Source organism: Phragmites australis, chromosome 4, assembly GCF_958298935.1.
Source record: "Phragmites australis chromosome 4, lpPhrAust1.1, whole genome shotgun sequence".
Classification (NCBI taxonomy): Eukaryota; Viridiplantae; Streptophyta; class Magnoliopsida; order Poales; family Poaceae; genus Phragmites; species Phragmites australis.
Genome location: NC_084924.1, coordinates 34677748 through 34748733, shown reverse-complemented (window position 1 = coordinate 34748733; position 70986 = coordinate 34677748). Strand labels below are relative to the sequence as shown.

Below are 70986 nucleotides of genomic sequence, written 5' to 3'. Positions count from 1 at the left end.
GCTAATCCTTCAGCTAATGCTCCATGATGAGCACCAGCATTTAAGCGGGCTCCTTTACCAACATTAGGGAAAGCTAATCGGATGAGCTTTACTCCAAGAATTGCCCCAATCACCTGACAACCACCACATCAAATATTTAACAATCAAACACGCAGATCCATACATCAGTACAGCCATAATGGATCAGCCAAAATGAACAGGAAATTAACATTAAGGTATATCGTGCACAGTGACAAGCATTACGACTAATAGCACCAGCCATGTTGTATGAATGTACATCGGTATATGGTAAAAATAATTGCTCTCGTAAAGTAGTTAAGAGATAACCATGTAGTAACATAACGAGCCATAGTGATTGCTCAGTCTCTGATGAGTTCCATTACCTAGTACCTAGGTACAATCTTGTTCATCACTACCCATTAATTAATGTAATGTAATAAACCAAATTACCAGATAGTGTTGTGAGTTTAAAAAATCCAGCAGATAGGACGATCACATAAGCCGCGGTTTATTGGAACATCACCTGGGAAGGGATTCGCACGAAGGCAGTGAACAGGTAGACGGCGGGTCCGCCGCGGGAGGCGAGGGCAGCGGCCAGGACGGTGAGCGGGTTGTAAGAGGCGCCGCCCGTGGCGGCCTCGAGCCAGGCGAAGATGAACATGTACACGACGGACAGCGCGACCTTGGCGGCCTCGCCCTCGGGCTTCCCGCCGAGGCCGAGCGCGCCGTACACGGCCAGCTTCACCAGCGCGCCCGCGCACACCCACAGCGCCGCCAGCACCAGGTCGCCCACCACCAGCCACGGCCGGTTGCGGCCGCGCGACGGCGACGACGGCGCCGGAGGCATGGGGCGCGGTGTTGGTGGGCGGGGTCGGAGGGGGAACGGCCGGACAGGAGTGCCGTGCGCAGCGGGTGGCGGTTGCCGGTTGGATTCCTCCCGCGAGGAAGGATTCTTCTGCCGGGATTTGGAGGAAGCTTAATGCGTTTTAGCCCTCCGTTGGAAGCGGAACTTTAGGCCAGGATTCCCCATAGACGTAAGTTTTGTATTTTTAAATAATTGAATTAATTAAAAAATAAAAATAATAAACTAGAGTAACGGCAAGGACGTAAGTTCTCGTGCCTTGAGCATAGCAAGTCTTTGAAGATGTTGCTCAGTACTTTCTTCTTTAATTTAGCGGATTTCAGACAACAACGGATTTATGATACCGCTGGTTTTGGAAATAATAACTAATTGTTCTTCAATTAATTGCCTCGATTGCCTCCAACTGCTATAGTGGAAACCATGTTCGTTGACTTTCATGTACGAATAACCCACAAACATAAACAGCTGTACTTCATAATTACTCACAGATACCATATTTCATAATTATTCATAGATATCATATTTTCTATTGGAGGACCCCTATCGTGGCCGCATTTCACGACGTATTCACACGCTTGAATGCAAGCTCGACCCCGAGAGTGAATGCATCGTGGGGCTCGAGTCCACGAGGAGATCAAATGAGGTGAGAGAGTACGAATCCAGCACAACGCCCATCTGCTCTCTCGCGTTGGTTATCGGACTTGCCACCGGCACCACCTATAGCACGTGACACCAAAGTTCAGACATCACGAACACTACAAATGGTAAATCCCAAACATAATCACTGTCATGTTGTGTTTAGTTCTTAATTGATTGAACCAAATCCATGCGCCGAACCTTGTCTGGCTGTTGGAAGGAGTTCTCATCCCGCAGCCTACCAGACGTGAGAACCGTCTTTATGGACCCAAATGTCTGAATCTCAGTTTCCAGCCCAGTTACAGATATATTGAGACTCACAACTTGGTTACCGAAATTGACAACCTGCAAAAGAAAATTTTCTGCCAGGTTATTTTTTCTTATCATTAGCTTAGCTAAATTCCTCAATGAGAGAATAAAAGCACCTTTATTTTCAGGTAAGTGTTTCCATCTTGGGGATTCTTCCAAGTGATAGCAGATGTGACCAATTGATCATAGTTTGACAGTTGAATGGTCGCGGGGTGAAGCGTTGCGCCACTTGAATCCTTGAAGAAGTGTAGCATCCAGTAATTTGGACATCCATAGTGTTGCCATGAGTTAAAGACTATGGCATCTGGATTCCACCTATTAATCCGAAAAAATAATTTTATGGATGATATAACTTAACATGCCATCAACAAGTAGAAACAAAGATATCATGCAGAAGTGTATTTCCTTATCCAGAAAACTTCCTGTTTACAGTTTTTTTTGGGTCACTCATCTTATCATCCAAAATGTAGCTTGTCTTCAGTAGATGAAATGTGGTACAAGAAATTTGTAATTGGTTGCTTAATCCAAAGCGTTGAATCAATTTACCTGCGATCGTTGTCATTTGCAAAGAGTGGGGCACAACTTGCCATCTCAACCACATCACTGCATAGAAACAGTAGGCAAAACAAATAAGTCTGCAACGCAATCTACCATCGCCCGGGAGCAAAACCAGAAAGAGCATTAAAAAACCTGTTTCTTTCTAGTCCAATGAGAAACGCAGCTTCAGCTAAAGCAGCTATGAGCGTTCCTCGGCCAGCATCATTTCCAGTCACAGCATACTCACTAACAATTGCCTACAGAATTACGTACGGCATTAGCAGCCAGTTGGAAGGAGAATTGAGGTAGCAATTGCAAGGCAAGTACCTTGGGTCCACTGCGACCTGCGTTATCAAACATTCTGGACTTGGAAAACATATCACCAGATGAGGCATAGACCTGCCACATAGCAGATGTCAAACTCTAATGAATAAAATATTTTTTCTAAGTCAAGACCGAGCAAAACAGTTATTACATGAACATCATATAGATCAGCTGGGTTGAGTGGTGAAATAGTAGATCTGTCACAGCTAGATATGACTTTGACGTCTGGGTATGATGCTTTTATCGCAGAATAGAACTTCACATAGTTCTCTACAAAATGAGACAAGTAATTGGTTCCTTGGCATATGAATAAAATTACAAAAAAGAAATGTGATGTGCTTTGAAAAAAGAATGCTTCTTATGAAGCCAGACAGGAAGAAAATGGAACTATATGAAAACCTTTATAGTAGTGCCTCGAACATTCTTGATTCCCTATTGAAACATAATAAAGCTGAAAGGGCTCTGGATGTCCCATTGCTGCACGAACTGAACCCCATGTAGTCTGGATGTCTCCCCTGGCAAACTCAATACCATCAACAACATCCTGCAATATGGCAAGCATGAAGAAACTTGAACGACCACAAAGTGTGAATTAAGTAATTAAGGAAATTCAAATCAGATATTTTCTTACAATAGAACGATATACTCTAAGAAACTTCATCGCATATGCATATGTGATATTTTTGCTTAGCATAACTAGGTACTGGCAGAAACCCTAATTAAGAACATTACACGTTATATCCTTCTAAACATTAAAGTCTCATGTCTATGCCGACATTTGACTTTCTATATTCTCATTTCCAGCATGCTCAGGCATCAAGCTCAACTGTTGCCTGAATAGTGTTTCTGTCGTAAGTAAGTACATTACGCTATTCGAAAGTTCTTACAGTAGAAAAAAATAGAAATTAAGTGGGTATAAGTCTAACCACTAATCCAGAAATTGTAGATTAGTAATCTAGAGTCACTTACAATGTTTTTTTATGGGTCACTTACATTCGCATTCTTGCAGTTAGCCCCGTAGGATTTTTATTTCTTTCGTTCTTGTTGCCATTGGTTCTGTCCTGAGATAACCCTTGACAAATAAATTAATGGATGATTATTTTAACATGTTTTTCTGGTTACTGGAGGTTCAATTAGGGAAAAGGAGTAAATAGGTAACCATGATTTTTTTTTCAGCTTAATGCTGAGAAAACTAGAGAAGAGAAGAACTCAATACGGATAAAATGCACTTTGTGAATCGAAGAGTATAAGCATCTTCAGCTCATTCATCAGCTCTTTTCTTTTTGGGGCCTAAGGATCATTTGATACTAAACATTCAAGAACAAACCTTTACGAAAGCGGCTATTGTTGCAGATGGAACTTCTTCATTAAGGCTGGCCCCTGTCACGTTGAAAGGAATTCCATCAGACCTATCAAGGGTCAATTATCTCTCCAAATATGTAGTGGCGTTTTTATGCCTTTTCCTTTCTTGATATAGCAATTACCATCATTGACCACCCAAACTGGGCAAGCACCAAGGTCTTCTGCTAGCTACATTAACGAAACAGCACATCTCAGCTTCAACAGAGTTTATGTCCGCAATTATCTGACAACTTTCAGTTCAAAGATAAGCAGCAGTGTTTTACTCACTTGGAGGAACTCAAAAAATCCAAGTCCATCATCAGTCCAGTAGCCCCAAGCATCATTGAAGTGACCAGGTCTCTCTTCCCATGGTCCAACAGTTTCACTCCAACGGAATGCATTTAATAAATAATTCCCCATCACATAGTTGCCACCTAAGGTAACACATGTACTGTCATGATCTATTTTCTTATTAATTGATTGTTCTGGATTTATCTGATATAATGAAATAACAGACACAAGACTATGTACCAACAGATTTTCGTAAATTTAATATGTAACGAACTAATAATCATGATTGCAGGGCACATCTTTTCAACATGTCTGCATCCAATTCTTGCACATACAGAAATGGATGGAACATGACTGCTAGCCATATAGTCAGCAAGTACTTGCACAATGTTCACAACATCGTGTAACTTTGTGCTCTTGTGGTGAAATAAATCCAGGTTATTCCCTTGCACTTTGGGCAGTGCTGAGGCATAATACCTTTACCTCTATACATGAAGAACCTCCGAAGTAATATAAAATGCGAAGTGACAAACCTGGAAACTTTAGAAATTGAGGCTTCAGATTTGCCAGCATAGAGACAAGATCTTTACGAAAACCATGTCCCTGAGAAGAAAAAAATGATAAAGGTCACAGTTAAATCAAGATATAGAAGCTCCTTGACACATTGGTTGACTACAGACCGGATTAAGTTTACAATGACATATGGATAATTAAGATTTAGCTGGTACTTCAACTGGTAAAAGCATCATCACACTGCAATTTTGATTATGATGGATGCGGTGCGTATTTAGAAACATTGGAATGCAAAATGCTATAACTGCATGGTTGCACCATGGCTATCCATGGACCACAAAGTTAGATCAAGATTAATCAAAGTTCTCTGAACCAAGAAAAAAAATTAGCAAGAGAAATTAAATTTAATGAAAACATGGTTCAGGTTATGACATATTTGGCTATGTGGCAAGATAATCTGCACATAAAATAGTTGGTAATTGCAAAATGTCATAAACTGTGATATTGTGCTTCTTAAATACTCTTTTGGTCGCAAGGGAATTTGTATGGTGGAAATATGCATCCTTATTCCTGTGGCACATCGAAAGGATAAAAGGGAAATTGGAAAGAAAATTACCATGTAAGTATCTGATGGCATAAGTGACACTTGATCAAACCAAATTATGCCACTTTTGCTGGTTGTAAGCTGAAGCCTTGAATTAGTATTTCTTTCATTTGATTGCAAATCGAATTCAACCTTCGTCCACACTGCAAAATCTCCCTTGTCAGCCCTACAAGAAAATTTGCATATGTTGTTATTTCACTGGAAAAGGCACAACGGCAACAAATGCAGTATTCTTGATTAATTGAACCACGAGCTAGTGCTTACATGATGGCATGAGCAGCTAGATTTTGAAGACCATCTGAACTTGTCAAAGAAACTGTCAGATCCACCGAGTCTGATGACATAATGTACATGCTAACTTTATAAACCTTCGCTCTCTCAATGTTCTGCAACAATTGTAGCAAAAGTATTTCTTATTGTTATACTGGAGATAAGTTTATATTATTAATGTATCCAGTCTGAAAAGAAGAAACAATGAACATGTTTTTTTATCTGCATTGATTTATACATCAGTACTGAGTAATAAACACAGAGGATCCTAACTAATCTAACGGACACCTAAGTGGAAAATTAATGTTTCCTAACTAAGATATGCAACAAGAAGATGAAAAAACATAAAAATTCAAATTATCACTTGAGATAGAGAAATTCAACTGTTCATTTATCTTAGATACGCAAAGGCCATACCATGCCCCAGTAACCAGGATTGTAGATTCCAACACCTCCTAATGGGCATGTATTAGTTCCACTAGCTTCACAAAGTACTTCCATTCGAAGTGCAATTGGGTTACCAGGAAAACACGATGACCGATCTGTTGCCACAATAATATTTGATTCATCCCCAATAATCAACCATGGGTCAATGTTTGAAGGAGTATTAGAACCGCCAGCTTCAAAACCTGTAACTTAGATTTTTAGATATTTGCACACACAAAGAAAACGTATAAGCAGACAGAAAAGTGGAAGGCTGAATCTTTAGCCCAAAGCCCATTATCTAATCCTAATCTTTATAACCTCCAAACACACATTCACTACAAATAAGAATAAGCTATAAATGATTGTTAGCTGCCATAATGGACATATTCAGCAGAATGAAATCTGACCAATTAATTGATTAGTAGCTATGCATTTAACTTATTGAGAAACTAAGTGGAGAAGTTGCATTGGTTTATTTGTGTGATGAGTCATTGACAATGCTCAAGTTGAGTTGAACTTAGTTAGCATATGTTTGTTTATGCTTATTCTTGTTTATGACTAACTCGAGTTGGCGGCGAATGGTGTTGGCGAGTTCTTCTCTATCTGTAGGAAATTCCAATAATAGATAAAAAGGGATCATCTGATGAACACTGAATTTCTTCAGATAAGCCAATGTGCCCGTTATATCTCACACACCTCAGACATTGAATTCCATTACCTCTGTTGCTTACAAGTTCTGCCCACAATCCACCAGCTCCGGCATGGTTGATCTCCTACAGGTACAACCAAGAGTTACAGACATTCCTCTACAAGGTTCAGTTACCATGATACGAATTACTGAAAGGAAATGGTGTAATCAAGAAACAGCGTTTATTGACTAGCATCACCACAGATAAGGTTTCCCATGCAATTATAAAATTACAGTTCATAGCAAAAGCAAACGCCACCTGAACTCCTGAATGAAATGGCTTTGTTGCATTCCTACAAGCAATTAATCATGCGTGCAAATTTGATAGCCCTGCTAAGCAAGGATATGTGAGGTGAAGTTGAGTGTATATGGCCAATTAGCACAAATATAGATAGTAAACCATTTTAGACAAGTGCACAGGAGTTGATTGAGTTGGCGTATTAAGTGGTCCAACATTACTCATGTATTGCCCTGTCTGCAAAGGGCGTGGTATTGGTAGGGTAAATGTGCCGACTTACTACAGGTCATTCAAATGACTACTTAAAATCGATGTATGAACAACAATTAAACATTAGGCTCACCTCAAAAAAGATGCCAAACATATTTCCAGGGATCATCTGAGCATTCTGAGGTGAAGCATCCACACTCAATTGAGCAGTTTGAGCTGCCACTGATCCAACAGAGAGTATCAGATACAAGGTGCAAACAAGAACCAGCGCACGGAACAGCCAGCAAACCGAACAGGCCCTTGGAACCCCCATTGCGACCTATCACAGCTGAGACTAAAGCACTAGCTCAATGCAATCTCTCTATGCCCAAATACACATACTGCAAGTCTGAAACACCAGCAACGTTGTAGCAAACTGCAAGGATAGGAAACAGCAATTGGCTCAGAGTAATAGTGTATGAGTAGAAGTAAAGCCAAAAGAAGAGAAGATGAGAAAAGATGATAGCAACATCGGATTTATGTAGTCCTGTCTGTGGATTACTTCTCAAAGTTGCACTCCGTTGCGGGCAAGCAACACAGAACTGTCGTTTTCTCCTTATCCATCCAATCCATGAAACCAACATCACGTTACCTCAGTAACCGCACTATACGCATTTCACTGTAACCGGATTTTAACCAGGATAAGTATTTTGCCTTTCTCAGAAGCGTACCTACCAATGCTAAATCTGCAACAGTAACCCCTTGAACTTCTGAATTCTGAACGACAGCAATCACATACCACACTTGGCAGAATCAAGCTAGTACAGTACCACTGTTATTGTTTGGCCGAACATGGAACGGTAGCAGATCTCCAGGGCATGTCAGAATTCCCAAATTTTGCCAAGAACTGACTTCAGGGATGAACCTAAACGAGGGTCGCGGGGTTTCAATTGAACACCTGAGCCCCCAGCAGTTCTGGGAAATAAACCACCTGCGACGAATACTCCATCAAACAGCAGAGAAATCCCTCAACAAACTGGACAAATTGGATTACCCACCCATCCCAGAAAGGAAGTTTGGGAATTGGGGGCTCACAGCAAAGAAAAAAATCCTGCAGAGCAAAATGTGCGACCCATCTAAGGAAGCATACCAAACGAGAGGTCGCCTGGACGGAGGCACTTTCTGCGGAGAGGGTTCGATGATCGTGCGACACTCTGAGACCAAGGCAGGAGGGCGTCGATTGATCGGTGGCCTCGCGCTCGGCCGGCGACCGCCAGGTGAGTGGGAAGAGAAAGGAAGGGGGGTGATGATTCGTTCGAGCGGGAGCGGCCGACGTGGCAATGATTTGGACGCATGAGCGGTTTTCTGATCCGTGGGGCCGTGGAGTCAAATCCAATAGTCAATGCGGTCGGTTAGGCAACCAACAGTGTACCCTCCTAACTTGGACACGCGACGGCGCTTCTTCCTCGCTGGGTTTTCTACGACGCCGGTGTATAGAGGTGTGGCTGGCTAGAGGGTACTGTGAGCTTCCCTTGATTATTCCTTGGGCTATCAATGATAACCAAACATACTTGTCTAATTGTCAGGTGACGGATTTTGTTTTAAACCATCGCTCAGTTCATGTTCTCTACCATCTAATGCTGCTCTGCTTGTGTGAATGGTGTAGTTGACTAGGTGGATGAATTTGTGATTGGGCCGGTGAGTGAAAGCCTTTTTTTTCATTTCAGTCACCTGACAGGAATTCAGTCCTATAGGCTTTGAATTGACAGGAATTTATCGAGTTGGCCGTACAATAGGAGATCCTTGCCCTTATTGGTACCGCACAGTAGACCTACGCCTTTCTTTATACACCGAGGACGTGGTCGTCTTCATCAATCCGATCTCGAGCGAGATTCAAGCCATTCATCTCATTCTAGACACCTTTAGCCAAGCAAACAGTTTGGTGACGAACCTCCACAAGAGCTCCATCAACCCGATCAGATGTGCAGAGTCCAACCATAACTAAGTATCCCACCTCTTGCCAAGAGTAGTCACATACTTCCTGTGCGGCTATCTTGGCCTCCAATTGCACACTCGTAGGCTCTCTAAAACACATATATACCCCATCGTTGTCAAAGTGGGAACTCAGCTACAAGGGTGGAAAGGACCGCCCATGTCCAAAGTGGAAAGCTTAACACTTATCAATTCAGTGCTCTCCTCCATCCCAATTTACCACCTCACTATCTTCCCCATGGCCAAATGGACTCATAAGAAAATTGATAAGCTTAGAAGAGGGTCATTACTTGGTTAATGGGAAGAGGGTTTCTCATCCTCGGAAGCTTGGCGGTCGGGGAATCCTAGACTTGGAGAAGTTCAGCCGCACCCTACGACTCTGATGGCTTTGCTACGATTAGACTTGTACTTGTAAACCTTGGGTCGGGACGGAGCAACCTTGTGATGACACAAATCGTAGCCTCCTCGACGTCTCCATCACCATCTCCATTGGGGATCACAACAAGGCTAGGTTCTGCACGACAGATGGCTTAATGGGTGGTTCAAAAGCCATTGTCCCCTCGCTATTTGGCCTTGTCAGATGGCGAAACAACTCAGTACATATAGAGCTCTCAAACGGGAGATGGATAAAGGACTCTGAGGCATCGAATTACAACCCCTTCATATATTACTGTGTTTGTTCACTTATGGTCGCAATTGCAGGAAGTTCGCCTGCTCACGGACGTCCTAGACACTATCATCTGGAGATGGACTGCAAATGACAACTACATGGCTAAGTTAGCTTACTTGGCCTAATTTAGGGGCTCCTTTGCACCATTTGACTCGGGGCTCGTATAGAAACCACAAATGAAAAATAAATGCAAATTCTTAACAAAATTCTAATAGTTGGCAATCTCCCCACACGGGCTGGCCGCACCACCCCCAATGCCCTCTTTGCAACAACCATCCTGAGACAACGTTGCATCTTTGCCCAACCTACCCTTTCACCTCCAGCGTGAGATCCCAAGTATTATCCACCTTCCACTTTGACCTCCGATGGGTTACTGCACCTCAAGATCCCCTCAACCTATAGGAATGGTGGCAAAGGACATCAAAGGCGGAGCCTAAAGAAAGACGTCATGATTTAAATGTCTTACTAATTTATATCATGTGAAATATTTGGAAGGAATGTAACTGGCGCATATTCCAACGTTTGGCAAAGCAACCGAATGTAGTGGCTAACATCATTGTCAAAGATGTAAAAGTGAGGCTACATGCCCTCTTTCTAGAGTAGTTGCTAGGGTGTGTTTCTTGCTTTTGGAGGCTGCTTAGGGCTCTCACCTCCCTTTGCGTACTTTGTGTCACTAACCTGCCCGCAGGTCGTGTTGTATAAAAACGTCTTCGATTTATTTCTTAATTGAAACGGCAGAGCTCCTGCCTGATTTCCAAAAAAAAAAATTCCTTGGAACAGAGTTTTAATGTCTTTAGGTGTTGGTTTTCAAACCTGGGGAGTTGAACATCATGAACCTCGCATTGGTGATATGATGTATGATTGCGCACGCTTAACCGAAACAGTACAACATGAATCTTGCATTGCAAACATGCATCAGTATTGACATATCTGCACGCTATGTTGTAAACTTGCAATGCAACCATTGGCCGCTCACTCATCCAGGGACTCATCATCGTCTCCACCATCAACATCCAAGGGCCTGAAAAACTTATCATCCAGCAGGTACGTGCCGACGGAGAGCCGCACGGCCCATACGTCCTTCAGCTTCCGCGCCCTTATCCTGCTTAGCCAACGCATATAGTTCCATGAAACGCCAGTGTGATGACACTGTGCAACATTTACAATGCCTAGTACCTTCCAACGTTGCCGGCCTTGACATGGCCATTGTTGTGTCTGAGCGATGGCACCGACGTGGCGGTCTTTAGCATCGTAGGTGCCTAGAGGATGACGATCAGTGAGCCTACCTTAAGCTTTGATTTTGTGTCGCCTGCTGGTGTGCTGCTGCCATTCGACGCGCACCAAACGGCAACACCACCGGGACACTGGTGGACCGAAGGAGCTGGGACTTGTGACAGCAAGGAGATGTAGGGTGAAGATACCGCAACTGTTGCTACCGCGAGCAATGGTTGTAGCATCCTACCAACTAAAAACGGATGGAGAGGCAAGTGTTCTACTTTATGCAGCTAGTTGCTGCTGCTTTTGTTGTTGCGTTGCTTCTCCTCCTCCATTGTTACTCCATCCTCTTGGTGATTTTGTGGGCGTGGTGATGGATTGAGGGTGCTAATTCATAATTTGGCTTCAACTGGAATATCTTGCACTACTACAGAAATAGTCATCAGTGTCGACTCAAAAATGCCATCAGTGACATTTTTTAACCGGCATTGATTACTCAGCACTAATAATCAGTATCAGTGTCGGTTCCTAATAGAGAACCGACACTAATATTGGCACGATTAGTGCTAGTTCCTAATACTAACCGGTACTGATACATATTACAAGGCCAAAATAGCTCACATTTTAGAAATAAAATTATTCCAGCGTGTATGCATGGAACCAATGCACTTGCTGATTTGCAGGGCACTGATATCATATTACAAAATCGAATGCATCCAACAGATATATCAATATCATCGTCCTAGAGAAATTACGCATCAAAAACACATCTAGCTTTCCGTATTTCACCTCCGGCATTTTGCATAACCCAACATTTGAGCAAATCAGAGACTTTGTACCTCCAAATATGACCCACTAATTCATCAACCAAACACGTTACACACAACAGATCGATGTGTACAAGCCTCATGAATTCTCACTTCACACATCAGGCCACCACAAACTCAGGGTCAAACCACATTACTACCACAATTGAACAAATTCACACCAAAATAGAGTACTAGAGAACCCAAAAATCATCTGCAACAAACTCACCAATCTGTGGATCGGAGAGCACGGTTAGGCAATAGTACTAGAAGAGCCAGACTGTGCAGCAAAATCTTCAGTTTGAAAAATGTGGAAACCAATCTTCGCCGTAAAGGAGCTGATACAAGGGCAATTGGTGACTATGGCAGCTATCAAACGTATAACACACAGGAAAGCACAAAACTTACACATCCAAGTACCCACCTCTTAGACAGCTTGGGAACTATTGGCTCCGTCAGATCCACTTTGGCAGCTTCTTAATGCATACAGGAAAGCAAGATCTAACATTTCCATGGTAGAGATGATCATACGGTGGGGAGCGGAGGGTGAGGAGGCCGCAGGCAGCGCGGGTGACGAACACGTCGAGAGATCTAGAGAGATAAGGCTGAGAGCTCCATCGGTAAGGGGTGAGGAGATAAGGCTGAGAACTCGTACATGGAGTTGTTCGTGAATGCACTTTACCTCTGTAAAATTTTGGGTCCGTCTCAAAAGAGTATCAGTGCTGGTCCTACTAACAAATTGATATTGATAAAAAATGTCAGTGCCGATCCATGTTTATAAACCAGCACTGAAGTATCAGTGCTGATTATTAACTAGAATCGGCACTAATAATGAGTATCAATGCCGGTTTAACCCACCTCAATTATTGATTGAGCTCAGAATGTTACAAATAGACATTGATATTTCATCAGTACCGGTTTATGCCTAACTGGTATTGATAGGGTGGTATGAATTACCTATTCTGTTGTAGTCTTGATGGATGATCGAGTGAGGAGTAATCTCTGGTTTGATTCTGGATTGAGATGTGCTTGTGGAAAGGCCGGGTATTGTGCTTGCGCCTTGTGGTGGCTCGGCAGGGGACAGGAGGATGTGCTTGTGAACGAGTGAGAGGGGAGTGAATGGTTTCTGTGTGACCTGTTGTTCCCTTATCCATTCCTTGTGCTGCCTTATCTACAGCTTGTATAAAACTGACCAACAGAACAGAAGTCTCAAAATAGCAGCACGTCATCTCATCATTTCTCGAATGTTATAAGTTGCATGAGAGCATCTCGCAGTCTCGCTCATAACTTGCACCGCAAAATTCTATATGTGAATGGTCCGTGTGATTTTGCGGAAGTCGTAGATGAAAAGAAATTAAATGGACGTGATCACTATCGCAAAAGAGGATCAAATTAAAAAGGCAGCTTTTGTTCTTTCGGATGAGCATTTTTCCTGCTCTTTTCGACACCAATACAAAGTCTCTGAACCACAAAGCAGATGAATACAAAGACCAAGCCACGCGCCAAGGAAGTGAGTGGAACGCGAATGAAACCTGTAGACATGTTCAAAAGTTTGAGAATTTTTCCCACCCACGAAAACTGTTATCTTGTTGACGTGTCCGTCCATTGTTATGGTAATGGTATGCTGTGCTGCAGAAGCAATTTTCCGTGCGAAGAGAATGTGGCACGCGGGCAGCCAACTAGCAGTTCTAGGTGATGTAGATGTCTAGCAAGGGAAAATCGCTTGCAAAACGGGGTCAAGTACTCAAATTGTTTGGTTTTCGAAATAAGAAGGAATACAAAATATCCAGTTTTCTAGTAAACTATAGTAAAACTAATTTTTTTGCTTGGTGACTATAGTAAACTAGAGGAGGCTAAAATAGGTTGTGTCCTCCTGAAAACCCTGAATAACCCACTTAACCATAACCAATTTGTTGCTGGTGGTGCCATTTCAAACCATGGCCTGAAGACATAAAATCCATACTTTTACACAGGAAGCTCACAATGATCGGAAGCATCTGCAGCTGCAAGTATGCAACTAGTGCAACCGCGAGTCCGAGCAGAAAGAAAGCGCCTGATTAACACCACTCGGGTACATTCCCTACACCACCAGCCACAAGTGTAAATAGGTTCGTACGTAGTAATTTACAGGTCAGGATCTCTGCGAGCAAAGAGAAGAAGAGATCATCAGCTCATGCATGCTGCCTGAACCGCTGTTGCCGATGCGCGCGCGCACATTCGCCTCGAACGGTCGGACAAGCGAACTCGACGTTTTCATTGGCGCATCAGAGTTCAGACCACCTCGTTCTTCCCGTACATGACGTTCCACGAGTCCAGCGTCGGGAAGAGAGGTTGCTCCGCCGCGGAGGGTGTGGGCGTCGTGTACGCTGCAGCGACGTGGGCCGCGGGGTCCGCCGGGGGCAAGGGCTCGACGCTGAAGTGCGGCAGGAGGAGGCCGAGGCCGGCGCCACCGTCCTGTTGCGGCTCGTCCTCCTGGCCGGCGCCGGTGACTTGCTGCACCATGAGGCGGAAGGTGGCGGCGTCGGTGATGATGTACGTGGTGGGCACGCGCTTCGACGGCCGCGGCCGCCGCTTCCCCGCCCGCCGGCCCGCTGGCCCCAGACGGCACAGCTCGGACGCCGACGGCGCTGCGCCCATCGGCGGATGAGTCCCTGCCCCGGCGCCGTGCATCAGCACCGCCGCGGCGCGAGCGCCGAGGTCGGCGGTGGTCACGGACGGCTCGGGGGCATCGGAGAGGGAGAAGTGAAGCGCGCGGACCATGGCCGCATCGGCGAAGGAGCGGGAGAGGAGCGCGGACGGCGGTGCCACGCCCACGCATGAGATGGCGTCCATGGCGTCGTCCAGCGTGCGCGTCAAGCTTCGAGCTCTCACCTTTGCAAGCTGCAAGCGGTGGAGGAGGGCTGGCGACTTTGGGAGTGAGTGAGCGAGCGGCAAGCGGGGTTATAAAAAGAGGTGGCTGGGCTGGGAATCAGCCGAGACGGAGGGCAGCTTGGTGGGGGCGGGCGGGCAGGGGTGAACGCGTGGGTGGATGAACGGATGGGGGTGCGGAGGCGTCGCCCCGTGGGCGGTGTCGCGTCAACAGCGGCCAGCTGCTGGGGCTGGGGACCGGCGATGTGGACTCCGACCAAACTGCTGTCCACTCCCGCCGACCGGCGACCGGGTAGGTACCGTGCGATGTGGACTCGCGATGGCAGGTCTCGTCGCGATGCTGCGTACGCCTTCCTTTCCTCCCTGACTCCTCGTAGCAACTCTCATTCTGCTGCCCGGGGCAATCTGCAAGGCTTTCCCATTCTCTCCCGGAAGAAAATTTTTACTAAAACTCTTGGGTTCTGCCTTTTAATTTCAGACACGAAGACCAACTTTGGCTGTTTTTTTACACGCGAGAGACAATGCGAGTGGACCCTATTTAGTTAGAATTTTGTTATTTTGATACCAACGTCAAGTTAATTTAGCCGTGCCTAGCGCATTGTTCTGACTCTCGTCACAAGAGCCAACGCAAGTGCACGCGAGGATGTAAGTTTTGTATTTTTTTTTCATTGAATCGATCCAAAATTAAAAAATAATTAAAGATTCACTATCATCTAATTAAATTAAAGAAAAATTAATTAAATGCTGATATAGAATTATCTATTGGGTACCAATTGCACCCGTGACGACGAGTTGAAACAAGATCCAGAAGCGATTTCCCTTGTGCGTCCTTTTTGGAAAACTTGCCGTGCATTTCTGCCGCCTTTTTCGAAATGCCCCGGTCGCCTCTGTTTTTATTACAAGTGCGCCTTTTTTAGTCTCAACATCACGTAGCAATAGCACGACTGTTGCCTCACCACGTCCACATGCACATCACACTGAAAATGACAGAAGAACCTTCTGCGGCATCAAGTTAGCTTCAATTTTTTTTTCCCCAAAGTCCCCTTTTTATCAACCCCTTTTTGGTTGTCATGCATCTGATCTCATGTATCCTGGACGAAGTAAAGCATCGCCCACTAGAATTCGCAGTACGTTTTCATTTTCTTCTCTGATGATGCTTGCTGGAATCCCCTGCTTGCTGAAGCTGAAACTCTGAATTAGTGTTCAGCTGCATGCCTGTGTCGTCACTGGTGTGTATCAGTGTGTGAAAATGGTTTACTTCCACAGAGCTGCGGCCTCTGCTAGCTTCTGAAAAACAAAACAGAGCAGAAAGGACATAGCGAGATCGACCCCGAACTGTTTGACAACCAAAACGGGTTTGAGGATTCTGCCATTCTAGACGCTTGTCATCGTTGACCTCTGAGGAGAGGAGCCCAACTGCTCCATGATACTGTATGATAGCGCTCAGGTCCCACTAATTATGCCATACCATACAGTACCGGGACTGTTGCGCCATCCTGCTTCTTGGCTTCTTGTTTCGCTAGGCACGGCGATGGCAGCGATCGGAGTATCGCAACCTGCTACTCCAGCTTAGTCTATTCGTTAACATCCTATCAGCCATCTATTCCGCTTAGATTATTGTAAAGAAGTGATTTGGGTAACCCCTCCAACAAACCTACTGCAGTAATCAAATGGATATAGCACCAGCGTTCACTTAAAAGCTGCAACCTCCATTGACAGAAAAACAAAATCTTCAGGAATCAATCCAAGTAGCGTTTTGCGGGAACCAAGTTAACTCAAGAACGAATCATGAGCTATCCGAAGAGCGAGTGACAAGTGCGAATGCATTTCATCACTAAGTATGTCTTTTACATATTCCCCAAATGAGTCTGGTCTTAAAAAATTACAGGGATGTTCATTGACTCCGTGGTGTACGAACTCGCATCCATTTTAAGAGCAAAAGTTTAGGTCGGCCCTATGCCTACTGTACGTACCATTACTAGAAAAAAACGATCACTGAAACAAGACACACCACACCTGATTTTTAGGTATTTGCACTGTTATTTGCCCATTTTACATGATGTTTAACTACCCTGATGAGGACATCGTGATATCAGTATGTGGTAATCAACCACTGCAGTCGCATTTCTATTTCGCTTGAATTTTCATGCACGTCAAGGCACCACCTCACCTTAGAATATACTCCTCATGTCATACTCCCAGCTTTGACTTGCTGCGTCCACTTGGTCCTTTCTCTTGAATTGTGACTGCGAGCCTCGGACTATTGTAATCCAATGCCCACAAAGGCCACAAACTGACTGTCTCATGGCGCATAAAATATTTGTACGAAGACACCAAACATTATGATGAAAAGGAATGATGATTTAAACAGTCTTCTATGACAATAAGTAAAGGTTAATTTAGATCTGATCATGATATCCCATCGTCTCTTTTGATATTTATTTATGGACTAGCTGATAAGAGTTAGTACTCTAGTAAGAACATCCTACCCTAGGGCCCATGGCTGATGGCACACCTAGCATGAAAGACAGGAAGTCGTTTCAGCCTTCCAGATAGCAACAGCGAACTAAAATTCGCTCAAAGGCAGCGAACTGAAGGGGAGGCACGGGGTAACAGATATTCTCTCTGCTTCTTTTTTTGCGTGATTGTCTCATATTTGAGATTTCTAACCCCTGGCGTTAGGATGGAAGTTTTACTTTTTTGGGTTGATATAAAACCCGCTCTTTTGAAATAAAAATAATATTCAACCTAATTGCTAGTTCATTTTCTTAGCTAGAGTGGATAGTTAGATGCACATTAGATACTTACTTGCATCCTTACCTGACGCTTACTATTTCATGTTTCAATCAATGATCTTCTAAGCTACACTAAACATATTTTAATCTAAGAGCTATATATTTTTTTCCCTTCAGAAACCTTACTTTGTATGCGGCAAAGGACGCAAAGCACCATGGCCCAACTACATTTTGGCGTGTACTAACAAGCGACAGTTAGTTAAACAAGTCTACTTTAGTGGTACATTGTATATTGGCTGCAGGCCTGCAGTCTAGAATAGCTCTAAGATTTACTACTGTTCGTAGGTCAACCAATTAGGCACGCCGTGCCCAATCATGCCCAACCCCTGCGCCCTGTGTCTACTTAAACGTGTGAAGTCTTTAATGTGTATGTGAGTGATTGTGCTGGTAATGATGCCATGTTTAGGTACTCTAAGTCAAACGGAGGTCGTTAACACCACGAAGAAAGAGATCAAAACATTCTAACTTATAAATTACAGGATCCATGGTTGGAATAGTTTTATATTAATTGTGAAAGGATAATATACTTAATTTAAAAATAGGAAACCTCTCGTCTCATTAGCTAGTTTTTGAGTATAGAAAACCCTTTCGATCCTACACAAATACCACCGTTAAAGTATATTAAGTGAATGGTACATTTTTTTTATTAGGTTAGTGTTTTTATACTTAATATGTTAAAGGGATCGATGATGTCATAAGAGTAGGGTAAATTAGGACACTTAGAACTATTTCAGTTTTAAAAACACCATAAGATAACTATATATCAATTTTCTATCTAATTGTACTCTAGATTTATCTACTGTGTCTAATCTACCGATCAAAACGTTTGCAAACTATCTAAAAAGATAAATTGTAAGAATGTAAATGCGAAAACGTAAATAAAGCAGAGAGAGCAAACTCGGCGTAAGGATTTTTTCCTGTGGCAAACTCGGCACCTCTAGTCCACGTTGAAGCTCCATAAAGGATATGCTCCTGGTCGGCAGCCAGTCATAGCTCTTGAGCCACAAAATCACAAAGACAAGACCTCCACCTGATGAGCTACCAAGCCACCAAGGCAATATCTCACCACTAGTATTTCTTCCGGTTACTTGCCACCATGATCACTTTAGAGCTTAAGCTACCAAAGCAAGGGTCTCCGCGTCCCCGCACAATCTCCTTGCCACCGCTTCACACCAAGTTGGATGGTTAACAAGCTTATCAGCGAGTCACCAAGACTCCACGGTTCTGGCATATCACTTGGTAAAAGGTTAGATCACTCCTTGATCCACTCTCTAGGTAGCAATTACCGAGTAACACTCTCTATAGGTCTATAAGCACTAATCACTCGCTAATCTTGTACTTAATTACCTTGGATAATTACATTAAGAATTTTGGTAGCATGGATGTCTTCTCAGGTATACATAAACTTCTCTGGACTCTAGCAGCACGCCCCTTTTCAAATGACTGAGTGAAGGGGTATTTATAGCCTCAAACTCACGCATTAGCCGTTAACCTAACAACTCAGAAAAGTTGTTAACACTGGATGATCCGGTAAGAATAATAGTCTAACACGGGATCATCTGGTTAGTACACTCTCACAAACTAGTTGTTGGAACCCCACTCAAGCTTATGTGAACACCGAACACACTGGTGTATACTTCATCTCCATCACCGAACTGTCAGGTGAGTTATCCTGAGCCATCTGAGCATTTCCTTCTTCTATGTGTAAATTACTCCGATGTATACATCCAATGCACATCACTTCATCACCGGACTATCTGGTGAGTTGACTTCAGCCAACCGAACAAATGCAACCCTCTCTGGAAATAATGCTCCGGTGTGCACAACCTGCATCACTGAACCCTCCGATATGTTGAACTTCGTTCTGCCTCTTTGCACTGTTCATTGTCCAGTGTGTGGAACAACACATTGATCACCAGACCATCTGGTACTTTGATCTTCAACTTCAATGGCTGCAGTCTTCTCTGGATAAAATGCTCTGATATGTACCTTCTCTAAGCATCAGACTTTCTAGTGAGGTCTTCAGGCTTCTCTCCCTTTTGCTAAATATGCTCCGATGAGTTCAACACCCAAAGCACCAGACTATCCGGTGAGGTAAATCCTCTTGTGACTTCTCCAATTCAGTATAACTTTGTCCCGGCTATGGTGGCTTCTTCATGTATTGCATTCAAGAGACCTACTAATCTATATTCTTGACAAACATACTAGTTCTATTAACTATATTATCATTAGTCACCAAAATCATAATTATGACCTAATAGGATCATTTTCGCTACAATCTCCCCCTTTTCATGATTGATGACAACATAACCAAAACAAGTGACAAATAATAAATGATGCCAAATGTAAAAATCAAAAGCGAGCACAAAGTCTTACCATATTGCTTGGATGCATGTTCTTACCACTTAGTCCCCCTTTGTTGTAGCTCTCTTTTTCTCCATTACCACTATTTCCCTTGAATGACCAATACAAGAGCTTCTCTTTTTGTCAATCTAGGCGCCTAGCATATTTTCTTCGCCTCTTTTGTCAACTTCGGCATTCCTAGATGTCTTTGCTTGTTGCTACAATCTCCTCGCATTGTTCATCTTACTTTTATCTTCGTTGGTCATTAAACTTCTCCCCCTTTATAAACAATCTCCTAGAAAGAGCTATAAACACATGTTAAACTCAAGAGAAAAATATTAGACCACATGAGAGAGAGCTTCACAAATAATGATCCAATAAAAGGATACCAATTGTATAGGTATCACTACAAAAGAATGATACCAACTGTAGGCTATGAAAACACATAGATCATAATTTATGAAACTCACACAATATAATCTAAACTCCCTATATATGTGTGCATACCTAAGATGAGAAAAAAAATGTATAACTAGACAATATATCAAGATAGGAAGTTTAAACTATATTATGTATGGAGGTAGCTTAAATAAATAAAAGATTTGACAATGATACTAATTGAAGTATTTAAACATTATATACCTCCGGGGAGATGTTGATTGCTCCATGAGACTACAAGAGATACAACTTGAAATACAAGTTAGTCTCAAAATTATAACATATAGGATATACTCTCCCTAAATGTGTGCATACAAGTGTTGAATACTTGTGAGATATTATATGCACTTGTTATTAATAACAATGGGGATTTATCCTATAGATTGGGTCATAGCATATGAAAGATACCAATTGTAAAAACTAGTACCATGTAAAATATCTAAAACTAATAAACCATGTAGGTTGCTTATGGGTTAGAGATAAACACAAGCAACCTATCATATGAAAACATACACTAGGTATTGCAATAAATTGAAATAAGCATATGCAATTCTAGACAAGAAAAATGAGCTAGATGCAAAACAAAAACGCATGAACATAAGTCTAGCTATCATTTACCTCTTTTTTACCTTTGGATGGTGATTTGGGTACGTGATGATCATAATCTTCATCAATGCGCCCATCTTCTATACTTGGCTTCTTTGCTTTAATCTTCACTTTATTTTGTGAGCCAAGTCTCCAAATCCCTCCCGATTCGGATTTCAAGTCTTCTTTGGAACCAAATCGATTGGGGTCCCTTCATATTAGTGATGACTTTCTTTGACACCCAAATGGGTTGGTTCCACCTCCAATCCTTTCTCCCAACCATGTGTGCAACCACCTTGCTATTTCCTTTTTCTCGAGCTTGTAGTGGTTGCTCTTGGTCTTGATCTTGTAGTTGGATTTGGTGTAGAGATTGGAGGTCTTGTTGGAGAGGTACGTCATCTTTTTCTTCTCATTGGTCTCCTTCTTCACTTGCATACATTAGAAGGACTTGTGGCCTTCTTGATTGCATTTGAAGCATGTCACGGTAGACCCCTCTGCAAGCCTTTTCACCATAAAAGCATAGTTATCTTGAGGAGGTTGGATATGTCATTTGCCCTTTAAACTCGCCAAGTCCTTCTTGAACTTCTCAACTTCTTTCTTAAGCTCGTTATTCTCTTGTGCAATGAGGTTGTTAGATGATTATACAAAAACATTCTCGATGTATTTTTTATTGCAAAGGAGTGATCATGATAAATCGATTAAATCATCACAAGAAGTGGAAGCATCTACCTTATGATTATAATTAAATAGAAAGTTAGATTGCTTCAAAGGGATCTTAGTTTGATATTCAATGCACTCAAATTTACATTTAAGCTCTTTATGCTCTTTGTTTAGCAAATTAAAGTTGTACAATAATTGTTCATAATTAGAAACAAATGTAGCATGAATGTCATTAAGTGCATTGAATTTCTTAAGCTCTTTTAATTCTTTTTTACGGGCGTTTTGTTGCTCATTGATCAAATAAAGTTCATCATATGAAGGAGAATTCTCATCAGATTCATCATCATTTATATCTCTATCCATACCTTTGACTATAAGGCACTTATGAGATGACTTGCATGATAACAACTTGTGTGATGACGACCCCGAGGAAGAGCTTTTCTTGGAGGAAAGTATGGTGAAACTTTTATCACTTGAACTTGACTCTTCATCGTCGCTCACCCATGTTCCTATGCTTGTGAATGCCTTGGCTCTCCCCTTTGTCTCCCTCTTCTTGATCTTAGTCTTCTTCTCCTTTTTAATATGATCAATTGTGTTGACCAAGTTTTCAATGGAGATAGGATGATCAACTTGGCATTGATCATCTCCATGTTCTTCTCTAACTTTGAGAAGAGGTCGGTCATCTTAGAATCAATTTCTTCATCATTTGATATGCTTTGATCATTCTCTTCAAAGCTCTCTTTTATCTTGATCACCATCATCTTTGCTTGAGCTTGACTTTTGCTCTTGTCTCCTTATTCTTGTGTTCATATGTTGGCATTGAGATTGCTTGCTTGTGAGAGTAAGATTCTTGGTGTCAGATGAGGAAGAAGCTTCCACCCCCATATTCATTATCATCTTATGAGCGGTGATCTTACCGGGCACTTGACTTAGAGTCATCTTTTTGATATCATTATTGTCGGGGATTATAGAGACTATCAACTTGTACTTTGGAAGAAGAGCTTGAAGTATTATTCTCATCACTTGATTATCTTTAATTGATGTCAAACCTAACCCGTTGATCTCGTTGACAAGAATATTCAAACGTGAGTACATGTCATTAGCACTTTCATGGGTAATTGCTTGATGCCATTGAGCTTAGTAACAAGCACATGATATCTCTCATTGCGTACATCATTTGTGTCTTCATGTATTTCAATGAGACTAATCCAAATATCATGTGCATTGGTGAGAGAATAAACATGATTAAATGTATCAATACATATAGATGATAAAGGATACTCTTGACCAATGCATCTAATTGCCTCTCCTTGTTGGTGATGCGAGGTCTCATCTATTCCTCGGTGACTCTCCAAACATCCAACCCTCGGGCTTGCAAAAAAAAACAAGTAATTAGAATTTTCCACCGGGGGGAGTTTGTGCCATCGAAAAGTGGAGCACTATGAGAATCTATCTCAACCCCGAACATCACAAGTCACTAGGCGGTGAAGCCTAACTGATCACAATAAGACTACGGGTCAAATGACACTTGAATTGCGAAACCTTGTGGAAGGTGTGAAGCTCTAACATAAATTGTAGAGCTAGATGTGAGCCCTAGCTTTGACACAAATTGTAGAGCTAGATGTGATCCCTAGCTTTGATACCAATTGAAGGGATCGGTGATGTCCTAAGAGGAGTGGGGTGAATTAGGACACTTAGAACTATTTTGGCTCCAAAAACAACACAAGATAAATCTATATCAAATTTTATCTAGATGTGCTCTAGGTTTATCTACTGTGTCTACTCTACTGATCAAAATGCTTGCAACCTATTTAAGAAAGTAATTTGTAAGAATGTAAATGCGGAAACGTAAATAAGGTAGAGAGAGGAAACTCAGCATAAGGATTTTTTTTCCCGTGGTATCGATGGTATGAATACCACCGCTAGTCCATATTGGAGCTCTACAAAGGATATGCTCCCGTTCGGCACCCGGTCACGGCTCTTGAGTTACCAAATCACAAAAACAAGGCATCCACCCGGATGAGCCACCAAGCCACCAAGACAAGGTCTCACTAGCATCTCTTCCGGTTCCTTACCGCCGTGATCACTTCCGGTCTTGAACCACCAAGGCAAGAGTCTCCGTGTCCCCGTACACGCTTCTCGTCGCCGCTCCACACCAAGTCGAAGTGTCAACAAGCTTGCCGGCGAGTCACCAAGACTCTAAGGTATCGTCGTACCACTTGGTACAAGATTGGATCACTCCTTGATCCACTCTCTAGGCAGCAATTACCTAGTAACACTCTCTCTAGGCCTAAAAGCACTAACCACTCACTAATATTGTACTTAATCGCCTTGGATAATTACTTTAAGTATTTTGGTGGCTTCGATATCTTCTCATGTGTACATGAATTTTTTTGGACTCCAGCAGCACGCCCCCTCCACCCCGTCAAATGACTGAGTGAATGGGTATTTATAGCCTCAAACCCGCGTAGTAGCCATTAACCTAATGACTCAGAAAAGTTATTAACACCGGATGATCCGGTGAGAATAATAGTACTAACACTGGATCATCTGGTGAGTACATTCTCATAAACTAGCTGTTAGAACCCCATTCAAGCCTCTGTGAACACCAGACACACTGATGTATACTTCATCTCTATCACTGGACTATCCGGTGAGTTATCATAAGCCATCCTGGTCTTCCCTTCTTCTCTATGTAAATTGTTTCGATGTATGCATCCGGTGCACATCATTTCATCACCGAACTATTCGGTGAGTTGAATTCAGCCAACCGAGCCAATGCAACCCTTTCTGGAAATAATTCTTCAATGTGTACAACCTTCATCATCAGACCATCTGATGCGTTGAACTTCATTCTGCTTCTTTGCACTGTTCACTGTTCGGTGTGTGCAACACATTGATCACCAGACCATCGTGTGCTTTGATCAACTTCAATGGTTGCAACCTTCTCTGGACAAAATGCTCTAGTGTGTATCTTCTCTAAGCACCGGACCTACTGGTGAGGTCTTCAGATCTCTCTCCCCTTTGCCAAATATGCTCCGGTGAGTTCAACACCGAGAGCACCGGACCATCCGGTGAGGTAAATCTTCTTGGGACTTCTTCAATTCAGTCCAACTTTATCCCGGCTGCTGTGACTTCTTCATGTATTGCATCTATAAGACCTACTAACATATATTCTTGACAAATATTTTAGTTTCATTGACTATATTGTCATTAATCATGACATAATAGGGCCATTTTCACTACATCTGTGCATTCAGCTCAATAATTAAAGTGGTGCATATGATCTCATGGGGCCCTATGTATATGACGGACAGGCCAGAGACCATTTTGTAGAAAAGAATATGTTGGAGACAGATTAGAGACCAAATTATGCATATAGCTAAAACTGGGTTGTTATATAAACCACATACAAGACCTCGTGCATTGAAGTTTTTTTTTTCCATAGTGGGACTACCGCAAATTCCATTAGCCAAGAAACAAACGGAATTACAAGAGCTTTTGTTCCGACCTAGACCTGAAAGACACAACAACTACCTCATTGCTGCAATAAGTAAAGCGAGATTACATCAAAACGGTAGGACCGAGAATGACGATTAGAGGAGGTAAATAGACGACTTACAAATTTCTTTCGAAATAGATGATCTTCTTCTATTTTCTTACCCAACGCACCTCAAGAATAAAGCGCAACACAAAACACCAAAACACAGTGGAAACATAGAGCTCAACCCGAAAGATCTGACTAAAGCAGAACGTAAACTCAAATAATTCAAAAACCAAACTTGAAGATCCAATCAAAGGCGAGTCTCATGGTTGGTGTCCACAGTCATGGACGTGCGAAGGCATGGTCACGCTTGAATAGACTCAGGGTGCGTGTGTCTTGATGAGTGAGTGTGTGGACTAGATGTCCGTGTGATGAGATTCCTGGCTTGATCCGCCAGAAGTTGTGTGGCACTAGAGGTACATCAGATGTGATAAAAGGGACTGTGGAGTGAGGTGTAGCCCCTCCCAGGACCGAAAACCCCAGGTATAACTTATTATCCCGGTTCTAGTTTCAAAACTGTTTCGCCAGCTTTGTTACCAGGTCACCTTTTAATACGTTGGGGGCTTGAGGTGATACTCAGTACCAACAGAAGATGTCTGCATTTGTTACTTTTAAAACTATTTTTAAAAGCTTTGTTACAATTATTTCAAAAGGTTAATTGTGGAAAATAACTGGATACTTGTATAAAACATGCTTTACTCTTAAAACTAAGCCGTAAAGCCTTATCCTTGAAATATACATTATGCATCTATCAACCCCTTGAAGTAGTATACGACTTGTTGAGTACCTTCCGTACTCAGTCTTGTTGCTTTCAGATTGTTGAGATAGAGATCAACCTCAATCCAGATGAAGTCAAAGAGAAGAAGTCTAAGGTCGTGTCCGCACCCGAGTTGCTTGTCCTATTAGCTGACAGGGTGATATCGAACACTAGGTTCCACAACAAATTGATCCATAAATCATCCCCACACAAAGTTTGGAACTTGAGAAGAAAGATTCAAAAATCAAAGATAATGTCACCGGTTAAAGAAATTCTCCAAGTTAATGATCTAGAAGCAAGAGAGTTCAAAACTCATGAGTATATACTCGTATGTGATTTTTATGCCTCTAGCAACAAAAGAATGACTTCACAAGATGCTGAAAATTCAGTCCAAAAAATAAAACGAAAATCACAACGAAACACCAAAATCTTGCAAACTTGCAAGAGAACTAATAGAGGGAAACTAGAAGAAGGGGAATTCAAACATATACAAAAATATAAACTTTATTATTGAAAGAGATCAGCCCTATTTTAGACGGATTACAAAGATTTTTCACTCAAAACTCTCACCTGATACATAGGCTAAACACTCATCTTTCCTCTCCTCTAAAACCCTAGCACTATGCTCTCAAATGAGTGGCACAATAGGCTCAAGTGGCTGGTTCCAACTCTCCCATAGCACTACCTCTCTATTTATAGGCTTAGAAAACTTGATCCTTAAGTTTCTTAACTTTTTCCCAAAATACCTATCTCTTGTAATACACTCCTACCTACTATCGAGGGCATTTTAGTTTATTTTCTTTTCCATTCATCAGATGGCCACAATGCCTTCATGACTTAGCCTCACCTCAACGCAAGCTTCATGATGGTGTCACATACTCCTCCAGTCCTCCCATAAATTTGAGGCTAAACCGTGAAACCCTCCACATGCTTCTCAAAGCGTGACTCGCCACTTGCTTATACCTTAAGCAAGCGTTATGATGTCGACACGTGTACTCTATCTTGCGATCCTGACCGCCGGTAAGTCTCTCTCATTCCAGATCCCTCGGGCCACTTTGTCATTAGCACCAGCATCCCTTTCGCTTGACTTTGTCAACATGTCATCTTCATCCTCTGTTTCATGCTTTGTCTCACCTCAACGTGTACATTTAGGATCACCCTTGACTCCGTCCGGCCTCCTTGATCGCCTAGCATCAAGCACCTGCTTAGCCCCGATCATCGCCGTCAAACGCTAAGTTGCATCCGTTACCTGCATACAATGAGATAAGAAAACACATTTCTCAACTCCAATACCAGTTAGTTCATAATCATAATGCTCAAATCAAGCTCAAGCAATCTAAAACTTAACAAACTAAATCGACAACCTTGTCAATCACTTATCACATATAAACTAAGACACATTTCAACTTGATTTCTCAATGTCCCATTTGATGAGTGCATTGACAACACCTCGAGGCACAAAGATTTGGGTTTGAAGAGATAAAGCACATCTAAGTGACCAAAACTCGCAAAAGAGCAAAAATATGTCACTTGGCATAAGAAGAATTGTAAAAGGCCGAAGAGAGGCAATGACAAGCCAAAACCTCAAAAGAGCAAAAAAAAAAAACCAAAAACCCAAAAACAAATGCTCCACTTGATGAATGCATATTTTTTATTTTTCTTTGAGGTTTGTTGTAAATATTCTCATTTCTCTTCCTTTGAAGCATATCTATGCATATTCTCATCTTTGTGCATATGCTCTCCCCCTTTGGTAATGCAAACATCAAGGATAAAATATTATGAATATGCAATTCTAAATGAGATTTTACAAGTATACCACAAAGCATTTGCAAGAGATAGAAATATCAATGGGCTCCGAAAAGTATAACGTAAAGCTCACAATCGCATAGAGGCTCAAAAAGAGACAGTGACACAAGAACATAAAGCTTGACAAGCTAAATCCAAAGAATTGGTTGGCACATTTAATTTTACATAGCTGAATCATTTTCAAAGTGACCATCACATAAGCATCCACTCGTGCCGAGGCAATACAAGCATTAAGAACTAGCCAATTTCAACCTCAAACTAGTCAAATAAGTGTTCATGACAGTAGGCTTTGCAAACGCTCATATACGAAATCAAGACTTAGATTGATCAAGTGATTAAAAAGAATTATACAGTTAGGCACATTTCTTTGGATTTTATTTTATCCTCAAGTTACATCTTATCCCAGCAAAGTGTGGGTACAACAAACACCTTGAGGCTTCAAGACAACTGTATTGGATCACATTTTAGTACAAGAGACTTGATTTTTCATGAGTATTCAATTCGCACAAGTTATCAAGATGGTCACAAGATCAAGTTAAGTAGTGCCTTTGTGACACAAGGAATACATATTCCCCCAAGCTTCTATCATGAGCTAAATATTTAACTAAGACAGAAAACATAGTCTAATGTTCCCTAATCCACTGTCTTGAACCAAGAAAATCTAGAGCAAGATATTTATCAAACTAGCCTTAACACAAGCATTGACTAAGCCTAAGCAATTACAAATATGGTGATCAAGAATGTAGCATTTTATAGCCTACATGATTCATAAAATTGTCAAATTTCATCTTAAGGAAAGCAAGCTTGCTTGAAATGTATCATGTCAAAGCATCAAGAAGAGCCTAAGATTAAAAGATTGCTCCACAAGTAGAATCGAAAATGGGAAAGACATACAAGTCAAAGCTCAACTACTATGTAAATTTTGCATAATGAAATATAATGCAAATGCAACAACAGTAAGATAGAGTATGTACAAAGTATAACTCCCCTTCACATAATACCATAGGAATGACACACACCAAGCTCTCCTCTCAAATAGGCAAATCTTGTAGCATCTAAAGACTTGGTGAATATATCGGCTAGATGGTGTTGGGTATCTATGCAGCTCAACTCAATGTCTTCCTTTTCATTGTGGTCTCTTAGAAAGTGGAATCTCATATATATGTGTTTGGTTCTAGAGTGTTGAACTGGGTTGTTGGCTAAGTTTATGGAACTGATGTTGTCACACAAAAGTGGCACACTCTTAAAATTCAATCCAAAATCCCTCAAAGTAGCAACCATCCATAAAATCTGTGAATAACAACTAGCAGCATCTACATATTTAGCTTCAACAGTAGACTACGTACGCTAGACTATTTGCGAGAAGACCAACACACAAGATAAGTACCAAAAAGTAACAAGTACCAGAGGTACTTTTACTGTCAATTCTATAACTAGCAAAATCTGTATCCGAAAAATCTCGAAGAGAAAGCGAAGATGAAGTAGAAAAACAAAACCTATACTCGAGAGTGTGCTTAAGGTACCTCAGAATGTGTTTCATCGCTTGACGGTGAGACATCCTCGGTGAAGCCTGGAAGCGAGCACATAAGCAAATGGCGAAGTGGATGTCAGGTCTTGTCACCGTCAAGTACAGGAGAGAGCCGATCATGCTCATGTACTCCTGCTGGTCCACCTCCCCGCCATCTTCATTTGGATCAAGCACAGTCAAGGTATCCATTGGTGTTGCCAAGGACTTCGCATCACTCATGTTGAACTTTTTCAGCAAATCCTTAGTGTACTTTATCTAGTGGACGAATGTACCTTTCTTGCATTGTTTGATTTGCAACCCAAGGAAGAAGTTGAGCTAGCCCATCATCGACATCTCAAACTCCATGCTTATAGTTTCTACAAACTTAGCCACAAGTGTATGAGAAGAGCCAAAAAATGATATTATTCACATATATCTGAACAAGTAAGAAATCATTATCATGCCTGAGAGTAAACAAAGTTTTATCAATTGATCCTATCACATATCCATGCTCTAGCAAGAAAAACCTAATCCTATTATACCAAACTCTAGATGCCTGCTTAAGCCCATACAAAGCCTTTCTAAACTTGTAAACTCTATATGGATATTTAGGGTGCTCAAAGCCTGAGGGTTGTCTTACATAGATCTCTTCATGAATGAAACCATAAAGAAACACACTCTTGATATCCATTTGGTATAACTTGAAATCTCGGGATGCCGCAAATATAAGGAGGATCCTAATAGCTTCTAGTCTAGCTACTAGTGCAAAGGTCTCTTCAAAGTCTATCTCCTCTACCTGAGTGACACCCTGAGCCACTAGTCTAGCCTTGTTGCTCACTACAGACTCATCCTCTCCCTGTTTGTTTTTGAAAACTTATTTTGTGCCTATGGTGTAAATATTAGGAGGTGGCGTGAACAATTAGAGTGTTAGCACAAGGTCCTCATCATCCAGCACGTCCACCTGCTCCTTTATGACAGAAACCAAGGAAGACAAAGTAAATCCACTTGATGAAGTGTTAGCACAAGAAAATTCAGCTGTAGACTGATTGCCACCACTAGGTCTAGAAACCAATGTCATATTCTAAGATAGGGCATTTCCGAGACCGATCTGAGCCACCTTGGCTATCTCGGTGTACTTGAGCTTGCTGAAGAGCTCATCGTAAGTCAACGTGTCGTAACTTGAAGACTATTTAATGCTCGAGATCTTCACTTCCCATATGCTATGATCAAGAGCATACAGAAGCTTAATTGCTCTCTCATGGTTAGAATAGGGCAAAACACCAGTTGATCGAAGATTGCTAACAATCCTATCAAAGCGAGCAAACATCGCATCCAATGACTCTCTAGGGTCTTGCACAAATATTTGATATTCTTGGTTGTATGTCCTGGGCAGTACGAATATGCTAGACCCTATCAAACTCATTCTGACTCAGCCTAGTGAATAAAATATTTCTGGTCTTATTGTTGGTCTCATATTGTTCCATTTGAACATGAGTCATGTGAGAAGCAGGAATCTTGTAGCTGGAATCAACTACTTTTCATATTGCACTTCCTTGGTTTAGAAGATAAGCCTCCATGCGTACATTCCAATACGAAAAATCACGGCCATCAAACGGCAGAATCTCCCACTTCTCTCCATATCGCCTACGGATCACAAAGCCAGTTAAGGTCAACAAATGATCAAACTGGCTCTGATACTGATTGTAGGACCAAGAATGATGACTAGGAGGTGAATAGATGCATCAACAAACTTCTTTCAAAATAGATGACCTTCTTCTATTTTATCACCCAACGCACCTAAAGAATAAAACGCAATACAAAACACAAAAACACAGTGGAAGCATAGAGCTCAACCCGGAAGATCCGGCTAGAACAGAACAAAAACTCAAAGAGTTCAAAAATCAAACTTGAAGATCCAATCAAAGGCGGGTCTCATGGTTGGAATCAAACACTAGGTTCCATAACAAACCAATTCGTAACTCATCCCAACACAAAGTTTGGAACTTGAGAAGAAAGATTAAAAAAATCAAATATAAGGTCACCGGTTGAAGAAATTCTCTAAAAATAAGAAAGTTTAAGACCTATGAGTATACACTTGTATGTTATTTTTATACCTGTAGCAATAAGAAGAATGACTTTACAATGTGCTGAAAATTTAGCCCCCCCCCCCCCGCATCAAAACGAAAACTACAACGAAACACCAAAAACTTACAAACTTGCAAGGAAACCAATAGAGAAAAACTAAAAAAGACGGAATTCAAGTATATATAAAAACATAAACTTCATTACTCAAAGAGATCAGTTCTATTTTAGATGGATTGCAAAGATTTTTCACTCAAAACTCTCATCTAATACATAGGCTAAATACTCATCCTTACTCTCCTCTAAAACGCTAGCACTAAGCTCTCAAATGAGTGGCGCAATAAACTCAAGTAGCTGGTTCCAACTCTCTCATAGCTCTACTCCTCTATTTATACGCCTAGAAAACTTGAGTCATAAGTTTACTAGCTTTTTCCCAAAATACCTATCACTTGTAGTACACTCCTACCTACAACCGAGGGTATTTTGGTCTTTTTTCTTTTTCATTCATCGGACGCCCACAGCGTCTTCATGACTTAGCTTCGCCTCGACACAAGCTTCATGATGGTGCAACGTACTCCTCCAGTCCTCCCACGGTTTTGAGGTCAAATCACGAAACCCTCTGCACGCTTCTCAAAGCGTGACTCGCCACTTGCTTACATCTTAAGCAAGCACTCTGATATCGATACATGTACTCAGACTTACGATCCTAACCGCCGGCAAATCTCTCCCGCCCTGGATCACTCAGACCGCCTTGTCACTTGCACCGGCATCCCTTTTGCTTGATTTTATCAACACGCCATCTTTATCCCCCATTTCATGCTTTGCTTGACCTCCACATGTATATTTAGTATCACCTTTAACTCCGTCCGGCCTCCTTGATTGTTCGACACTAAACACCCGCTTAGCCTCGATCACCCGTCGTCGATCGCCAAGTTGCATCCGTCACCTGCACACCATGAGACAAGCAAACATATTTCTCCAACTCCAACTCCAATTAGTTCATAATCAAAATATTTAAATCAAGCTCAATCAATCCAAAACTCGACAAACCAAATTGATAACCTTGTCAATCGCTCATCACATATAAATTAAAACCATTTCAACTTGGTTTTTAAAAAAAAGTTTAGATTTCACTACCCAACAGACTAGCAAAAGCAGAACAACCATACAAAAATTTTCATAACCAAAACCCCAACCAGATGAACAATAAAACTCCTGGAGTGTCAAGTAATTAAAGAAGAGAGATAAGATAGCAATATCTTGTGAAAGATATAGCTCTTACATGATACTATAGACAAATTGTAAGGAAGAGGTATTTATTAGATGAGCTAGCTATAGAAACAATATAATGTGAAAGGAATATTTCTGTCATGTCAAAGAAACCAAGCAGTCTTAGGTCGTGTTTGTTTGAGCTTCTGCTTTTGAGCTTCTCTGAAAAGCAGTGCTTTTGGCTTTTCTGAAAAGCTGCTTTTGGAAATAGGTTGTTGGTTTCTACAATAAATTTTTGGCTTCTCAGCACATAGCTTCTCAGAGAAGCACATCTCAGCGAGCTTCTCAGCTTTAGTTCATTTTCCTCAGAAACAGGCTTCTGGCTTCTCCAGAAACAACTTCTCCAGAACCTCGTTTGTTCTGGCTTCTGGCTTCTGGCTTCTGCCAGTAGCAGAAGCAGTTTCAGAAGCAGCAAACAAACACAGCCTTAGTAACAAGGGTACACTAGCAGTAGAATGCAAGGCGCTTTGGCACGAACGCTTAAAGAGAGTATGTTGACAAATCATTAAGCATCGGTATAAAAACTCTTGTCTCCAATGCAAATAGGTGCTTAAATAGATCCAATCAATTTGTTTCCCACCTTAAGTACCTGAAGCAAACTTAATCACTCCTTTCTTCCTATAAACACCCATCCCATATGATGTGACAAAAATAAACCGATTTTTACATAAGCACCGTTATGGTACATTGCCCTAATGTTAAAAAGGAAAAAAAATCTTCATGGACCTAGGCAGCGATTTCCGGCATGGCCCAGGCGAGGAATGACTAGCGCCCCGGCCAACCCGGTAGTTTCAGGACGGAATAGCATTACATGGGCCGCCGTAGATAGCTCATTTTCTGCCCTCCCGTCGCCGAAGCAGACGACGAGAGGAGGGGGCTTAGCTACCTTGCCTAACATGTACTGTGGTAAGTAGGGCCTGTAGCCGCCCCTGTCCGGCCGTGCGGTGCGGCTGGTCCATCGCCACGGCACGGCGGGTGGGCATCTATCTCTGCTGCAGTGCCCGGCAGGCATGTGCAATAAAGGTCATCCACGCATTCAAATGTACCAGCCTCCAGCTGCGCCGCGAGGTTATTATAAATTTTATCAAGCATATAACCGATGTCGCACATGACTCAGACACTATACTCATACTCGATATATACATGTGTATCCTATCACAAGTTAGAGACATATTATAGAGCTATATATCTTTAGTGTGCGAGCACGCATATCTTATTTAACACGTAGGTGTGTGCGTACTCTAAGTTACGTCCGGATCTATCTGAAATCAACTGAGAGATAAACCGCTAGCGAGACCGAGTTCAATCTTAGAGATCTTAGGAATCAGACAGTGGTGACAGCGCTCACACCCAAACAGCTGACCAACCGACCTGTGACTCGTTCTCGCCACGAGGTTATTAGAGGCGTTGGTTGCGCGCCTAACCGGACGGCCCTACGCCAGTAAGCATGGGGGGTTGTTATTATCGCTATCTTTCATCGGCCCGTCAGGCTTTCTCCTCGCGTGCTTCTCCATGGAGCGCGTTGTCTTGTCATGCGGGTACCGATCTCCTGATCGAGGCCCAAAAGGGCGCGATCTTCTCTATCGTCGTGCACTTGTGCTTATGGGTTGAGCAGTACGGTTAGATTGTTGTATTGCAGCTTTATTGGCATCGGACGGTTCTACCTTCACCAGGCTTCAGCGTTCCATTTATCAGGTCCTTCTCTATTGCCGTCGCAGCCTGTCACGCTGCATTAGTACGAGGTACAGTTAAGGAGAGCTCAGACCAGAGTTAGTACGAGGTACACATTACTGCTAGCTTCTGCACTCCTCTCATTTGCATACTCTAGCTGATCACTTTCTACTCCATGCCGCAACGCAAATGAACTGAATCGACTAAGCGTGCGGTTGAAAACCGAATGAGTACATACACATTTGCCTGATCACGCGTTCAGATCATGAGCAATCAATCTCTCTCCTCATCAGTATATGGCTGCCCCGCCTTCAGCGTGCAATGAGTGGGCGAGCGAGCGGCAAATCCAGAGGCGCCCTCCTAGAAGCGCGAGCGAGCGAAAATTAGCTGTCACCTGGCCCTTCCATCATTGAGCGTGTGCGAAAGCCGATCCCCGCAGATCTCCATGCCCCAAAATATACTACCTACTCCCTCCGCCCACACCGCGCGCAGGAGCACTGGCAGACGAATCATTAAAAAAAAGAAGTTACGGCCCGCCGGCGCCAGGCCGGCACGCACCAAGAAAAGCGAGCACCCCGCGCGGTCCAGATGCCCGCCCCCGCGAGTGGCGCGCAGCCTGCCGCCGTTCCCTCGAGCAGGCCGAGGGCGAGCTCTGCCCGCGAGACCGCCGTGCGCTGGTCCCGACACGGCCGGCGCTGCCCGCGCGGCGCCCGAGTTAATTAAGCCATTACCCACTCACTCGTCCGCAGGTGCCCGAGGCGAAGGCCCTGTTGTTGTTTAATGCTGCACAGTGGGGGTGTGGCGGCATTGTTGGCTACAAGGCGTGGTAGATGTTGTACTTATTGCGGCGAAGATTACTTCATTATTGGGAAGCCTGATGCAGTGGCAGTGTGAGTGTGGCACTCGAGCTCACTTAGACCTGTGTGGTATGATGTGATGGATTCTAGCCTGAAGTTCCGTGTAGTATACGGCGTGATGCTCAGTGATTTGTCCTGATTGCGTCCATTAGCATGTGGTAACTGTTGTAATCATTTGTTTGATCAGTGACGGCCCTGATTGCACCCACTAGCCTGCGTATGATGGAGAAGTGCCACACACGCTAATGATGACAACCCCCTGTGTGGCTGTGTCCCCGCTCGGAACTTACCACGGCCTCGGATGCGACTGGGGCGACAGTCGCAGCGGCCCCTGCCCTGCGCGCGTCGGCGTCGACACAGCGCAAGGAAACAAAGCCATGGATCAGCAGGCAGCGCCATGCCGCCATCGCCACTGACCAGAAGCGAACAAGGCGCGTCCGGGTGCTACCGCGCACGGAGAAGCGGACAATGGGGCTTTCGACCGGTGTCGTTTTGTAGCTTTCCGTCCGGAAGGACCTCATTTTGCTCTTGTCGTGGCTCCGAGTGATCTGGGAAAAGAAAAGGACTGGTGAATTATATTATTATTATAGGAGAGAAAGGTGAGTTTTTTCTTATATTTTTCTTGGAGAAAAAAAGCTTTTGTTCTGTCACGTGTGACCACCGTGTTTCTCTAAAGAAAGGAGGCGAGATCTAAGCGCAGTACTCAGAATATACTCCACTAATACTCAATTTGTCCGATTGATCGAATCATCTTGGCTTGGCTTGACGCGTGTCTCGTGCTGTTTTAAAGGCCGGCTTGGCTTATTCACCCACGAAACAATCATCGACTCAGGTTGATTGAGCTTCCGAGCACAAACTGGCCTGCGTGTCCGGCGTGTGTTTGCCCGGCGCCAGTCACGAGCTGATGGCGGGGGTTCGTCTTGTTCGACGATCTCACTCAGGTTCAGGTTCACGGCCGGCCTGCAGTTCCGCCGTCACTGGTGACTGGATGCAGTAGCAAGCAAGCGGCCGCAAATGAGCAATTTCACAGGTAGTCACGATTGATACATGAGTTAGCAACGGGAGAGAGTAGTGCTGCATCAATTACTAGCCGGGGGCAGGGCAGGGCACCAAGGAGGCAAGGACAGTGCAGGACCGACGAGACCACGCCTGCTTGCTGCATGCTTAGCTTTCCTCTCCGTGCGCTCCTCCACCCCGGCCAGCGCATGTTCGGGGGCGCAAAGGGGGGCATTAGCGATTGACGCCGATCTCCTCATCTCAAATCATGTCTAAATGAGTAGTGGTGCTTACTACTCTTCATGTGCTTAACAGTTCACTTCAAATCATAGGACCCAGCACGATGAAGAGGCAATGAACTACTTACTAGTAATCGGAAAAGGAGGGTTAGTGGTTGCCACTGTTGCCTCGGATAAGAGTACACTCGTGTAAAAAAGGTACGTGTCCTTGTAGTAGTATTATTTTTTCCTCTGTTACTGCTACTAGCGGTGGCAGAGGTACAGGAATTAGATGGACTTATCTATTTTTTTTCCTCTTCTTTCCCTTCTTCTTTTTACCTCTCTTTTTTCTCTTTTTCTCTCCCTCCTTTATAGAAAAAATTGTTGGAGGCTCAGCTGGTTCCACTGACCGCGAAGTAAAGCCACACTCGGTTTTAGTTTTGACCTTTTGGCATCACAAAGGGAATTCGGAATTCCAATCCTTTTTTGCACGGTCACACTTTTTGGTTGACAGTGCCAGGAAACGCCTCGAATCATGTGTAAAAGGAATGCGGCTACAGCAGCCTTTCCAGCTGCTCCTTCACCTTCTGTCCTTCTCCCTTCCCCCCTCTTCCTTTTTCTGCATTCCGCTCGGACTCGGGCAGTACCAGCAGCGTGGTCCTCTTGGTGCTAGTCCCACTACTCCATCACTCACCCACTCTCTGCACACGCCATTGCCGCGTCTCCTCTTCGTGCCCCAAACCGAGCAGGCCATATTGCGTTGTACCGCCTTTAAGCGCACCCGCTCCACCACGGACACAGGGGAGGCTCCAAGCATCGCCGCCGAGCGCAACCTCGCCGGTTCCTCCTCTCTGCCAGATCCTCCACCCGCCGGCCGCCGCTCCTCTGTCGGTCCAGTCGGGCGGAGATCCGTCCAGGCGGGGACCGGTTCTTCCTCGTGTTTCGTGTCGGTTAGTAGTAATCCTCCCTTGCTTGGATGAGACAGCTAGCACAGCGTCATTGCTTGCTTGGATGACGAATTCCAGCTTGGCCTGCTCACATTTGCGGTAGTTCCGTTTCGTGACGCATCGGTTCTTGGCTCCGTCTTTCCTAATTGCTCCCTTTTTGTGCCGAAATCCTCAAAGCCTGCAGCTTTAATATCTCCTTTCGGTTCCAGGGGGCTTAAACCCTGCCTACCTACTCCATCTCAAGCTCCGTGGTTGGACATCTCTTTTATTTCATTTGCATGAACAGTGCTTCAATTGACTCTCTGCAAAGAAGAATCTCGCAATGCGGCTCATCTTCTTGTGCCTCTCGATCTGGGCCGTGGCTGCCGCTGCCTCGGGGGCTGGTTTAGACATGGAGGCGCTGCTGGAGTTCGGCAGAGGCATCCGGCAAGACCCGTCCCGCCGTGAGGTCACCCCCTGGAACCCCACCAGCGCGCTGGACTCTGACGGCTGCCCCGTCGATTGGTACGGCGTGCAGTGCAGCGGCGGCCAGATTCTTTCGATTGTGTTTGACGGCATTGGGCTTGTTGGGAATGCTAGCTTGTCTGCGCTTGCAAGGATGCCCATGCTTCGGAACTTGTCCCTGTCGGGCAACAAACTGGAAGGGGTCTTGCCGCCTGAGCTGGGGTCTATGGCTTCGTTGCAGCTGCTGGATCTGTCGAGCAACAGGTTCTCTGGTCCAATTCCGTCTGAATTGACTAAGCTTGCTGGTTTGGGATACCTCAATCTCTCTTCCAATGGTTTTGGTGGCGTGTTGCCGTTGGGTTTCCAGAACTTGAGGAAATTGAAGTACTTGGACCTTCGTGGCAATGGCTTCACCGGCAAATTGGACGGCATATTTGCACAGCTGCAGAGCCCAATCCATGTTGATTTGAGCTGCAACCAATTCTCAGGGTCCCTGACATCAGTCTCTGACAACTCATCTGTGTTTAGCACGCTGCAGTACTTGAATATTAGCCACAATGTGCTATCAGGGCCACTGTTTGAGAGTGCTCCGATGCCTTTGTTCGATATCCTCCAGGTGTTTGATGCAAGTTTCAATATGCTCATCGGCAATATCCCACAGTTTAACTTTATGATTTCCCTCAAGGTGCTGTGCCTTCAGAACAATAATTTTTCTGGCTCCATCCCAGAAGCACTCTTTCGGGAGACCTCTATGGTGCTGACTGAACTTGATCTTAGCTGCAACCAACTTACAGGTCCAATAATTTTTCTGCTCTCAGCTCATGCTTATGTTAAATATTGCATTCAGCTCACTCTTAGGAATGCAGATTTCCTTACACCGTTTTGTAATGCTTAAACCAGCATGTTAACATGAAAAAAGTGGACATTGAAACATTGGGGTTTGCTTCATTATTCTCCCCCCTCCTTTTTTGTTTCTGTAGAAAATGTATACAGATTTGAAAGCACACAAAAAGCGCAGATCTGCTGAACAACTAATGCATAAAGGGCAAATTTGTCATTTCATTCTTCTAAAGTTTGTCAATAATATTTCTAACTCTACTTAGCTGGCTAATTGCTGTGCCAGTTGCCATTATATTTCCTGATATAGTTTCCTTAATTTCTTGTCATTAATTGCCCGCTTTTTAAAGATGCCATGCGCGGGGCTAAAACAGTCATGTTGTGCTAGTTGTCGCACATTTTATACTTATATTTTTCTTATCAATGAAAGGAAATGAAGTGATGATAATATTTGACAGTCAAATTTGATACGGAAAATGGCAACGGGAAATTTAAGTTATTAACAAAGTTTTAGCTGTGGTAATTTGTTTATTTCAAGTTTTAAAAGGAGATTACTTGATTACAGGATCTGTAAACTTTTTCATTTAAAGGGAGGACCTAAGCAAATCCCTAAAACATTTCTTGCACTGTCATAAGCAATTTTGCGGTGACATGTGTACTACGTCTTTAACCTTCTCGACTTTCTCATTTCTAGATGATATACATTATGTTGATTACCTCTAGTTTTTTCTGACCCCTTTTGCCTTATACAGGTCCAATTAGACGTGTAACAGCGATGAATTTGAAGTACCTAAACTTGTCATGCAATAACCTTCATGGAACTTTACCAATCACATTTGGAAGCTGTTCAGTCATTGATCTGAGTAGAAACATGCTTTCTGGGAACTTATCGGTTGTCCGAACATGGGGAAATTATCTTCAGATGATTGATCTGAGCTCAAATAGATTAACAGGAACTTGGCCAGATGAGACAACTCAGTTTTTGAGGCTGACATCATTGAGGATTTCCAACAACTTGCTAGCAGGAGAACTGCCAACTGTCCTTGGAACTTATCCGGAGTTGATTGCCATTGACCTTAGTCTCAATCAGCTTCATGGACCATTGCCTGGAAATCTGTTTACAGCAGTTAAGTTGACTTTTCTAAATCTTTCAGGCAACAGTTTTGCAGGGACTCTCCCCCTTGCAAAGTATGATACCAAGAACTCGACTTCTATAGACTTGTCCATTTTCCCTGTGCAAACTTCAAACCTCTCATTTGTTGATCTTTCAAACAATTCTTTGAACGGCTCACTGCCTACGGGCATTGATGATTTGACTGCATTGACATTGCTGAACCTTCATCAGAACAACTTTACTGGGCAAATCCCAAAAACAATCACCAAGCTAAAGCATTTGCTGTACATTGACTTATCAAACAATCATTTCAATGGTAGCATACCTGATGGCCTCCCTGATGAACTGGTTGAGTTTAATGTCTCCAACAACAACCTGTCTGGCTCTGTTCCGAGCAATTTGCTGAAATTCCCAGATTCATCGTTCCATCCAGGGAATGAATTACTTGTTCTTCCTCGCTCTGAATCACCAAATGACCCTGACAAATCAGCTGAGGGCAGACACGGCATGAAGCGTGGAATTCTATATGCACTGATTGTATGTGTTGTTGTATTTGTTACTGGGATCATTGTGCTTTTACTTGTACATTGGAAGATTAATAGCTGGAAGAGTAGCGGAAAATGTACTGGCCAAAGTAAACAACCTGCAACTCAAGGCCAGAGTGTTCAGAGAAGTGCAGAAACTCTGACAGCTGAAATGCACGATGTATCATTAGGATCATCGCCGACTGCAGAGTATGGAGCTATTTCATTGCCTGGCAAGGAAAGACAACATGAATCCCAAGATGTGCCTGCTGATGCTGCTTGTTTCAATGAGCCAACCGGTAGTAGCTCGGCCCTTAAAGACATCACCAAGTCTTCGATGCCTTCTTTGACATCATCACCTCCTGATGCGCGTGCCCAGCATCATCACTCTATCCTTAGAGTGCACTCTCCCGACAAACTGATTGGGGATTTACATCTTTTTGACAATTCAGTTGTGTTCACGGCTGAAGAGCTCTCTCGTGCCCCTGCTGAGATAATTGGTAGGAGCTGCCATGGGACATCCTACAAGGCTACACTTGACAATGGGTGCATGCTGACAGTGAAGTGGCTGAAGGAGGGCTTTGCTAAGAGTAAGAAGGAATTTTCTCGTGAAATAAAAAAGCTTGGTAGTGTCAAACATCCCAATCTTATCTCCTTGCGAGGCTACTACTGGGGGCCCAAAGAGCATGAGAGGATCATCATATCAGACTATGTAGATGCCACATCTCTGTCTACCTACTTGTCTGGTAAGATGGTTTCTTCACTCCTTCACTCTCATCAAATTATTTCAGCGGTAAATATAGACATTTTCTGATGCATATTTCATCTGTCCAGAATTGGAAGAGCGGAATCTCCCACCTCTATCAGTGGGCCAGCGGCTGGACATCGCGATTGACATTGCCCGCTGTATAGATTACCTGCACAATGAGCGTGTGATCCCACACGGCAACATTAAGTCGTCGAATGTCCTGATTCAGAATTCCACTCCATCTGCTCTGGTTACTGACTACAGCCTTCACAGGCTGATGACTCCGATCGGCATGGCCGAGCAGGTCCTAAATGCTGGGGCCCTCGGGTATTCCCCACCTGAGTTTTCAAGCACTAGCAAGCCATGCCCATCTCTAAAGAGCGACGTATATGCCTTTGGTGTAATTCTGCTTGAACTGTTGACAGGGAAGATTGCCGGTGAGATCATCTGTGTGAATGATGGCGTGGTTGACCTGACGGACTGGGTGAGGATGTTGGCACTGGAGGAGCGTGTTTCAGAGTGCTATGACAGGCACATTGTGGAAGCTGAAAGCTCAGAAGGCGCCCCAAAGGCTCTGGATGACATGCTGCGCATCGCAATCCGGTGTATACGGTCTGCTTCAGAGAGGCCGGAGATACGGACGGTGTTTGAGGACCTCTCGTCCCTCTCCTCATGACCGGAGTTCTTTATAGTGTACATCTCGTACTTGCATCAGCTTGTGAAAACTTGGAGAGGGTATACTAACATTGTTAGGATTTTGTGGCGATGTGTGTAGTCTCCTTGAGCATTCATTGTTTGGGTTGCCCTTCCTTGGAATAGTTAAGTTATTTAGTTAGTCCACAATTTTAGGAGTAGATGATTGTGAGAATTGAGTTTGTGCATTGTGATTTCGGACATCAGAAAGAAAAATAAAGAAAGTTGTAGTGGTGATTTATTGTTCTCCCTTGGTCTGGGACTTTCCGACCTAGATGTATAATCAGTAACCAAATGTCCAAAAATCTACACCTAGATGTTCCAAGATTCTCATTCAATCATCTAAAAAAGGAATTCTCGTTCAATGACATGAACTGGAAAGCAAAACAGGAATATAATTTCTGACCACCATGTGCAGGCAGAGCTTTATGTTTGATGTTTCCATGGTATTTGATTCATGGAGAAATGCGGCACGATTCCTACTTCATACATAAGCAATGCCGTCAAGAGAACTTTGCGGCATGAACATATTCCCTCTCAACAGAGAGAGCGAGGTGGGGGTAAAGGTACTGTCAATTTTCTTCTTGATCTCCCACAAGATGCTAATAAGCCGGCGTATGTCTACATGGATAATGGTTTCTTAATTATCTCTGGTGCGATTTTTTTTTTGTTTGTTTATCCCGGATGTAATTCAAGATCAGTTGATTTCACACGGGGTCAGCAAAAAAGCATAGACACAAAAATATACGAAGTTTAACAGAAAAATTAAGTGATATCGTTTGCGTTCGCATTTAATTCGTTAAGAAAATATGAATACAAACGTTACTAATCAATTTGTCTGAAACACGTCAATCTCAGAGTGCACGCCTTCATAAACCCCCCAAACCCCTTCGCCACCGGCCATCCTCTCCCATTCCAATCCCCACACCTTCCCCTCCAATTCCCTCTCCTCTCGTTCCGGAACCTTCTCGATGCTTCTCTGCCGAAGGTTCTCCTCCGCTCTCGCCCGCACCCCCCTCCCTCGCGAGGGGACCCCCTTCTTCCGCGCGCGCCCCCCGCCACCCCTCCGGCCTCCCGGCCCCCTCCCCGCCGCCTCATGTCCTCCTCCGACGGGTGGCACCACTCCTCCCGGCCCCCGCCGCCTGCGCCCCCGCCTCCTCACCGCGGCTCCGAAAAGGTATTGGTTCACACTCTGGTGCCGTGCTTTCCAGGGTTTCTCTCCAGCTAGCGCGTCCTGACTCCTGAGGCGTGTGCTGTGCCATGCCACTGCAGGATCAGCTGTTCCAGGGGCTGGAGGCGGCATTAGGCACGGCGTTCAGCTCCGAGCCGCTGGCGCCACAGCCGCAGCCGATGATCCTCGTCATCAGCGGGCCCAGCGGCGTCGGCAAGGACGCCGTCGTCAAGGTGATACCCTGCGATCTTCACCCCTTACCTTTGATGCCGTGTTGGTGTTTGTTTAGTTTTGGTGCTTAGCTTTACAATGCTGGGTGTGGGTTGCTCTCCAGAGGCTGCAAGAGGAGAGGGAAGGGATCCATTTCGTCGGCACCGCCACGAGCAGGGCGAAGCGGCCAGGTGAAGTTGACGGAGGACTTCGTGACGATGATGAGTTACTCGAGTACACGCTTGTTTATGGGGAGTGCAAGGGGATCCCCAAGCAGCAGGTATGCTATCGTTGTTATTTGTTTACACCAGAATGGTTTCTTGCCTGCAAATTGGTGTTCATACCCATGCTAGATAAGTTAAGATTTAGGAAAAGAAATATCTAATGATTTACGATTGCCGTAATACACTGACCTATTCAATACCTATTCAATACGATTGTGAATATCTTGTGTCATTGCTGAAAATCGTGCTGTGCATCTAGAACAAGACTTAAGGGTATCACTGTATCAGCAGCGAAGCTAAATTTTGCCAATGGTGATGCAAATAAACATAGCAGTTCGAATTACACAGTACAAAAATTCAGTGGAGAAACTATCCTACGGGTATTCCCTTTTCTGTTTTCCCAAAACAAAGATGAAGAAGATGTTGAATATGTGTCAAATATATTGTAGGAGTCCGGTTATGTTGGGACTTCAAGTTGTAATTAGCGGTATATTGTAGAGTTAAAATCGGACTCTTGTAATCTAGCCTCCTCATAAATATGAGAGGACCGATGTTGTAACCGACACAACGACATAACACAACAAGCTCGTAGGGGGTGCCAGCGGTTCGACCCGGACCCCGGCCAGCCAGTGTTGCAACTGTGGGGAGGAGTGCTTGAAATCAGACCTAGGGGATGTAGGCTGGCCGAACCTTATTAACAAACATCGTGTTTCTAGTGTCGTCTGTGATCTTGCATGGTGTGTCTCGGTAGAACAATGTCGTTGCGTGGGCAATTTTTCTCACAATTGGTATCAGAGTTTCAGGTTTGAAACCCAGAACATCTTCTAGGCTTCACGGTTGCGGGCTGCGCCACCTGATGTGTGATGGGTGAGATTGTTGGGTTTAGTTCCACATCGGAAATTGATGACAGGGGAGCACGACTTAAAAAAAGTGAAGGGTTCCTCATACACCATTCTAGTTTTTTGGGTTGAGTTAGCTCAGGATCTTTGTCGTGGCTCTGCTTGGACCTGTGCGTATAGCGAGCCGTGGGCCAGACTGTTGTGCGCTCTAACAAAGGAGTTGCACTGTTGACCTAATACTTAATTAAAATGTAACTCGTAGCACAATAAATAAGGAGTTGCAAGTATTTACAACAGTTTAACTTCCAAAATTATGATATTTGATCAGAGTGTTGGAGGCTAATGAAGTCGAAACCACTTCTCAACTTGTTCAATTATCTATTTGGTGTGTTGCTAGGCTGAGGTCGAATGGTGTATATGTATGCAAAGTTAGTCATTTTTTTCAATAATGGAAGCTTTATTGTCTCTTATCGTAACATCAGGATGATACAATGCATAGTTAGTCATAGGATATGTGAGCTGTCTAGATTAAACTCCCTCACTTGCTTACCCAAGCTCAGCCCCTAAAAAGCAAAGAACAGGGCTCACTCCACTTTATTTGCAAAGCAAGGGTAGCTCAAACCATGTAGTTCACAAATATTACAATACTAGCATAGGTTTGCAAGCGATAGTTACCATATTTGCTACGTACTTCAAGTCAATTTGAGGTATGGGATATGGTTGTGTTGTACTGCTGTTGGATTTGTTGAAAGAAAAAACATACCGTGACTTGGGCATGCCACCTTCCTGGTAACTGTTACAGGCTCCTTCCTGGTAACTGTTACAGGCTCTCTTTTTTTTGTGAATAATGTTTGCTTTAGTCCAAACGTAAGTTCTAATTTGTCATTTTTTTTTTTGCTTCTATAAACTGATTGCTTGAGCTCCTCTCTGATGCTTGATTGAAGGTTGAAAATACCAACATCTAATGGATTATTACTTTAGTTCTATGAATTTCTGAAAATCTGGCTTTTGAGTTTCTCTGTCTCTAGCATTCTATAGTACTATGTATACATGCCATTTATATTGACTTGATTGAAAGAATATGTAAGCATTTATTGACATTCATTCATAGAACCTTAGAACTGATGTTTGTGTGTTTGTGGGTAATTTACCAGACTGGACTGAATATATGGTCTTTCTACATACTAGAACCTAAGAAATTATGTCTCGGTGTTTTTTGGGTAAAATACTAGACAGGTTTGAAGGAGTGGTCTATCTGCATAAACTTCTCATACATATTACTTTTGGCATCCAGATTCGTGACTACATGGCTAAAGGCTGTGACATTGTCTTGAGAGTGGACATTCAAGGAGCAGCAACTTTGAGACAGATACTTGGTGAATCTGCAATCTTCATATTTTTAGTTGCAGAGAGCGAAGAGGCACTTGTTAAAAGGCTAATCCACCGTAAAACAGAAACATCAGATATGCTTCTTGTCAGAATTGCAACAGCCAGGGAGGATGTGAAACGCATGCAAAATTTTGACTACATTGTTGTGAACGCTGAAGGGAAGCTGGAGGAGGCTGTTAAACAAGTGGAGTCTATCATTGATGCTGAGAAGGCTAAAATTCACAAGTGCAGTGTCAATACCTAAGCTAAAGCTCACGCGAACTATTCCTAATATATTCCTCTGTTCGAAGGAAAATTATCTGTGCGATTTGATCTGTGCAAGTGTGATGAAGAGCGATGAAGGAGATTCGTTATTACAATTTGACTTGGTTCAGATTTCAGTAGTCAGAAAGTTCAACAGATCGCTGGGTCACAAGAATGTAACATGCTATCTGAAGGGATTTCCTTTATAATACTTTTCTTTCACGTTAAATACTAGGGTAATGTACTTAATATTTCGAGGGATATAAATCCTACCTTTTCGTTATTTCTTTCTTTCTATGTTGCTAGATCTTACAAAAGAACTCAGAACGGCTGTACTAAACTAGTTCTGGATGAAATCTTAAGTCATGGATATTTTCTTTTCTTTTTCATCCTGACCAGCATTTTGCTGGGTCATGTACACGAAATGGGTGCCCCTCTAATAGCATAATTGCCAGTTTGGTGCCAAATATGAAATTTTCAGATTGAGTATCTCTTGCTCATTCTAATGCTAGATTGGATGTCGTTAAACCCCCTACTCTTGCTCAATGTTCCTTTAAAAAATCCTTGATTCTTTGCAACTTCAAGCGTAGCCACCTCCGAATATCAGACGCTATTGTCTTCCTCCGAGTTATTTTATCCCGGTTGGACCGGCCATCAGCTCCAAAGCGCAACGGCGGGCCGGCTCGCACAACCAGTGGCAGCCCAACGATGGCGCACAACCTAGAGTTTTTTTACAATTCCTAACATAAATATTTAGAAAAATATATCTTGATGGAAAGATTTATAGAATAAACATCTAACGTCATTTTAAAAGGCTATACCTCTTTCAAAAGACGATAAGCATGCTACGGTGGTAAAAGTGGCTCTTACTGCCATCTTATAGAACGGTTAGACCTACACCACCCTTACCGCCTCCTGAGAGGGCAGTTAGGCTCTACCCCTGGGGTCACCGTTCCTTACCGTCTCCTAAAAAGGTGGTTAGGCACTACCACACTCTCAGGGGCGGTTAGCCCGCGCGTCGACACCCCTTCCCTACCCCCCGTTAGCCTTATAAGAAAGCTAAAATTTAGCTAAAATGTCCATTTTAATCTAGAAAAAAAGAAAGAGGCGGAGAAGAGTAGAGGGGGGGGGGGTTAGCGTGGTGAAACCCTACTATTTTTTATCTGCGGACGTTTTGGATCTCGGTTTTCGGTAAATTTTTCTAGATTTTTTGTTTTTATTAGTAATTAATATATCACTAGATCTAGGGTTTAGCGATATTGCCATATCTACATTAAAATGTGGTTTTTCTTTTTTTAAGTATATTATAAAGATCTATTTCAACATGGTAAGATAGCTATCAGATGTATAGTTATATTTAGAGTACGGTAGTTTTGATTATCTAGACTTTACAAAATAGTGATGTTGTTAATAATTATAGATAATTAGAAACCTTATTAAGTAGATAGGGATTTTAATTACTTTAAATTGGTTAGTTTGCTTAGTAGCAATAATGATTGTAATGAACTAAACGTATTATTTAGGTGATCATCGATTTCGATAATTTTGTCAGAGTTTCGATAATCAGAAGTATAGGGTTCTGGTATTAACGTTGGATATATTTTCAGATGTTTCCAGGTATGTCCAATAAACTATAGTTTTATATATATTGTGGTGAAGGTCAAATTGGTTATGGTCCTAGCGGTGTAAATCTCTCGAGATTTCAGCATATCGTCAAGAGACTTAGTAGAGCCAATGAGAGGACCATAGTGGGCGTGTGCAAGTGACTAATACATCATTTTCAACTGGATCCCCAGCACCATGAGCTTAAGCTAAGAGCCGTGCTAAGCAGTTCTATTTAGGGTACTTCAGGGAGCTCGTCCCGATTAATGTGATAGCTACTTGGAGGCAGTACGTAGATATATCGTGTGAATATGGTCTTCCTCTTGTGCTACTAGCAGAGGCATACCGGAAGGATCAAATAGATATAAACATTGGAGAAGCAGTAGTAGGAACAAGTCAGGTAGTGGTGGATAAAACAAACTCGACAAATGTGGGAGACGAGCAGGATGTTGGGATGTGCAAAAGATGCAACCGAGGGGTGTAGCTGATGAGGGGGAACACATCTCTAGCATAATTGAAGAGATGGAGAGGGAGGATCAGAAGCTCGAGGAAGCCATTGCCGATGAGGAGGAAAGTGCTCATGTTCCTGCATGGTAAAGGAATCAAGATTTTTCAAAGCTAATTGTCAGTAAGGGTCATCAGACACCATGAGAACGAGGTGTCCCAGGGTACTATGTACCCTGATAAGGAGATTATTATTGATGCAGCAAAATACTTATCGTTGTCTCTTCGGAGGCAGTTCAAGGCTTTGAAGTCAAGCAAAAGGGAGTACGATGTCAAGTGTTTGGTGCCTGATTGTTTATGGCGGAAGTGGGTTGACCACTGGAAGTGCTCAATAGTTAGGGAGCATAACTGTCATATTGAGAAAATAGAGTTCTCTCACCAGAACTTATCATCCGCTTTTGTTGCTAATGTTATGTACTGAGAGATTATGAACAACCTAAAGTATGAGTCATGATCAATAATCTGTACTATTGAGAAAAGGTTCCAGTACACAATAAGCTATGTCAAGGCATGGAGGGCGAAACAGAAAGCTATTGAGATGAGGTTTGGGTCATACGAAGCATCTTATGACAACTTACAATGTTAACTAGCCATAATATGTGCGAGAAACCTTAGAAGTTACTTTGACATCAAGCATTATCCTCGAGTGAAGTGTCTGGAATGCGAGTATTGCAGCGTGTTGCGACAACCATCAAGGCATTTAGGCACTGTCAATCCATCATTTGCTTGGACGGAATGTTCATTGCTGGGAAGTATAAAGGACAGATACTGTCTGCAATTGGGGTAGACGTAAACAACCAAGTCATATCACTGGAGTTTGCCTTTAAAGAGAGAGAATGGAGATAGCTGATATTAGTTCCTTGAGAAGGTGAAGCATGCTATTATTCTGGACCAGCCTGATGTATGTTTGATCATGATAGACATGTAGGGTTATTGCAGGATTTGTTGGATATGCAATACGACAGTGTTTGATAGTGTGTAACAACAAAGTGCCCTGATTTGAAGAGCAGGTGGCGCATGAGGCATATGTGTGCAAACTTTTACAAACAATTCAAAAATAAGCACTTCATGAATCTTTTCAAGAAATTGTGCAGCCAAAACCAGTAGAGAAAGTTCAACGCACTGTGGCCAAAACTAGACAAAGTAACAATGAAGCAGTCAGCTAAGGTAATAAACATTGGAGATGAGCCGATTGCTCTTAGACCCATTCCAATAGATACTCCCCAAATAGTAAGGATGTCAGGATCATTTATTAGGAACTTCTCTCAATGGATACAAAATGAGCCAATAGAGGAATGTACCTTGATGTATGACACTAGAGGGGCAAGCTATGAGTCGAGTTTCGGGTGCCCGTCGAGCACTAAGATCTAGATCTTGGGAAGCCGATGGGGACGGGGGCGTGAGGTGGCACGACGCTGATGATGGTGGCACAGGGCGGGGCGACACCGACGTGGGGTGGAGACCAGGGTGCGGGCGGCGTGAGGCGGCGGCGGTGGCCAGGGGCGGGGCGACGCCAGTGCGGGGAGGCCGTGGAGACGGGGCCAGGCAGGGAGGCCGGGGCAAGGCGGGGAGGGAAGGCAGACAAGAGGCCAGGGAGGTCGAGGCGCAGGGAGGGGCGACGGCCCATGATGGGGAGGCCGAGGTGGGGAGGTGGACAGGAGGGCACGACGACCGGGGCGAGAAAGCTGGCGATAAGGGGTGGCAACAAGGTGGGAGGTCTGAGGCTGCGCCGTCGGGGTGGGGAGGAGGGGAGGTGGAGGGGAGGATGTAGAGGGCGGGGTAGTTTGATGGCTGTTTGATATTGGGCTGAGTGGGACTCGGAGAGTTAGGCTAGGTTTTGAGACCCGCTGGCTTGGACCTTGGCCGCGTCCGGCTGTCGACCCAGACCAAAGCAACTACGCAACCAACCTTTCCCTTCCTTCGCCGCGAAGTCGCCGAGTCAACTACATCCGGCACCGGCAGCACCTACCCCCGGCTCCTCCCAAAACCCAGACAGGCTTCCTCTCGCGGCGAACCCTAATGGTGGCGCAGGGGATCGCGGACGCCGTGCAGGCCTACACGGGCCTCTCGCCCGCCGCCGCCGCCACCATCCTCGCCCTCATGCTCGCCACCTACCTCCTCGTTTCCTCCCTCTTTGTCGCCCCCGCCCCCGTCTCCGTCCCTCCCAAGCCGCCCCAGCAGGAGCAGCAGGAGGAAGAGAAGGAGCAGGAGGAGGCGGTGCCGTTCGTGTTTCCGGAGCCCGTGCAGATGGGCGAGGTCACGCTCGAGCAGCTCAGGGCCTACGACGGCAAGGACCCCGCTAAGCAGATCCTCATCGCCATCCGCGGCCAGGTGTACGACGTCTCGCGCGGGAGGTGAGGATTACACTCGATTCTTCTCCGATATGGACTGATCTGCTGCCCATTGAACTGCTTTCTGCAACTGTAAATCATATCAAGCTGAAACAGTTAAGAGGAAACTAATGCGTAGCACTAATTGCACTGGCAAATTATGAAGTGGCAAGAGCTGATCTACGTTGGAGTGGCAAGAACTGATTTTTAGCCCATGTAGTAAGTAGGTTGTAATTTGCCAAACTGGTGATGTGGATAGTCCATTTGGTTCAGAAAACTGTTAGCGCACTAGTCCAGCATGACAACATAAGCCTGAACTTATTAGTTTCAAGGGGTCATATGAAGATACAGAGCTCTTGTTAATTGGTGCAAGCGGGGACATTTAACGATACTGGACACTACTTAAGCCTGGGAGTTAAGGTTTATAAGTACATGTGTGCCTGAGCACATGTGCAAATGGTTAGGCAACCAGCAGATGAGACGCAGATATTGTAGTCAATGTCCATTATTATTCCTGATCTTATGTTTATGGAGTGACATGCAGAGATGCACCAGTATATTGATGTTTCATGTTTGATGCAGAAGACTTCTCAGGTCCATTAGCTATAACCCTATAACGTCATGTTGGTTTCCTTGATGTTTCATATTTGATGCAGAAGACTTCTCAGGTCCATTAGCTATAACCCTATAACATCATGTTGGTTTCCTTGATCGTATCACGCATAGTACATAAATATTTGTAACATGGAAAAAGTCTACTTAACCCCCTGAACTATCGACTGGTATATACTTATAACCCCGAACTATAAAATCAGGTATTATGGACCTTAAACTTTGCGAAATCGTTTACTTAACCTTCTAACATGGTTTCTGAGGCTGTTTTCGTCTCACTGGCGTCCACGCTTGCACTGGTTTTGCCACACACATGCCAAGTAGCGCACCGCCACCAGATCCGTCGGGCCCAAACTCGATTCCAACAAGCCAAGAGGAGATCTGCTAGGCCGAAGCTTTAGGAGCACGGGAGGAGTTCGTTTGAAGCGTCTCCGGGCGTGCATGTGCTTCTCCACCATTTCAAGCAGCGTGCCGTCACCTTCCTCAGTTCCGGCAAGCTCCGTCTGCCCTCACCATCGTGACGCCTTGCTGTAGCTCCCCTCTTCCATCCATGGGCACGGTGAGCATGGCACGGTGAGCATGGCGTTAGCATTCAATGCACAGAAGGCACCAACAGGTAGAGCACGATGCAAGGAATCTCTATTTGCTGCTCTCGGACGGTGGGCCGATCGGAAAATCATCGACGGCAAGCACAAAGCACAACGGCTCTCGGAGCTCAGCTGTGGATCACGCCAGTATTTCACTGTACTGCGATTTGTCGTGATGGGGCTCGGGTTATGTTGGTCGGCGATGAGCAGTGGAGGTCTCGGCCGTAGTTGGGGAAGAAGGGGGTCGGTGCGACGGATCCGGTGGAGATTTGATGGGAATCCGGCTCGATTCGACGGGCACGATCCTGTGCTACCCTTCTCCGTGCTTCGAGGGACTCGGTTGGGGCAGATTTGAGCTCAAGACATTGATTTTTTGGCGGCAGCATGCTGCTGCAGTGGGGAGGGAGCTCGGCTTGCTCTTTGCTCTAGTGTGAGAGGAGAGGAAGCAGGGGGAGTAGAGAGGGGAGACCGGGGGGATAAGATGGCTCGGCTCGCGGGGCACGATTGGTCAGTGTGTGCAGCACCTAGGCATCGGTAGCCACGTGGCACGATTGCTCTGTCCAAGCCAAATGGGAAGAAGAACAATGGCTAATAGGTGGGCTCCCTCCCCATTGCAGCAGTGCCAGCGTGGCAAAACCTGTGCCAACGAGGTGAAAACAACCTCATAAACCAGGTTAGGGGGTTAAGTAAACGGTTTTGCAAAGTTTAAGGTTCATAATACCTGGTTCTGTAGCTTGGGGTTTTAAGTATACACCAATCGATAGTTCAGGGGGTTGTGTAGACTTTTTCCTTGTAACATTCATCTCATGCAAATTTTCAGTTCAAAATGTAACTAGTAATACAATGAGGGGGAGGACAGATCCTTGTTTGGCTTCAGTATATAGAAATTGAAGTTGTTAAACAAAAATAAAGCTTATGCTTACCTTGTCTTGTTGAACTATCTTTTGGGAGCTGTGAAGCTAGAGCTAGAACTGCCAGAGTCCATATTTACTCAAGGGCTATATATTGTTATAACTCGTATTGTTTTGATGAAGTTTTCATCTGGACTCTAGATGGATACATTCATTTGCAACTATCGAACCGAAACACTTATCATATTCAGTACGTACTGTATTTCAATTTTCAACTCTGTATCCGTTTCTTAGGTCTCTTGGTGCTCTTAATTAGCTTTACTGTTTCTTTTTTTCTTTATCTTCTGGTTTCTTCCAAGTCGCAATACCAATATTTACATGTCTGGTTGTTTTATGCACCTTGTTTCTTCACTTATTTAGCTTCACTTATTTACATGTCTGTGCTGTCTAGTTATCATAATTTATCACGTACCATCTCTCCTTGTTTAGCTCCACATTTGTCTGGGAAATAATATATTAGTTTGTGAAATCATATACTACTGTAGTGTAGTCAGTATTGTTTATCCTGCAGTCTGTAATCAGTAGTGTACAGCTACTGTCAGCTACCCTTAATGCCTTGTTTTTTTTTTAACTATTATTCATCTTCTTAGTCTGCTGTTTCAACAGGCAGCAAACACATTCTTATTTGTTGATATCTAGATTCTAGAACTCATCCTGTAGTTTTCTAGTTGGGTGTTCCTTTGGCACATATACTGCCAAGGAATTAAGTACGTAGGTCTGAATCCTTCTAATAATCTTGCACGATGTGTCTGTTTGGATTCTGATTCTCAGATGTGAACTTGATGCTTCTGCAATGTACTGTGACTAGACTACTGTATGCTTGTATCGGCTATTTCTATATGAACATGCTTCCTGCTTCCACATGACACTTGAAATAAGATCTGTTTATCTACCACTTTATGCATAAACGTTTGCATTGCATCAGATTTTGCAACCCTCTTTGATGACTATCACGCATGCTATGCCCTTGAGAAGTAGGGCTCTGTTGGAATAAGATCCTTCCTGCGCCATTTTGGATATATAATGTGGCTTGTTTCCCTTGATGATTGTGTTCCCTGATCTTTTCCTCTCAGGCTCTTTTATGGACCTCAGGGACCATATTCCTTGTTTGCCGGGCGGGATGCAACTCGGGCCCTGGCATTGATGTCATTTGACCATAATGACCTCACCGGGGATTTGGAAGGCCTAAGTCCAGATGACCTGGAGGTTTTACAAGATTGGGAAGAAAAATTCAAGGAGAGGTACCCGAGGGTGGGTCATCTTGCTTGTCAAAACGCAGCAGACAGTAGTCAGAATGCTGATCAGCTTGATCACGAGGAAGAGAACGCCTGACTCCATCGGTTTGTCTTGTCATTTGTTTTTCTTTACTGGATTGCAAGGGATAGATCTGATGCATTACTAGGCGACGTCGCTTTCGTCTTCGTGTGCTGTTTGCCTTTGTGACTAATGTACTTGCTGTGTCTGGCATGTAGTGGATAGGGGGAATTTTGAGTGAAAAAAAAACTCGCATCTTGAGGAACCACCCATGTTCAGCTCATGTGTATATGCGTGATTTGTGTCATAATTCATGGCTTTGTGCCTGTAACAAACAATGATCCTGCTGTCAGCTGAAGCACCATAATTTGGCACCCACACATAGCTTGATTACTTTTAGCGTTGTCGGAGAACAGCATTAGCACCATGTCCATTCTTTATCAGATTCTTCCCTTTCACGCATGATGCGTCTACGATTATTTTTCCGCTCTAGCGCTGGAACCTCGATCCAGGGACAAAAGAGTTTGTGGCACCAACCTTTGTTCGGTTATTTTCGTTCGTTTCTGGCAGGATGAGTGAGTTCGTTTCACTCGTATGCTTGTCAACTGGCCTGAGAGTCAGGTTGCCTGCTCCAATGGGATGGTCAACACGACGACGGGACGGGGCAGGACGTGTCCGCCCGCTTCCGCCGTGGCTAATAATTCTCTCCTCTCGTCTCCTGTCGTCCGAGGCGGAGCAGAGCAGGGGAGCGCACGTCCCCTCACATGGCGTGTCCCGGAGCGCACGGGCCCTCCCTTCCCTTGGCACGCGTGCTACCACAGCCCACAGGGCAGCCGCTATCCATCTATCCATCGCGGGGTCCAGTCTGGAGCCCCCGCCCTCTCCATAACCACGCGCGCTACGGCGATATGCTACCGGTGTCGCAACCGCCCCCTGTTTTTTCCCGCGAAACCAAGCGGAGAAGGCGGCCGCCGAGCAGGGAAGTGGAGGACCAGCGAGCCCCGCCCGTGGCCGCTCCGCTCCGGATATTTACGTCCATCTGGCCGTGCCATAGCCATACGTAGCCCGACCGACCAGCCCCACTTGTGGACATTTCTCCTCGCAGCTTGGTTTGATCAGGTAGATCCAAGCACCAGGGTTTTCACTGTTCCTACAAATATCGTGACTGGCATCGGCTGGTTCACGTAAATGCATCTTCTGCCCTCTAGTTTTGGAGCTTGGACCTTGCGATCCTGACATGGGCTTTGTCGTAAACATTAGGTTATATTCCCACCTCTGTAAGTATTTTGCCGACTCCTTAATACATTCCTTTTCTCCTCTGAAGTGTTTTTTAATGCTTGTCCATTGAGAATAAAGAATAAATTTTTTCGGTATTTACGCTCGACTTCTACTTAAATAATTGAAAAATTGAAGTGCGCCTAGCAATGTCATTGAATAGGGATCCACATCGTCATTGATCCATTTCTCATTAATATTTTCTTGATTTAATGCTCGCTTGGCCATTACACTGGGCGAGCTTGATTGCCTGGACAAATACAATAAAATACTATATTCTTTTTAACGTTGTTTTAGCCTCCAACACATATATCAAGATGACAATCGATACTCTCACTTTTAACATATCTACCCCTTTTGATTATTCATATTTTTCAAGTAATAGCACATCACCACCAATCCACCATGTTCATTTAATTCTGTTCTAACTTCCAAGAGAGCTCTTTTGAAAAACATCATATAGAAACTTAAAACGCCATCTACCTGAGAACAAAACTAAAATCCTAAAATAACATCTATTTGAAAATAGAGGGTGTAGTTTGCATCAAAGTGCACTCGAACAACCATGGGATTAGCAAGGCCATGTCATGTCCATATCCGAATCTCCATCACGGAAGAGGTAGGTGCACTACCAGCAGAGTGAAAGCAATGCAGACTCCGTCAAACACCAATTAAAAATACGTTCCTAGACAAGAATGCTCTAGCTCCTATTGAGGAAAATACATGAATTTTAATGTTCCAGTGCTCCGTTTTTGGTCTGTTTTCTAGCCCTTTGCCTCTGTCCGGCCAAGCCCATGCGGCGGTGGTCATATGGAGGCTCCAGATCTGCTAGGGTTGGAAGGCTGAGAAATGAGAAGGGAGAGGTTTGGTGGCGGCTTTGGAGAAATAGCGGCGACGCAACCGCCCCTCCGTTACCTTAGGGAATTGGGGTGCTAGAGGGCGAGGCCGCAGCTACAAGAGGGCTGATTCCTTCTCCCGATTGGGGTAGAGAAAAATCTTTTTACCTTCCATTGCTCACTCCTTCCTCTTTGATTTTTGTTGGTCACACTTGATTTGAAGTTGAGAGGAGCTCGACTTTTGATTTTGGTGATTCGGTTATTGAAGAGATTAGGTGGAGGAGCTCTGTGTTGGTGCAGTTTGGAGGTATGTGTGCTGAAGCTCGCCCACACGCGCCGAAGCGATGCGATGAGGCCTTATATCTTCATCTTCCTCGTCGATGGCAACGACGACGAATAGGATTTCTGGAACAACGACTTCTGTGACATGTCTTGCCTCAATTGATTTTGCTTTCCAGCAAATCTCTCTGTGAGTATTGCTTCTCTTCTTTCTTTGCACTGGACGGTTCAGGAGTCCTACTATACTGCTCGATGATGAATATGTGTATTGAGACTGGAAATGATCTTGAGTACAATAGTTAGATCTTTGCACTATCTGTTTGCTTGATCATATCTAGGTGGCCACTGGAGACTTCCATCGGTGCTTTCTCTGATCTGTTCTTGTTCACCGAGATTCATATGTTGGTTGGTACTCTAGTGGACTGCCTGAATCCTGGATTGGTTGCTGCTGTTAGTATTGAGTGTGTGCTTCCATTTTGATTCTTGAATTATTTAGTTGTTCGATTTCATCTCTATATTGTGTTTCTTATGATCAGAATGCATACATATGCTTAGTTTGGGACAACATCTTTGTCCAGGATGATAATATAATTTTGGAATAAGTCTATTTTACTTTCTCGAACTATCATGTTTGTCTGGATAACTCCTTAAATTTTTAAACCGTCTATTTTATTCTCCCGAATTATCAATACCGTCCATTTTATCCCCGGAGTGGTTTTCTCGATCATTTTGATGACGTGGTGGCGGTTTCGCCACATGGCAGTCCTAGTCAGCGTTACGCAGTAATTCAATTTTTCTTTAAAAAATAATTCATTAAAATAGATTATTCCGAAAAATAGGTTTTTATGTTTAAAAAATCCAAAAATATAAAATGATTTAGATAAATGTTTTAATACGTTTTTAGCTCTATTTTTATTTATGTAAATATTATTTAATATTTTTCTAGTGTAAAAACTATTCCAAAAATATTAGAATAAATGTTTTAATTTGGAAAATAGTTTTAGAAAATATTTTCCAAATTAAAACATTTATTCTAACATTTTTGAATAATTTTTACACTATAAAAACATTAAATATTATTTATAGAAATAAAAACAGAGCTAAAAACATATTAAAATATTTATCTAAATCATTTTATATTTTTTGGATTTTCTTCTAAACATAAACCTATTTTTCGGAATAATCTATTTTCATGAATTATTTTTCTAAAGAAAAATCGAATTACTACGCAATGCTGATGTCAGCACGCTGACTAGGACTGCCACGTGGCGAAACCGCCATCAAGTCATCAAAACCACCGAGAAAAACACTCCAGGGGGTAAAATGTACGGTATTAATAGTTTGATGGAGTAAAACGGACGGTTTAAAAGTTCAGGGTTATCCGGACAAACGTGATAGTTTGAGGGAGTAAAATAGACTTATTTCTATAATTTTTAGAGATTCTGCTCATGTTGTAAACTAGCTGTCATCTTAAAATTTTATCCAATCAATAATGTATTCATTAGAACAGTTAGAGAGTAGGGTGACATTTATCCTGGGAACAATTGTTAGATTCTTTCTGAGAGTAATTTTATACATGTTCACTACTACTGTCCAATGCTTTACGTGCACATGATTTTGGGTATTGTTTTTGATACTTTATTGCCATTTTATTCAAAGGTCATGTGTAATCAATACCTTCAGTTATGCTCATATATTTTTACCTGTGGAATGATTTTTATGCTCGTATTATAGCATTTTATACAACAGCTCCATCAATGAGTGTCAATGAGTGATCTACACTCAGGACCTAATTGGTTTCGATTCCCATCCATCGTGGCCTCGACATGCGCCTTTTTCCTGGTCTTTTGGTGAGTGAGCCCATCATCCTTCTTCTCCCTTCCTTGCCGCCGGCTTTGGAGGCACCAATGCATGATTTGGGCGAGCCTCGTTGGCAACATGGCATCAGACCCATGCATGCGGATTAAAGAAATCAAGCAGTGTTTAATTAGCTGGTGTTAGCACGAGTGCGGACAGTTCATGGCTAATCAATCGCACCATATAAATGATGTATTTAACTGGTTGTTTTGTGATGATGGTTTCCAATCATACCAGAGTGAGAGTGTACAACTCGGTGAGCTAGCTAACGCCATTATTGGCGCGGTTGGAGCTCTCCTCCTGCGGCCTTGCGTGCGAAGCTGGCCACGGGAGCACGGGCACAGCCTCGCTCGTGTGCAGTTGCATGCACGCTGTGTTCGATTCGAGTCTGGCAGGTTGGGCTCTGATATTTCGGTGGCTCAGATTAAAAATAAAACCTTATTATTAAATATAAATCATTCAGATCTAATTTATTTATTTATTTTTGAACCGATATACATAGTATATATATACATATGTGGTATTTAGATTTTGAGGGTCCGAAACGGTCACACAGCTCGACCCCTCCTGATCGGCCCTGGAGTCAAGTCGAGAGGAGCAGTTGAGTGGCGTGGGCGTGCGGTGTGTGCGTATTATTTGTATTAAAAACCCAAATGCAATGCCGAACATATTCGTTCACGAGCAAAGTAGGTTGGTTTCGTTGTATTTTTAGTACAGCAAATAAAACTAAACTAGGCTAAATAGTTGCAAACCTAGCTAGGGCCTATTTGAAACTTGGGATCGGAATCTAAACCTTGAACAATACTAGTTTGAATCTGAATTAGATTCTAAAAATCTCTCGAGCAATCCCGCTTTTCCAAACAAGCCCGTAGTTACGTGGTCTAACCTCATCAACAGGAGGTGGTAGCAGCCAAACAGTGCAAAACCAAGTGCAACCTTCCTCCCATCCCATCGGACTGCATCAAATTATGCTACAGAAATCGTTACTGACGACCTTGATTTCCTTCTCGGTCTGGTATGTTAGTTTCTGCTGGTACAATGCTGCCACACTGTATACGTAGCTGTGCAGGCGGCAGGGGAAAAAATTCGATCCGGTATACTCGATATACCTGGTTTACTAGGTCTATTGATGATTTCTGTTAAAAAAATTACTATATTTACTAGTATTTTATTTAAATTTATTTATATTTTATATGATACATCTAATATATCTGATAAATCATTCTTACAGTAACCTTTAGTAAAAAACGTCTTGGTGCTTGGGACTAGCTCCAACGGTGTGTGATCTGCCCTAGTCAACTGATCACGAGAAAATGGGTTGACAGTTGCACAGATTTTTATACTACGTGATGCTAGTACGAGCGAACTCGCTTTTCAGCGGCAGTTATGTATTGCAAAGGCTGTTCTTAAAACGCTTTTGCACGGAAAAGAAATGGCTCGACCTGTACGCGCCCATCTTCTTATTTCAGTGCAGTGCACTAATATTAATTGATTAGGTGATATGATTAGTGAGAGGGGCACTTTATCCCGGAAAGGCTGTACATTCGATCTCATAGATGTTGTTGTCGCCGTTTCTTTTGCAACTGAAAGTCTATCCCTTCTTTGGTTCGTTTTGCGCTTTTGGGTTTCTCAAATAAAGAGACTGGAGCCAAGTCCAAGTGTTTCTAAAAATTATGGGCTCCTAGGAGTGTACCGTTACCCAGATTCTACCAAGAAGTAATGGAGTGAGAAGAGGTGGAGGATTAAACAAAGCTGCAGGAGGAGAGAGGGGCGGATCCAGGAGAGGCGCTTAAGGGTATGTCTCTATTTAAATTCTTATTTTTCGATAAATTTAATGAGTTTAGATTTTTTTTTTCTCGTAAAGTTGCAGAGATGCGGGCTTTGTTTGGTTGCTGCCCTCACCCATATGCCTGAGTATTTTGCATGTCTGAAAGTAGACTGAACTTGCTTGATAATTTGCCTGACCAGGCATATCTAAAATGCAAGGCAATGCTTGGTTCATGATTAAAATGATGCCTATATAAAGAAAACAGTCAGTAGTGTTTGGCTCATGATATGCCTGAGATTGCACTCCCATCTATTAGAAACACGGTGAGGTTACCTCTTTATACATGTTCATCTTTGGATGAGAGAAGTGTGAGTATTTGAAGAACAATAAAATGGAAAGATAGTCATAAATTGTAGCAATACGCGTGCTAATATTTTTTTATGGAGTTTTCATCCCATAATGCATTAGAATTCAAGGGTGTGCTCAAATTGAAAGAGTAATAGCACAAGAGAAAGTTACTATAATAGGTTAACATATCTAGCAGAGGGGCACATTACTGTCAGGTTAGCAACCTATCCAAAGATAAGACTATGAAGCAACTGAGCAGCTTCTCATCCTATCTATCATGTAGTCATGCTAATACTTAGGTACGTCTAATATAGAGCAATTGTTTAAACACTGTAGTGCTGCAGTTGCAAAATCAAAAAGGTAAAAAGAAAAGACCATCAGCTGCATTTAGAAGCTTTGCCACTATTTACCAATAACATCACTCAGCACCAGGATCATCACCAGATAAATGCTTGTACACCCAATACTCAAGGTATGTTTTACTCATGCTAATAAGAAAATTTCGATGCACCTTAAATTCAGCCTTGCAAAGGTGCAGTTCTACTGCCATGCTTTGATCAGGTGTCATAACAATTTCCTTGAGCATGTCCCAGAGGGGAGCATCTGGATCAGGCGGGACTGCAACTTGTATTGGTTTTTGAAGGCTTTCTTTGATCCCCATCAAGGTATCTATGATCACCACATCTTGATCACCATCATTATTCACTGTAGGTGTTGCCTTTGACCTTAATTTGTTAGCCTTGTCATTGTGTGATAGAATTAAGGTCTTCTCCTAGTCCTTTTGAAACTTTTCTCGTTAGTCTTCAGAGCAGCAATATTGGATGAAGAAACTTGGCTACCAACTACACTCAGGGTTGCCACCTCTTTACAATCATCGCTATCAGATGATAATTTGTCAGGGTCATCCACTTCTGGATCCTTTGAGCCATCATATCCAGACATATTTTCAGCAATATCGAATGCATCTAAGTCATGGTCAGAATTAGCAGCAGTGGTAGGTTCTTGCATAAATGTCCCATCTGAGAAACCGCTAAACAATTCTTTCAGCTTGTCAAAAAACTGAATTGATTTCGTGAGCACTCCACGATCATTTATATGTAAGGAATATCCTTTTACAATATTTCAAAATAGACACATTGTTTATATTTTAATTTTTTATGATAAAGTACTTACCGAAAGTCCGATAAAAATAAACTTAGATAGAATCATCATTTTGTTCACACCATCCTAGCCACCACCACTCTCATTCATATGACGAGCCACAAGTGTCAAGTATCTTTATAGTGCCTATAGTGATGATGAAATTGATCGACAAAGTAGTGATAAACTTGGAATTCACTCTAAATCGTAGAGGAGTTTCCCTCTGATCAGATGTGGAGGGAAAAGAGATAAGAAGGGGAACTGTTATTTTATACGGAAGGTATTTCACTCAGACAAGCAGTGAGACTGCCTCGAGAGCGAACTCGGGCATCCGATTTTCTACGCCCAAGTCAAGCGTCTGCTCTTAAGCAGGTAGCATCAGATACTCTGGTTCAGGGTTATAACCAAACCCACCTCCGACAGATCATAGTACGAGCGCAGACCAGACATTTTGGTTAAAGGCAGCGACGAAACAGGCCGAGTCACCCGTAGCTCCTATTCAATTTTTAGGTCCGCCCGAGAGAGAAAGACGGCAGAAAAGAAAAGAAATTATCGTCTCTCTCCTCGCTCGCTCGCTCTAACGGTACTATGATTAGGCCCAGGCCCTGACCCCGACAGCGCGCATGGCGGACTTAACAAACGGTCGCTCTCCGCCTCCGGCCCTCCGCTCTTTATAAGCCCCTCTCCCTCGCCTTCACTCGCCACCACCAGCCTCCTCCTACCTCACCTACTCCTCCCATCTGCTGCTCCACGCGCGCGGGAGCGCCATCTCTGAGCCGAGCAGAGGATTCTTCTCTTCTCTCTGCTTTGGAAGGATGCAGTCCAAGCACAGGATCTTCGCGGAGGACCTGCTCCTCGCGGCGGAGGGGGAGGACCACTTCGACCCGGTCCCCGACTCGCTGGTGCTCCTCATCTTCAACAAGGTCGCCGACGCGCGCTCTCTGGGGCGGTGTTCAGCGGTGTCGCGCCGCTTCAACGCGCTCGTCCCGCTCGTCGACGACGCCTGCCTCCGCATCGACCGCGTCATCACCGACGCCGACGACGCGCTCGGCCTCGCCGGGCCGCGCCCGCGCGGCGTGCTCTCGCACCTCTTCAAGGCCATGTTTCTCGCCGTGCTCAAGCCTTTTGCCCACTGCGACGCCAAGTCCTCCGGGAGCCACGCCAAGCACGCGGCGCAGCAGCACCACTCGCCCGCGCAGGTGCTCAAGAACTTCAGCAGCATCCGCAACCTCCGCATGGAGCTCCCCGTCTCCGATGTCGGCACCGACGACGGCGTCCTCCTCAAGTGGAAGGCCGTCTTCGGCAGCACCCTCCAGAGTTGCGTCATACTCGGCGGCACCAGGGTGGACCGGGCCGGCCCCCACGCGCACGCGCACGCGCCTTCCGCGGCCGCCGCCGACCCTGAGTCGGCAGACGACAGCGGAAGCATACCGGAGTCGTTCTATACCAACGGCGGCCTCAAGCTGCGCGTGGTGTGGACCATCAGCTCCCTCATAGCGGCGGCCACAAGGCACTACCTCCTCCGCGAGATCGTCAAGGAGCATCCCACCCTGGAGCGCGTCGCGCTCACGGACGCACACGGGCAGGGCACGCTCAGCATGGGGCGCGACCAGCTCAAGGAGTTCAGGGACAAGCCGCTCGCCGCGGCCGCCGCCGCCAACCGCTCGCAGGTGCCCGCCTGCAACATGAAGCTCCGGTACGCGCCGCTGCTGGAGCTCTCAGACGGCACCAGGATCCACGGCGCCACGCTCGTGGTGATCAAGCCCGTTGGCGAGGCCGGCGGCATCGGCGGCGGCAGGAAGGACCTCGACGAGTTCGTCGCCGGCGCGTTCGACGGGCCGTTCAGGGAGGCCGTGGGCGCGCTTAGCAAGCGCCGCACCTACCTGCTCGAGATGAACGGCTTCTAGTCTAGTGAGCGTGTGCAACAGCAAGACCACCACAGCACACCAATGGCAGCAGGCAATGGCCATTAGATTGCTCTGCTCGCTTCAGCTAAGCTCAGCTTAGATCAGTGGCATACTGAGGTGCTCCTCCTTGTAACAATCAATACTCATGCCGCCTCAATTTCTCGTTACTGCCTTGGTATCCTTGCTACAATAATCGAATGAAATGGCCAGTTCCAGCAGCCAGCTTCATTCCATTTTGGTGCTACGATGAATGGATGAATCAACGAATGGAATGAAGCAATCACATTTTCAATCAAGTGTTGTCCAGCGACCAGCGCGCTGTCAAATTGTTGAATGAAATGGCATCCATATGGCAATTCAAAGCGTTTGTATGCTTTGCTGAAAGAAAAATTTCGCCTTTTGTGAATTGGAAAGGAGGGAATTAGACAGCGCACTTATTGAAGAATTGTGGGACTGTCTATCGAACCATTTGCTCTCTTGGATTTTTACGATTTCCTGTATGGTGTTGCCTCCTATTTCCAAGCCTGTTTGGATAAGAGGGACCGGGGTTCATGTTGTAAGGATTTAGTTCAATCCTGAAAATTCTAGGAGCAATCTTCGTCATCGAAACGGAGGGTTCAAGTAACAATTCCATTCTTGTATTGAATGCCTTTTTTGGTGGCTTGTTTCTTGCTTCACCTATGGATGGTGAACTAAGCAGTAACCATGAAGTAGCAATTCCTTTGCTACATTTTGAGGACTATGTACTGGCCATTTTTGTTCCCTTTGCTACATTTGCGTCGCTGACTTCAGTTTATCTGAGTGAAAGGCACTATCTCTAAAAAAATAGGTGCTGTTGTTCCTATCCATATGTTTAGAATGGTAACCCTATGGTTGATATTTATCACCAAATGCAGCCTTTGTGGAATGCTTCTTTCTTGCACGCTCTCCCTTGGGACATTACTGTAAGACGACAACTTGCTATCCACACTTCAATACAGTAAGCGCCACTAATCCACACTTACTTAGTATTTAGGAATTATTAGGATAATCTTTCTTAATCCACACTGCAATACAGTAAGCGCAATTTACGCATTTCGGATGAACTTTCTTAATCTGTACTGCACATTGCTGTGTAATCCATTCCGTTCCATGATTGATGAAATGAAATTATCTGGAGTGCAGTTGAGATGCCCTTTATCTGGATTGTCTCCCTGATGCTGGAAACATGTGATATGAAATTCCCACTTCAATTCCTGTCAATCTGCTGCCCTCCCAACGGCTACTAGCACTAGACCCGTTTAACGTACCCAAAACGGATTAAGAAACATGCCCCGCTGAGTTAGCATGCATCATTCTGAGCTAGATTAACAATTATAGAGGGGATTAGCAGCACAAACACATGTCTCCAGCTATTTGATTCCTTAGCTTATCAGCCTGTGCGCTTCTCGTCCACGGTCTCCAACTACTGGAAGTCATCAGAGGCGGAAGACTGTCCGATTTGCGCGGTAGGTGAAGGATGAACTGTACTCATAACAAATTGTTTTGTTCAGTGATCACCATTGCCATTTCTTGGTGTAATGGGGCAGCTGTGATCTGGACTTTGAATAATCCGGTGGTGTGTTCAGTAGGAGCTGGTGGAGGGTGTGACGAGAGATAAAATTATGACGAAAGAAAAGGCAAGAGAGATTGTACACTCTGTTGATGATATTGAAACGTACTAAATGGCTGTGCCGTTTCTTTCCTGGTGAGCATTATAGTTGTTTAAGTTCTTTTTTTTTGGGGGGGGGGGGGGGCGGTGCAAAGAAATGGCGTTGGGATGGTGGTTGGGTTAACGGCCAGTCCCTCTGCTGATGTCCGTGTCATTGCGTCCTTTGATGTGATCTTTGATGGAGTCCATTTCATGGGTGATAACAAAACTGCACTGCTCAGAAATCAGAATCGGAATCAGATGGCTCATCATCATGAATGGGCAGAAATGTTGGCATGGATTGAGAGGCGAATACTAGGAGATCAGATTCAGAACTCCATGTCTTCTGGCATTCTGAATCTTTTCGGCATCTGCAGCTAAGCGAATGTTCAGACCAAACGGATCGACTCAATCAACTAGGCGCTGCAGCTGAATCTCTTCTGCCATTCTGGATCCAAGGCAATCGAGCACTCAACGGTCGTCTTCGACGTTCATGTGACGACGCGAGCGTTATCTGGACATGTTCAGGTCTCATCGCCTCAAGAGTCAACGTTAATTTTTTTTTTAAAAAACCTGTACGCCTGCATTGGTAGGAAGGAGGGAATATCAGTCCATTTGGCCAATAAAGTATCGTGCTTACTCTCTAATCAGTGCACATTATGCACTAGAAAATTGCATCCGTATCTTCAGAGGGCAAAAAAATTATTACGTCCAGCGTAGTACATGTTTGCTCGTGATTCGGTGTCAATGTTCTTACCTTTGGCGTTAAGCACGGCTGTTCTTATGACCGTTGAGCTGTTCAGTGATCAGAGATTGCTTCGTTGGGTCCTAGTACTTCGTTGAAAGGGCTGAGCCTACCTTGGTAACCAATCAAAGATTTGGTCCTTTTTTTTTTTGACAAATTGGCAGGTGCACTGCATTTCAATTATAAGAAAGAAAATTTACATGATTACAGCCCTGAACAGAGACTAAGGTTTTGCAAAACATCAGTGGTATGTTTTTATTACAAGACGGAAAACAGGACTACCGAAGAACATCATAACTATACAAAAAATTTGCTAACCATATGGTTGGTCTCCATGTAGTTACGACTCATTCTCGGTTTGATAGACCATTCTACGTGCCCCAATGTCCTCTTACACTATATAAGCAACTTGTTCGGTCTGTAATTCATTCCCCTAAAAAATTCGTCTGTTTATTTCTTTTCATGTATTCCACCACATATATACTATGCTTCCTGCTACCTCCTCTCTGATTTGGAAAGATTTTAGCCTTCTTTTCGTTCATTTCAAGAGTCGTTCTGCAAGCTTTTTGAGAGAGAAACCCCTCGCAGAAGATATGAGCAACACAAAGGAAAGAGAGACAGCAAATAGGTTGAAGAGAAGAACCTGCAATGACATGGGCAGAATAAAGATTCACAAGAAGAAGTGCAGCACTTTTGAAAGTTGGAAGTTGCAGTGCAAACCTTAACTCACTCCTCTCAATTTTCCTAGCTATGAGCTATTGTGATCTCTTTTTTTTCTTTTTCTCTCATCAGATCTTGAATTCGTTTTTGAAAGTTCCACTATCCAGAAAGGTACGATCTTGCTCTTGGAAAAGAGTAACAGATGGCTAGACAAAAAAAACTTGATTCATATGCATTTCTCGCCCACCAACATTATCCTCTCTAAAAAGGATATCTAGGATTCTAGCAAGGTCTGACGTTGACAGGATGAGAAGGCGAGGGCGAGGGCGGTGGTTAACTCTGGCACCAGTGGTTCGCCGGAGAAAGCAAGTGGTGTCGAAGGAAGAGGTGGAAGATCATCAATAGAGAGATGAGGAGCGGACACGGAAAGGTAGAGAAGATTTGCGACAATTTTTGGAGTTTATGTAAGCCAACTTGAAACCCTTGGTTTCGTCAGATCCGTAGAAGCAACTTCTCCGGTCTCAAGGATCGAAGGTGGACGTCGAGGATGATGGTTGGTCTCCGACGTTGCTGTTTTGTCGTGAAATTGGAGAAGAGGCTAATAGTTGGACTCCAGTATCTATTGACTATGCACGCAATTGTAATCCTGATCCTTTGCATGATCGGAGAGCCAGCGGATCCGGATCACGGTTTTGGGCTTTATCCAGGGACTTTGATTCAGACGAGGAGGTTCCAGGAGCAGACGTCCGGTCTCTTTACCCTGAGAGTTTTGACGTCCGGTCTCTTTACCCTGAGAGTTTTCTACGTTCTGCTCTGGGGCAGGCTTTACATTAGAGGAGGTTTTGTAGGTAGAAGCTTCTTTGGATAGCCATGATGTGTGTGCATTTGCAAGTTCCATAGCATCGACGAAAATAGTCAATCTGAATGTCCCTCTTGCAAAGAAAATTGTTTCAACAGTGGCAGAGTATCATCAATCAAAGGTAGCACCATGGAAAGGACATCTACCACCTCGGCATCATCCGCAACCTTTAACCCTAGGGGATATGGTAGTGGTTGATCGTCGATCTTCTGTGGGTACGTTGTAGTCGTGTCAGTAGGGAGTTCGTGGCTTTCTATCCCAGGGGCTTCAGGTGCTGGGGTGGAAGATGGAGGTCGAATTTCAAATTTTGATCCAAAGTCACGATTGAGAACTTCGGCCATTGAACTCATCGGTTTAGTGCCGTAAATTTTAGTTCCATGTGGGCCCGACCAAAGGCCCTTCCAGTTTACGTCTGCGTTGGGTCGGTTTTTTGCTCGTACTGGTCATCTTCCTCGGTTCGCTAGGGTTTTAGGAGGTGTGTCTACCCTGAAGGAAGCGACAGTGGGTTCTCAATCTTGGTTGTCCTACGCCGACGTGGTATGTAGAGGGATGAAGACTGGGGTTAACCAAAGGTAGGAGGTGTTGGTCATGGAAGAGGTCCGCATGGAGGTCGAGGTTCTGGCGCCCTGGGAGGTTTCAGTGCTAAAGGTTTTGGCTTCAATGGTGCAGGCGATTTTTTCAACAATGGTGGTGGTGCCTACGGTTACAATCAAGTTGATTTTGGAAATTACACCCATGGATACGGCAGTGGTGATGGATTTGGAGGCAGGGATGGCTATGGTGGCCACGTATCATATCCCAAAATGCTAATTACATAATTAAGCATGTATAAGCATCGTGACGCTTTAAAATCATGTTTTAAGTGTTTAAAACATTTCAAAAACATATGTCTTTAGCTTATACACGTTCCACCATATGTGTTGGGTCTTCCTAACCATCCAAAACCCTTTAGGAAGGAATTGGAAAAAAAAAACCCTGGCAGTCCAACCGCGCCACCGTCGGTCTGACCTCCAGAGGCGAGTAGAGCCACTTTGGCCTCTATCCTGGGGCGGTTTGACCACCCGAGCTTGCGGTCTGACCACCACTGTCTAGGACCGCCACTTAATCCATCGACCAAACTCTTATCTGCTCAACCACCCACTCGATCGTTCTTCCCCATCCGAGTGAGAGGGAAGGGAGAAAGAGAAAGGAGAAATAAGGGAGAGAGAGGAGGAGGGAGAGGAGATCCTATACCTGAGCTTAACGGAGGCTAGAGATCGAAGGAGGAGATCGCCCACGAGTTCCCCCACATTGTCCTCGAGCTTGTCCCCATGTTTTCCCTTTGCCGAAGCAAGCCCCAAGCCGAGGGAGAGAAGAGAGCTCAACCTTGACCACCACAACGTCTGGAGATTAGTGGAGACGGCTTCCACGAGTTCATCCCCGTCATCTTCTTGTCAGAGAGGCTTCCCGCATCTTCGTCCACCTTTTTGGTCGGTCGGAGCATCCTAAAGCTGATCTCCAAATCGGAGCCCCTCTGGATCGAACCAATACGATAGGAAGCCCCCCCCCCTAGCCAAGATGAGCATTCCCGTACTTTTTTTCCCATTGTTCCTGAGCTCGAGCCGATCCCCTTTTGTTGTAAACCGGGATGAACCCGAACCAAAACCCTAGTCTAGATCTCATCCATAGGGTTTCTCGAGTTTGATCCACGTATGTCTTCCAAGCCAACCAAGAAAACGCTCTCTATATCTCATGGAGTGTTTTGGCACCCTTCATTTTTGAATCGTGTTTGAAAGCGTTGTCGGAGCCTTTGTCGGTGGCCTCGCCGAAGTGGCACTACCCCTTCCTAGTGGTTTGACCGCCACTTGGCCAATCTGATCACTAGTTGTAGTTCGGAATGTCCGGTTGAACTCCACAATTAGGTGTCAGACCAACATGTGACCGGTCTGACTCCAAAACCTCGCGGTCTGACCGCCAACCGGTCTGGTCTGACAGCCAGGCGCTAAACCTCTCTGTCCACCTGTGGTTTGACCGCCCAGCCATTTAGAAACCTACCGATTTGATCTCCACCCCTTCCACGGTCTGACCGCCATTATACCCCCGTCTAACCGTCAGCCAGTTCAAAACTTTGTGCACTTAGGTTATCTTATCCGGGGTTTCAAACTTCGAAACCCTAATCATTTGGCGGTCTTTTGCAAATATTTTCAAAACTCGGCGCTCTATTATTATTCAAGCATGAATCATTTGCACATTTTTTCCATCGTTCATTTGTTTATGCAATGCATTCTTGTTTCGTATAGAGAGAGTTATGCCGACGGTCCAAGCGAGTGAAGGCACCGCCGAGCTACCTGAGTTCTGTGAATGTTGCGTCAGGAGTATCAGGCAACTGCCAGAGCAGCAAGGCAAGTATTTAAGCATACTCAACCTACTACTTTGGATCTCATATTGTATAACTTGATACATTATGGTTTATGTATGTTTGCATGAGTAGTAAGTCCATTGTCGGATTTAGATGGGTAGAACCTATGTTGATGAATTACATTACCTCTACATTGAGTTGTTGATGATCCATGTCCATGTATCCTGGATAACATTGTTAATGTTTAACTTAAGAGTTATACAAAATGCTTAGCAGTGCATTTGTCCTTGGTAGAAGTTGAGCAGTGGTTCAACCGTTGTTCGCAAGTTTAGGGCTTCTTATTGTTTACAAACATAATGACAATAATGTGGGTTGTATGAGATGTGAGGATAAGGCGAGAAGTGGGCGGTGCTAGGGATAGGTCGGGAGAGGAACCCGAATGCTATAGACCGTTTGCATCGTTTAAGCACCGTCCGTCGATGCCGTTGGCTTTAGCACTTTTCGTACAACCACATATTCAGATAATGGATGAATGAGCCAAGTATCATACGTCGTGCTGACACTTGTCGTTAGTCCCTATGACGTATAAGAAAAATAAAGGATAAGCAAGGTGACAGGGAGCCCGAGGTGTCTGGGACACGCTCGTGGTAACCCCGGTGCCATAGGAGCATGTGCAAGTGGGTAGTTTCGGGTATGAGAAAGGTTGTTTCAGGGGCCAAGAGGATGCACACGGGTCATGTGGGTAAAATTGTACCCTCTGAAGGATGTAAGAACAATTCGAATTGCTATGCTTTTGGTCATGAGCATGCTTCTTTCCATCCGCATCGGTCGTAGAGTCACAAATGTGGGATGTTATGGTATGGCATGGTGGGGTATGGGTGAGCTAGTTCCTTTTACAGATATGTTTATTATAGTTCCAGTTACATATGTTCTTGTGGTGATTATGGGATAAAATGGTACCGGTGGTTAAGTATAGAATCTCACATGTGTATGTCAAGTTGCATTTCGCTTATGAAATTTACTTAACCATGTGGCCGATTCCTTGCTAATACCTTAATGCATTCTCCTTAGAGTCGGGTTATTTATATGTACCCATTATGGATTAATTCTTGCGAGTACCTTCGTACTCATGCTACTCTTTCAAGTTCTACCGGTGAGGAAGATCTCGTGTTTGGCTACTTCACGCTTGCCGATGTAGGTGGCAGGAATGAGTAGTGTAAACTACTTGTGTGGTGTGTTTTTAGGTGGAGCCTAAGGGCATATGACTTCATCTAGCTTTTGGGTGTTGATAGGTGTTAATCTTCCGCTGTGTAATTTCTAGTTTAGTTAGAAGGTAATCTATTCTTTATCCTCCTAGCTCTATTTTGATGTAAATTATTGTAAGTGGTTGAATGCTTAAGAATTTGTAATATAATTTAATTACTCACTCTTTCTTAAGTTTTGTTGTGATGCTATATGTTGAAAAGGCATGTGTTTCGATCTTAGACACAAAACACGTGCAGAGACTACCGTGATGCTATTTAGGTTAATCATAATGGTCATCATTAAGCAAATAATCATCCTGATGATTAATTAGAATACTATTAGGATGATTCCTCACATCATCCAGGGTTCTTTGCTGGGCAAGGTTTCAACCTTGGGTACGACGGATTTGGACCCGGACATGGTTGCGGTTGTTGCGAACTCCCCCACAGTCGTGGGCACCGAGGATTCGCTTGTAGACGAGGTGGTGGTGTACGGTATCAGGGTCGGGCCAGCAGTACATTGGCTACATGAACCAAGGCCTTCCGCTGAACGTGGCTGCATGCCCCCCTG

At 43.9% G+C, this 70986-nt stretch overlaps 6 protein-coding genes and 1 pseudogene across 12 annotated transcripts in view; 5 read left to right on the top strand and 2 right to left on the bottom strand.

Annotated features, from left to right (window-relative positions):
- Positions 1-8551, bottom strand: part of LOC133916212 (alpha-L-arabinofuranosidase 1-like) — a 9765-nt gene extending 1214 nt beyond the window's left edge. Inside the window, exons 1-20 of one of the 7 annotated variants that reach the window (XM_062359789.1) lie at positions 8379-8551; positions 7964-8219; positions 7383-7664; positions 6832-6886; positions 6105-6316; positions 5682-5803; positions 5430-5583; positions 4834-4903; positions 4298-4443; positions 4153-4198; positions 3996-4048; positions 3068-3212; positions 2820-2938; positions 2672-2743; positions 2498-2601; positions 2354-2410; positions 1924-2122; positions 1700-1843; positions 524-739; positions 1-113 (exon numbers count right to left, since the gene is read on the bottom strand). The exon at positions 1-113 is cut by the window's left edge and continues 148 nt beyond it. In XM_062359789.1, coding sequence (XP_062215773.1) covers positions 1-113; positions 524-739; positions 1700-1843; positions 1924-2122; positions 2354-2410; positions 2498-2601; positions 2672-2743; positions 2820-2938; positions 3068-3212; positions 3996-4048; positions 4153-4198; positions 4298-4443; positions 4834-4903; positions 5430-5583; positions 5682-5803; positions 6105-6316; positions 6832-6886; positions 7383-7562 — 2207 coding nt within the window. In that variant the 5' untranslated portion in view covers positions 7563-7664; positions 7964-8219; positions 8379-8551. The other 6 variants (XM_062359784.1, XM_062359783.1, XM_062359786.1 and 3 more) reach the window with 6 other exon arrangements.
- A 5255-nt stretch (positions 8552-13806) lies between these two features.
- On the bottom strand, positions 13807-14842 carry LOC133914343 (calmodulin-binding protein 25-like). The gene has a single exon (XM_062357462.1). The coding sequence runs from the start codon at positions 14741-14743 to the stop codon at positions 14183-14185; it is 561 nt and encodes a 186-aa protein (XP_062213446.1). The 5' UTR covers positions 14744-14842; the 3' UTR covers positions 13807-14182.
- Positions 14843-36783: 21941 nt separating this feature from the next.
- Positions 36784-41861, top strand: LOC133916211 (probable inactive receptor kinase At5g10020). The gene is made up of 3 exons (XM_062359782.1): positions 36784-38492; positions 39288-40919; positions 41008-41861. Exons 1-3 carry the CDS (start codon positions 37577-37579, stop codon positions 41595-41597), a joined length of 3138 nt encoding a protein of 1045 aa, XP_062215766.1. The 5' UTR covers positions 36784-37576; the 3' UTR covers positions 41598-41861.
- A 480-nt stretch (positions 41862-42341) lies between these two features.
- Positions 42342-46079, top strand: LOC133916210 (guanylate kinase 2, chloroplastic/mitochondrial-like; annotated as a pseudogene).
- Positions 46080-49126: 3047 nt separating this feature from the next.
- LOC133914744 (glycine-rich protein 2-like) lies at positions 49127-49567 on the top strand. The gene has a single exon (XM_062357774.1). It carries the CDS (start codon positions 49127-49129, stop codon positions 49565-49567), a length of 441 nt encoding a protein of 146 aa, XP_062213758.1.
- A 66-nt stretch (positions 49568-49633) lies between these two features.
- LOC133916209 (membrane steroid-binding protein 1-like) lies at positions 49634-53866 on the top strand. The gene is made up of 2 exons (XM_062359781.1): positions 49634-50150; positions 53310-53866. Exons 1-2 carry the CDS (start codon positions 49816-49818, stop codon positions 53566-53568), a joined length of 594 nt encoding a protein of 197 aa, XP_062215765.1. The 5' UTR covers positions 49634-49815; the 3' UTR covers positions 53569-53866.
- Positions 53867-61618: 7752 nt separating this feature from the next.
- Positions 61619-63196, top strand: LOC133916208 (F-box protein At5g46170-like). Its single transcript, XM_062359780.1, has one exon. It carries the CDS (start codon positions 61809-61811, stop codon positions 62898-62900), a length of 1092 nt encoding a protein of 363 aa, XP_062215764.1. The 5' UTR covers positions 61619-61808; the 3' UTR covers positions 62901-63196.
- Positions 63197-70986: the final 7790 nt, after the last annotated feature.

What these genes read in the sequence shown, in the direction of transcription:
- LOC133914343 (XM_062357462.1), bottom strand. Translation starts at nt 14,743, where the DNA reads ATGGACGCCATCTCATGCGTGGGCGTGGCACCGCCGTCCGCGCTCCTC.
- LOC133916211 (XM_062359782.1), top strand. Translation starts at nt 37,577, where the DNA reads ATGCGGCTCATCTTCTTGTGCCTCTCGATCTGGGCCGTGGCTGCCGCT. An exon ending in TAGCTGCAACCAACTTACAG is followed by an intron (nt 38,493 to 39,287) that starts GTCCAATAATTT and finishes TGCCTTATACAG; the next exon opens with GTCCAATTAGACGTGTAACA. An exon ending in TCTGTCTACCTACTTGTCTG is followed by an intron (nt 40,920 to 41,007) that starts GTAAGATGGTTT and finishes TCATCTGTCCAG; the next exon opens with AATTGGAAGAGCGGAATCTC.
- LOC133914744 (XM_062357774.1), top strand. Translation starts at nt 49,127, where the DNA reads ATGAGTCGAGTTTCGGGTGCCCGTCGAGCACTAAGATCTAGATCTTGG.
- LOC133916209 (XM_062359781.1), top strand. Translation starts at nt 49,816, where the DNA reads ATGGTGGCGCAGGGGATCGCGGACGCCGTGCAGGCCTACACGGGCCTC. An exon ending in TACGACGTCTCGCGCGGGAG is followed by an intron (nt 50,151 to 53,309) that starts GTGAGGATTACA and finishes TTTTCCTCTCAG; the next exon opens with GCTCTTTTATGGACCTCAGG.
- LOC133916208 (XM_062359780.1), top strand. Translation starts at nt 61,809, where the DNA reads ATGCAGTCCAAGCACAGGATCTTCGCGGAGGACCTGCTCCTCGCGGCG.